This window comes from Mchenga conophoros, linkage group LG12 (assembly GCF_057382185.1).
Source record: "Mchenga conophoros isolate Kocher_MC1m ecotype Shallow Benthic linkage group LG12, M_conophoros_male_GT1.1, whole genome shotgun sequence".
Classification (NCBI taxonomy): domain Eukaryota; kingdom Metazoa; phylum Chordata; class Actinopteri; order Cichliformes; family Cichlidae; genus Mchenga; species Mchenga conophoros.
This window is the reverse complement of record NC_140537.1, coordinates 31,448,089-31,520,177: the sequence shown is the minus strand read 5'-3', so window position 1 is coordinate 31,520,177 and position 72,089 is coordinate 31,448,089. Positions and strand designations below refer to the sequence as shown.

The following is a 72,089-nucleotide window of genomic DNA, read 5'->3' as shown; positions in this document are numbered from 1 at the left end:
GGCTCTCACAGAGGTGGCAAACGTTGAGACTTTCTTTACTTAAGTAGAAGTACAGATACCTGTATTAAAAAACTACTTTACATATTATGTTGCACAAACAACAACAGCAGTTTTATAGGTTATTCTGACGTCAATCCCCTACACTGACACTAGAGAATATGCAATTAGTGTAAAGTTGGAATTCAGTGAATTAATCTAAGCATCATCAGCTTTAATGTAAATACCAAAGCACCTCCACCACAACATGCGTACACCTTGCGGCCCCCTTTAACTCCTGAGTATAAACACAATAGATAATACTGTTGAACCTAAACAATCAAGGTTGTTTTAAAAAAATTTAAGGACTAGAAAGTAAACATGTTTGTATAAAAATTTAGAGACTGAAAGTAAAAAGCGGTTAGAAAAATAAACACTCAAGGACATGTTGGAGTTGTTGTTGGTAGACAGACAAAGAAAAAAATGATTATTTCCAACTTGAAAGCAATAATAAATGATTATTTGTTTTTACTGTGAAGGCTTCCCTTCCACTACTATTTGTTTATTGATACTAGAAAGTATCCACTGCATTCAATTCTTATATTCTGATTCAAATATTGTGTTGGTGTGCAAACTATGGAGATTCAGCAATAATATAATGAGAGTAACAGAGAAGTCTGAGCCAAGTGATTTACATGAAGACAGCAAATCTGCACCCATACTGTTAGCAGATGTTATAGTGTTTGAACTTTGGGTTGTGCTGTTATGGGAACAGGCTACAATCTTCAGGAAATGCCATGTAGATGTATTTACTTTGGCTTTAAGATCAGAACAATGTGTTTTCTGTTATAAAGCAACCGTTCTTATGAAACGGATTCATTGCTACCAAATGAGTTTCAAGGATGTTTACTTAGAATTAAAATTGATGAAATTAGACTGCTGCCCCCGCAACATAGACCTGGATAAGCAGGATGGATGCAGATTTGATTAAATCTGATAGAGGGCTAACAACAAAATACTGTCATACAAGCTTATTTTTCATGCACTGCAGCCTGCCAGCACATGATTTTATTTAGGCATTAAATGTCAGTGCAATTAGCAGGAAATTGCATGTAGCAAATTTTAGCGTGCACTTAATTTAAATATTTCCCTGCTTATATTTTTTTTGTACCTTGAGAAAAGAACTCATAGGAACACAAGTGCAACAAGGTAAAACATCTCTGAGATCTCACCTTGCATTCAATCTTGCCCCGGAGCTGTCTTTGTAAATGTAGTGAGTACTTTTTTTTTTTTACACCTAAAGCAAATTTGCGCTGATGCGATGTGTTAGTCAATCTGGCCCTTCAATTAATTCAATACAAAATATTACATAGAGTGCACTATACAGGTCATCGGATGTTCAAGATGGGCTTTACGTCTACCAACAACTGCTCACACTGCCAAACCAATTCACCGGACAATTATATCCACGCTCTTTGGTTCTGTCCACCAGTTCAGAAGTTTTGGCGCGAGATATGTGAAGACTTCTCAAAGTGTCTGAAATGTAACATTCCAACTTCCCCCTTAGTGTGTTTGTTGGGCAGCTTAGATAATGTCACTTCAGAAAAGAATATCGCCCATATGGTTTTCACTGCCCTATGCATAGCCAAGAAAACAGTCCTCATGAACTGGAAAAATAAAAAATAATCTTAATTCTAACCAATATAGAAATTATCTATTAGATTACATTAGTCTTGATACAGCCTCTGCCACCACATCAGATCAATTGCTCTGGGCTCCTTTGATCAGCTCCATCACCTAGTGGGGGTGGGGGGTCATAGTTTGGTCCCGCCTTCACTGTTGTGATTGGTGTGGGGGTAGGGACAGGCTTAGGGCGTCGGGGGGTTCCCCGGAGGCATTTTCCTTGGGGGGCTCAACCCGGGGTAGCGGTCATGTCCGGTTAGGGGCTCTGTTGGCTCTCAGGTGACTGTTTCCTCGCGGCTGCGTGCAGCGGGACTAGGGGAGGGTCTGTGCTGACGGACGTGGGTTACTGACCTGGTAGCCTGGCTGCCCCTGGGTGGGTCCGGGATGGGCGTGAGGTTCTGGGGGCGCTCCGTCTCTGGGCTGGGGCCCGGGCCGGGCCTCAGGGGCTTGGGTCCTGGTTGGTGTGTTGCCGGGGTTGTGGGCGGGTGGGTGCATGGGGGCCCAGCCCTGGAGCAGGGTGCCGCCGGTGCATCGAGCCACCTGGGGGGCTCTTCAACTGGTGGGGAAGATTGTCACATCTTGCAGGAGCTTTCCTCTCCTCAGGGGCTCTCTCTACAGGAGGGGGAGATACAGGAGAGGTGGAGGAAGATCTCAGCCTGGGTGTTTATTGTCTTATGTAGTCTGGAAGAAGAGTGGATGGTGGGGTGGGTGCAGTTTTCTCTGTGGTGGGGTTGGTTGGACTGTCCTTGACTCTGTGGGGCCGGGAGGTGCTGCTGCGCTGGGCCCCGGTCTGGATGGGCCTGGGCCCCCTTTCCCTGGTGGGTCGCGGAGTATGGGGGTGCCTACTGGGGTCAGCGGGGGAGCTGGCCCCAGGGAGAAGTCACTTGCCCCTCCCTTCCTTCCCTCCCCATCTCCAGCTGCCTCCCTCTTCCCGCTCCATCACAACCACCCACACATGCAGGACCTTGGAGTAGGGGTATGTCACCAGGGTGCAGAGGAGGCCACCCCCCGTCCCCTTCTGGCTGCCCCTGCCTCAATTTTATCCCACAACTTAGACATTCACATTACTCACACTCTCATTACACATACATATAGGATCTTGGGGGTGGGCACGATACACGGAATCCAAAGTACCATCAGGGTGTACACCCCACCCCTGGCGTCGTTGCCCACCTCTCAATGTTAAATACACGTAGACATTGAGGGCCAGCAGGAGGGACCATGCGCTTACCTGCTGCTCTCTGGCAGGTAGCTCCATGCCCTCCTGGGTTTTAAATGCACCTTAGAACACACATGCATCAACACTACAATGAGCGGGTGGAGGGAGGTTTGGAGTCTTCTCTCACCCCCGTTCTCTGCGACCTGCTGGAGCAGGGGGGCTAGGAGGAGGAGTTGGCCGTCCGACTGCGGTCTGGAGTGTGGGGCCTCCCTGCTGCTGCGGAGTCGGGGCGGTCTGCCTCCCCCCACCGCAGGGAAAAGGGTAACACCACCTGGGTCTGGGTGCAGTTCCCCCCCCTCCAGGGGCAAGGGTACCTAGACCCGGGGCTTAGAGTACGCTTGGGGAGTGTGATCGTGTGTACAGCGTCTCTTTATGTCTGTCTCCACGTTGGTTGAGTGTGGAGTAAGTGCATATGAGAGCATGAGGGTGGGAATGGATGTTTGTATATGTGTGTGCCTGTATTTCTGTGTCTATATGTCAGGTTGGGTGTCAGGCGCCACCTCTCTGGGGACATCTTAGGCCCTCCAAGGTATGGAGGCCTATCTCCCCCTACCACCACTTCCCCTGCCAGTGGCGGACTCCCTCAGACGTCGGTGCGTTGGTGGTTCTTTGTGTCCGGGGATGGGCGTCCAGGTACACACCGGCTCACTCCTTGGCGGCCGCTTATCGGGACCTGGAGCCTGGGGCTCGCTCGGGCCACTTCGGAGGTGGGGTGCCCCCGGCCTCTCGGCCTGGGGCTCGGTCACTCAGGCACGGCTGGCTGCCGGCGGAGCTCACGGGCGCGTCACTGCAACTCCCCCTGGCTTCTGCTCCGCGGCTGCTGAGTGAGCCCTCATCTGGGACTCTCCTCAGCTCTTTCTGGGACAGTGGCGCGGCTGCCCCTCTGTTGGTCTTCCTTGGTCTCTTGTGTTCTGGGGGCCTCTGGATGTCTGGAGTTTTGATCTCCTCCATACCTGCTTCATGCCCTGGAGGACGGGGCTGTGGCCCCCCCACACCCTCTAGCAGATCATTACATGAAGGAACCTTTTAAAAAACAAAAAACAAGCGCGTCCATGCTCACAGGTGTACACACGGGTGATCACACCCACAAACTACACCCTTTTTGGCTCCTACCTCAAAGCACACTGTGTTCTGTTGATCTTATGTGCTGCACAATAATGTTTAATATTTAGTATTTACTGTCATATTCCCATATATCATTGTGATGTTGTTTATTCTATTACTCTTGTTCTCTTCTGCTTGTTTTCTTTTTTCTTTCTCAGCAGGTGATCCAGGTGATTGATATATGCATTTTTTTTCTTCTTTTTTTTCTTTTTCTGCTCATTCTGTTGGTTTTTGGTTTTTGCCCTTCTCCCCCGTCCCTCTTCTCAGCTGTTTCTCTTTCCCTCTTTCTTTCTCCCCTTCTTTCCCCCAGTCAAGTCTGTCCCATGTTCAGTAAGTGAAAATAAAATAAACAATAAAAGGTGAATCAAATGGACCATTATGGCAAGGCTGGGATGGTCAATTTGGTAAAGTAAATCCGTTGGGCATCTTTCTTTGCCTTTAGACAACAATTCTGATGGCAAAAGAGCCAAACGGGACAGGCAAAAAAAAAAAAAAAAAAAGTCAATCTGGCCCTTTGCCTCCAAATAATTCACTCTAACCTGTCCTTCTGACACACTCATTTCTAATCTTTGTCACTCCTAATAAAAATCTTAACATCTTCAACTCTTCCAGCCCCACCTCACCTTTTCTTTTTGTTAGCGCCACTGTCTCCAAACCAAACATGTCTTATTACTCTCTTGTGAACTTTCTCTGTCACTCTTGTCACTATCAGTCTGTCCTAAACTACCGTTGACATCATCCGCATCCACCCTGCCTGCACTCTCTTCTTCACCTATCTTGTACACAGTTACCTTCTCTGGTTGACTCTGGATATTTAAATTCCTCTAGAATCACTACTTTCAGTTTTTGCAGTCTCACTGTTACGCCTTCTTCCTATTTTAGCTTCTCCTGACTTTTTCTTTTTTCTTTAGAGCATACCTCCACCTCTTCAGGCTCCGGGCTCTTTTCAGCACCATTTTTCTCTGGCATCTCCTGACGCTGCTCAGTGCTTCATTATGTTACCTGTTTTTCAACTGATCAGTTTGATGTCAATATATCTCGAGTAGTCAATGAATGGCGAGACCCATAAATTACCTTTGCATGTGCTGTTCTGGGATGTTCTATAAACTATTTATTTTCAACTGGCACTGGTGGTCAGGACACAGCCCACTGCACCTGACAAGTCCCATCTACCTGCTTGGCAGTCAGGCACACCAAGCTAGACAGCTATCCCTGTGCAACATAGATGCTAGCTGGGTGACCACATTCTTAACAGGAGCACAGTGCTTCTATGTAGCTCATATGCCATTTTAAGAAAGAATATCTACTTCTGCACATTCAGTCTTTTGAGTATTTGAGATATTCATGCTGCTCTAGTTTTTTTCTCATAATTTCCCACTTTCAAAATCCCTCTAGATTTCAATGAAATGAAATTTAGCCATACAGTGCTATCAACTACACTATATACAGCACCTCACAGCAAGAAAGTTACTAGTGTGAAGCTTATCTGGTACCTTTCTGTGTGTTGTTTGTCATGTATGTTGAAAAGAAGAAAAAAAATGCAGTTGTTATATGAAAACAGTATATACACTTCTCAGTCAGCTGTAATGCAAATGTATTGGGTTTAATATTTATGTTTTCTGTCATGTACTGTAGATGCTGTATTGCTGTGCACTTGTTCATCAGATAGTGCACTGGTTGTCAAGCACCATCTGTACATCTGTTTATTCTAGTTTGGGGTTAAATTTTAAAAACTAATGTTGAGCAATAGAACACTTAATTAAGCATAAATACCACATTTTATGACTTTAGGTACTCATGGCTTACTCGTGGTTTTTAGGACTGTTTTGGGGGCCATACGGCTGTTCCTACTTATTTTTTTCCCTTTCCTTCAGTAAAAATAAATAGGCCTAATGGCAGTCCAATTCTACATGCCACTTTCCAGCAGATGGCGGCTCCATGTGAGGCTTAACTAATCATAAACATGTAAATAATGCAAGGCACTCTGGCTGGGAGGGCTTGAAACAGACAGCGAGAGACAGAGGGGAGACGGGATCTGCTGGCCCCTACAAGCTAAAACATTGTATGGGTCCTGAAACCAGTCCATTGCAGATTCTTCCATTTAAATGATTTACATATTGATAGAGGTCATTTTCATATGGGAGTAATCAAGACCTCATGTTTGCTCATGCTGTCATGAATATTTACTGGTGAATTTTGATTAAGAATTGGGCTTAAGGCTGTGATGACACAGTGCAAGAAGCATCCAGTGATATTAATGAGATTCTTTACAGATGAGAGGTGTGAGCGCCACTATAATGTACGTTTGTTCTTTTATCAGTGTTTGTCTGTCTACCTGACAACTGAAGTCATTTCCGAGGCTGCAGTGAAACAATGTGTTCCCCTTGACACAAGTCATTATCTTCAGGTGGCCCTTCAAGCTCATTGACTTTTAGCTTTCCGTTTTTTCACGTAATTTATTCCCCTTCAGCAGAGAACCTAGTGATACAAAGGCCTATAATAGAGATTTATCCAGTGATTGAAGAGATATTAGCTCTGTTATCAGGAAATAGTTTTGGGGTTGCATGCCAAGAATGAAACTATCGTATCTATCCATATCTTATTCAGTCATGTTGTACCGGATCGGTCTATTGGATTTTTAGTTGGTCAGGCAAAATGTCTAATGTCTAATTTATAAATGTTTGATGAGCTATAAAATAGGAGAAATTGGTCATGTGGTTTTTTTCGGGGCTCAAGAATATGACAACTCATTAACTTTAAAAAAAAAATCTACTGTTTTTCTACAAAACTACAGTGAATCACTGGGTTTTGGAAAGTCATGTTAGCTCCTGTTCTACGGCACCAAACTGAAAATTTCATGCATCTAAGCCAACTCCAAGGACAGATTTTGTGAGCTTTCAAAATTCAACAAGAGCATATACATTCAGTAACTGTTAACAAAATGGACCCAAAAGTTTCTCTGGTAGAAACATTAATAATGCATGAAATGTGTAAAACTGCACAGGACCTATCCAAATCCTGAGTCCGAAACAGCCTCCTTATTTCTCAGATGTCTGTAGTTGCTGAGTGCAGCACCATATCATAGCAAACACTCAGAGATGTGCAACACAGTGTCTGGAGCGTGGACAGAATATATCGGATGTTGATTTTTATTTTTTATTTATTTATTCTTTTTTTTTTTTTTTTTTAAAATCAACACAACTCTAGACAGTGTATGTGAGAGTATGTCTGGATTTTTGACAAACTGAAATCAGCTCAGATATTTGCCACAGCAGGGTTTCATCAGATAATGAGATTAGGAGAGCAGGCTCATCCCCATTCAACTAACCTTTCATTTTCCAGACATACTCTGGAACATATAATGTATTACATATATTTTTTTCAGATTTCAAAAACTCTGGAGTCAGTGTTATTCAGTTATCTTTAGGTTTCCTCACCTACAAACAAAATCTGTAGACAGGAAATGTGGAAACTGTGTCTAAAGGACCTCCGGCAATGCTTTACTTTAAGATGCACATTATTAGACTCGAGCAAAAGACCTGTGGCTCTCCTCTCTTCATTCATGAGAAACACATTTCATTTTTTATGTAGTGAAATTAAAATTTTTAGATCTCCTCGGACAAGAATTTGAAACTTAAAAATCAATGTCTTTAAGAGGTATTCAGCCTCTAAAGTAAAAGCCTTCTTTTATATTAAAACATTTTTAGTGTCAAGTCATACAAACATTTAAATACCAGACTTGTGGCAGGAACTTAAAACTCTCTATAAACAAATTTCCACAGCCTTCATTGAACTGAAGCAATGTTGTAAAGAAAAGCTCACTTTGCTGCTACTAAGCGGTTCCACGAGCAACTGAATTACTAAATTAAATTCGTTTTTGACACGCTGCTTCTGCATTTTGGCATAGTTTTTGTGAAATAAATATTGACAGTGTAAAATATCATGTGCTGTTGTAGATCTTGGTTTATATTTACCTAATATTAAGACTTGATAAGGACTACATAATGTTTTTATTCTTCCATATGTAAAACCTTGACAGAAGCTATACTTTCTTCGTCCCATGAGTGTAACCTGTAGATCAAAGAAGAAGGCAAAGATCGGTCTTAATGGCCTCTTGGTCTTGCCCCTGTGTTCCCATCCTCTAGTTTCCCTTGTTAGTATTGGGTTTCTCTGTTTGACGTTAGTCTTGTCTTGTCTCGCCTCTGTGTGTTTCTCTCGCTCCCTGTTTGCCTATTTAGTCAGTCTGCCTTTCAGTGTGTTTCACGTGCTTCATATTTTACTTTGATAGTCACTCGTCCTTCTCCGTCTCCGTCTCGTCTTCCTCTGCTCGTTGTTGCGACCTCCCTCCGTGCTGTCTGTTCTGTCAGCCTGTCTGTCTGTTTAATTTTTTGTGTTTTCCCAGTTTTAGTTTGTAATCTTTAATTAATAAGTTTAACCAATCAAATCAAGGATGAATTACTGTGTTTTAGAATTAACAGTACAACTGCCAGGAAAGTCCATTTTGACCCTGCCCTACAACACCTACAAGTAAATAATTTCTTGAAGAAGATAATTGATTTTTACCTGATTCTGCACATTTAAATTAATTAAATAAGGGTACTTAAGATTACTTTCAAGGGGTTCCTTTTATAAATGATTTTGTTCATTTCATTATGGATTGTAAAATAGCATGTTATAATGAACTAATAAACTAAGGTAAATCAAATAACATAACAGCTAACACACCTAAATAATTTAATTATCAAGAAAGATTTTTCTTTGAGAAAGTCAAAGATGAATTTTGGATAACATGTGGCATTAGCTGTGTTAAGATAAAGACGGAATAAAAACACACTTGGATCCCTCAGTCTGCACCTTCAGGTCCTCAGGTCTCCTGCCTGAAACTGTTCGACCAGGTTTTTCTACTCTTTTCACTATTCATTTGTTAGGATTCGTTCTAAGGACTCTCTGTACATTTCAGCAACTGTTCTCCCACTGAAAAGCCAGCAACTACCTGGTTCTCCACATGTTTGTTCACCAGTGATTACTGCCCATTAAAAACAATTTTTAAGAAGAGACTTTTTCATTTGATTACATTTTATATGATGGATTATGCATAAAAATAGAATTGGGCTGAAAAGTCTATTGCTTTATTACCTATTCAGCTTGTATATCATATTTTAAAAAGTAAGTAACTAATTACTTTTGAAAATAAGTAATCAGTAAAGTAACAGGATTACTTTTTTGAGAAGTAATCAGTAGTTAATTACTAATTACTTTTTTCAAGTTACTTGACGCACACTGTTAGTCACACATTCTGAGCCACTCAGCTTATCTTATAGCAGCCTTCATGTTAAAATGAATGTAAACAATAGTGATTTAAATTTTTATGGTCCTTGATGGTTCTAGGTAAAAAATTGTCATAATTTATTTTCTTTTAATCCCAAACACCCCAACATTCAGAATTTGATGAATAAGCCCATTTTAAGAAAGATTGTTAAATGACAAACCCCTCATCTCATATTTCACGGAGTTACAGGATTGTTCAAGGGGTCAGAATGACCCTCTTGGCTGCCCTAGTGTTAAGTATTATGGTATGAACTAATCATTTTTTGATGATTTTTTTTTTCTGACCAAAGTCACTGACAGTTGTCGGAGTAAAGATGTATAAAGTCATAATTATCCCACCCTTTACAAATTGAAATCTTCCTTTATGGGGCAACAAGACTTGTTCTTTTCTAAAGCCAATGAATAATAATATTTCAACTTTGCTTTGCTTCATTGGCTTTTTAGAAGCTGCCAAGAGATTTTTTATCTGTCAAAAAAGGTTACTTATACCTTCTAAAACATATTGAGATCATTTGAAGTTATTCTAAAGTAAAAAAATCACTTAATGTTGTAGGTAGCACAAATGCTTAAAAGCTAAAAACAAGGTCAAGGTTTCTCACAACTCATTTGCCCCCTGCCAACCGTGCAGCTGTTAACAATAGATAACTCCAAGGTTTTTTCTTTGAAATCCCCCTCCCACTGACTATTGAACACCTGATTCCATGAGCCATGGGAAGGAAACAGCATGGAAACACTGTGGATGTAGCAGCAGCGGGTCAGAAGTGCAGCGTAGCCCGTGGCCACGCGATAAACTAATCTGAATGCTGACCATGTTGGACCCTGCCCTGGTCACATTTGCATTTCACTGGTGAAAATTGCAGCAACCTCAACCATGACACATCAATACTTCTTTGTTGCCAAGTGAATAAGCCACTATCCTGCCCAATTCAGTCACAGGTGGTCTTTGCTATCTACAGAGACACCAATGGAAAGGTATTAGGGGCGTGTAATTAGCCTATTTGACAGTGCAAAGAGAAGCAATGTGAAACATAAAAGAAGACTTGCCATTGATTCTGGAATAACATGTAGCACAGTTTTTTTTAGTCTAATCCTGGAATTCACACTGTCTGATTAAGTAATTAGCAGAGGTCACAGATACAGTTTGATTAATAAAGAATGCAATCAAACTCACAATTACTACAATAATGCTGGGACTTTTGGTGTTAATGGGACCTAAATGGAGTAATTGCACAGAGGAGCACAACACAGTTACATACTGTGCTGTAGCTCCAAGATAATTATCTTAGTCTCATTATCCAACCTGTTTATGATTCTCCTCAGTTCTTCTGTGTTTTGGGCCCTAGATGCATCTATGATGCATGCAGAAAAATAGACAGGGTATTGGAGAACTGTCATGTAACACCAGAGAGCCATGTAGGTCTACTGTAAGTCAATGACATTGTCCAACTAAATGTAAACTCTCTGAGACGCATTAAAAGAAATTCCAAATCTTATTTTAAATCTGTCTTTGATTTCTGTGTAAAGGAAAATGAATCTGAGCTTCAGAAATATGAACATGGGGCAGATGACTTAAAGACATTCTGGCAAGGTATTTCATATATTACCATATTAAGAGGATTATCAACACTCAGAAGATAAACAAGACAAGGCTAGAGGGATGTAGTAAGCTTATCTTCTGGAACATGAAATGCAACTCATGTGCTTCAGCACCTATCTTTTAAAAGCATATTTTCACCTTGCTGAGAAAATTGTCAATTTAATTGAAATGCAAGGGCTAAATTCTAAAAGTGCACTTGCACAGATCAGGTTGTTGTCCTGCTTGTAAAATATAATCCCCTCAATGCTTTTAAAACCTCCCCCTTATTTTTTGCGTACATAAATGATAAAGACTAAGACTGTCCAGACTAAGACTGTCCACATTATATGCAGCACACACATTTTTGAGGCTTACAAGTTAACTTGATTGCTAAAACAGAAAGATGTGGTCAGTGGGAGTTAAGTGTCCATCCATTGTGAGCAACCTCTTGTATATATGACTCTCAGGGCACCAAATTGTCTTTCTGCAGCCATTTCCCTTATGCCAGCACACCAGATCATCAGGTCATCTCTAAATTCTAACCACATACTCGGTAAGCTTCACTCGGTATTTAAGTTTGAGTGGTGTTTCTGCAGAAAAAACACAGGATATTGTGGAATTGTCCAGCTCCTTTGACCCTGTTTGAACTTTACAGGTGTTTTTATTTCTGGAGAGAAATTTATTAAACTTTGGTTGATAAAGGCCAGTATCTGCACATCTTAAGAGATAAATGCTTACAGAAAAAAATATTCTGAGCAAAAGATTTTTTTTCATTTGCTCAGTAGCTAAAACTATGCATAATTAAATATGAAATGAACCAAAATATGAACATCAAAATACACCCTTTCAAGGATCAAAATTATAACATTTTAGTGGAGTGCCTTTTACAGTGCAAGTTTACATTAAAGACCTTTTTAATATCTGTACATCTTAATTTATCAAAAAGGGCACTATAGTGGCACACAGCTCTTCAGCCATGAACAATGCAGGAAACATGAGCTGAACTTCACTGAACTTCTGATGCAATACTTAGATGCATTTTCACATATTTTTTTAGAAGAATATTATATAACACACCACTAAGTGCCATCCTTGATAATTACAGCAGATGTTAACTATGACAACATTAGATTGTTTTAAAATTCTGATAATTAACACAAGTGTTCTGAATTGATGATAGACTCAGGTATGGAAATGTTTTGAAAAATGTTGTTGGTCCAGTTTTCAATAAATGAGAAAAAATAGCTAAAGTTTAAAATGCATTTGCAACATAACATGTGATTGTTGCTCAGACAAGATGAACAATGAACAAATGAATGGATGTCTTGAAGTGCTTGCATTGCATATGATGCACTATAAACAACTATACTGCTTTTTATATTAAACTAATATTAAAACAGAATAAGTTAACAGTGGAGCAAAATTGGAAAGATCACATTAAATTAAGAAATCTAAACTGTCTTGGGAAGTGATTGATGAAATAGGAAATCTTTACCAAAGGATAAGACAAGGATAAGATAAGCTACAACAGTTATTTCAGAGCTAAAGTACATTTGAAATAGTTTCAAGTTTTTCCACTTTATGTTAACTGGTAAAGTGTATATACTTTCATTGTTTGTTTGTTTTTCTCTGCTATTACAGGTAACTGCAATATAGAGAAAGTCATTTAGTGAGGGTTGCTTACTAAATGGCAATGGTAGGGGCTGCATAAAATAAATAGGCTAGAACAATAATGTAATAGATAACATGTTTTGTACATTTGTAGATTTGGGAGTTTTCATCTTACATTTGTCACTTTATTCCAAAACATTTGGGTTTCAACATTCTGATTTTAAATGACAGGTGGAAAAATAACACTATTGAGAAACATCTAAAAGACATGATTGATAAAACCCAGCTAGGTGCATTCACTGATTTCATCTAACCCCTTTCCTTGTAACGTAACACTTGTTTAATCTGTTTTGGCTTTTTGCGGCCCCTGATAACTTTTCAGTGTCACAGTTGAAGAAATTGTAGGAAACTGTGAACTGAAATGTGAACCTATAGAAAGAAACGGCTCAAAATATCTGTCTGTGTCTTTAAATACTAGAACAACTAGAGAAGTGAAATAAAAACAATTTTATTTAATTACTGTAAACACCATTTTTTTAATCTACTACACTGTATTGCAGCACATTGCTTGAGTCAAACCATTTCCTCTCTCTGTGGAATTGATTGATATCCAAAGTTAAACAGCAGGGTAAAGTGCACAGCCAATAATCACAGCATGCACAACCTTTCTCACCTTTCTGCCTCTTTTGGATGCTCTGTGACAGCCATTAAGAAGTCTGTAAGACAACTGCCAGTCTCTGTGACCCCCTGCCAGAGACAGTTCACAGAGCTGACTCTCTTACCTAGTGGGCATGGCTATTTTATCTCCATGGGCAACCTTGAGAAATGAATATCAAAACTGAATGACTGAAGACAAGTAGGAAGGTGGTGGAGAGGCTGAAAGTGAGAGCAAGCACAGTAAAATGGGGAGTGTGAGAACACAGGAAAGAAAATGACTTGGCAGTCACCCAAGTGGATCATTACCTTCTGCTCCACAAATATGATGTAGTGGAGAAGGTGAAACTGATAGTTTGGAAATGAGCAGCGCGCACTGGACTGATACTTAATCATTACCACCGCTGCACCATGGCAGATAGCGGCTTTGGGCTTCAAGGTGTTCTCCCCTGATGTTCACTGGAACAGATCGACAAGCTTGTTCTCCGCCTCCAAAGGGAGGAGTGTGGCATGAAGCGATTAAAAACACACTGCCCACTTTGTAACTGTCCGCTAAGCACTCAGACCCGGCAGGAAAATGTTTGCTCTGTTTCTCTGTGCTAGTTTGATTTATTGGCACTGTAGAGTAAACACCACATGTGGACATTCCACCAATAGTTTTACATTTGTGCCCAATATTATATAATTGTATTGACTTACTCACTGCATGCTAGTTGCATGTTTACACTTTCCACAGTTAATAGATAGTGGTCCTATATGCAGTTCTCTCTGGGCTGTCAACAAAAATCATTGCAGTGTCTACGTTGCTGTAAATATGAAAAATGCATCATAAAGAGACAGTAATGCAACTTTAAGACGCTGCAAATTCAACAGAGTTTATAAGCAGTGTTGGTCAAATGAATTAATACAGAAGTGTGTTCTGACTTGTTAAAATGTGTCAACACATAGTAACATGAAAAAAATAAGGTAACACTTGATCACCACAATATAAAACAAAGTAGTTTTAACTTCAGAAGTGTCAATCTGTCCAGTGAGGAGAGCATACAGAATTGTGAATCCATTTCTCCTGCTTGGTGGAAATAAAAGTGAGAACAGATACAGTGGAGAGACAACAAGAAGACAACCCAAAAAAAGAAACAGCTTGCAAGTGGTGGCTTCACAGCCTTGTTCCGGCTTAACTTTCCTGACAGATTTTTCTCTAGTTTTGCTTTTTGAAAGTGTTGTCACAATTGGTTGGATGAGACGTTGCCTTCGGCCCATTCAGGTTTCACAGGTAGTACAACTCCTAATAGGATGGTACAGCCATATGTGCTGTTGAAAGAATGTGGAGGATACAAGCCATTAAGTGAGGAGAACTGGGCATAGCCATAGCTATGCACTGTGGGAACCCCACAAAATCTATGTCAGTAAAATTTTCAAACTGGCAGAAACAGACTCCACGAGGGTGGCATGAGGCCCATCATCCTCATGCCACCTGCTGTCATCACAGCCCAGCACTGTGCAGTTTGATTGGCATTCACAGCAAAACACAACAAATGGCAGATCTGTCATTGGGTCTGTGATTCTAACAACACAGGTTGTTCAGCATCCTCCTGCATGACCAACTTGGTAATGGGTTAATGATACTCTGAGAGGCGTACTTGCAGGCTAGCACCAAATTCTACAGTTTGTCCTAGCTAATGGTACTCTGACTGTTGTTATTGATACTAGGATGGAAGTCCTACGCTGAGACGGTGGGCCCTCAGTTTTTTCTGGTTCAGGACAACATTCATATGCATGTGGCAAGACTATGTAAGCAAGATCCTGGGTGCTAAAGATGCTAATGTCATTGACAGGTCCTCGCATTTCTGGATATTAAGCCAACTGAAAGGACCACAGACATTCAAAAATTCAGTGGTGTCCTAATTGAGGTCGGTGAGGAGATTCCCCAGGAACCCATCTATCATTTAAGCCGAATGATGCCCACACATTATTGATTTTTGGTATGATTTGGAATCCAGCAATTGACAATTTCATTTTGTTCTCAGCTATTATGCCTATCAATAGAATATATATCACATTTTCAACATATATATTTAATTCATGATGAATCCGTAAGTGATTTAAGTGTTTCATTATTTTTATACCAGTGTTTTCATTATCCACTGTATATAAATTTCACTTCTTTTTCACTAATGAAAAAAATGTAGTATACAACTTTAATGATCTTTTATTCCGGGAATCTGTAACAACACGGCTGTAAACATATCTGTCAACAGCTGACTTTGAAAGCTTCTTTCCTCTTCTTTTTTTTTTTTACAAGACTGCTTTAGTTTTTCTGTGGCTGATCTGAAATAAGACCCCATGGAGATGGTTTTGAATTCAACATTCTTGGATTACCTTCCTGAGAAAATGTCAATGATAAAATGAGAATAGACACTAGTGCCCGTCCCAGTGTGAAGAAACAGATACCACTGGACTGCAACATAATGGGTTTCCCAAAGAGGGTCTTGGCTTAGTGTGAGTAATAGTCAAGTAGCCACATTAGACTCACTCATCCTGCTGGACACTTTGAAACTGTAGCTCAGGTCAATGAACGGATAACACCCATTAAAAACCAATTTAGACTTCTGAGAAATGGTCCATGTAATTCTTTGACAACACATAGGCTTACTGTGTCTGAAATTTAAATAGAATGCATGGCATTCAAATGCCACATTTCTTGTCTTGTTTTTCCATTTCAGAAACAAAAATGAGAAAAAGCTTCCATAGACAACATTTAATATTTTCATGTTGCTGTGCAACTCACTGAGAAAAGGCTATTTTTGCTAATAATGTTGCATGTGCATTTTAAAATACTGAGGGAGTGTGACATTATGACATTCAAAGCAAGAATCTGTACACTATTTTTACAGTTCAGAAAATATATACATAATGTTCCAGTCTGATGTATGTATCTTGTTTAAGCAGTAAGAGATTTGTCAAGTCAATACACTGCAAAAACTCAAAATCTTACCAAGTATATTTGTCTTATTTCTAGTCAAAATAAGACACAATCAGCTACAGGGCAACATTTCAGTAAGCTAAAGGAACTTGTTTCAAGACAGTGAATCTTGAAACTAGAGGAAAAAACTCGAGAATTTTCACTTGTTTCATTGGCAGATTTTTTTTCACTTAATACAAGATATTTTAGCTTGAAATAAGTGAAAAAATCTGCCAATGGAACGAGTGAAAATTCTCGAGTTTTTCCTCTGGTTTCAAGTTCCTTTAGCTAAGTTCCTTTAGCTTACTGAAATGTTGCCCTGTAGCTGATTGTGTCTTGATTGTGTAATGAGAAAATCTTGACTAGAAATAAGACAAATATACTTGGTAAGATTGAGTTTTTGCAGTGTACTGATTAAAACAACAGCATTCAGTTTACAGGTAAAATGGTTAAGTAATATATATCAATAAAGTAACAAAGTAATTCTTTTTACTATGTATTTCCATAACACTCTTACATTTTGTGGATTTCTGCTTAGATTTAGATTAGAATTGTATTCTATCATACTTAGACTACACAGTAACTGCAAAGCAAAAGGCTGGTAGGCTCCTGTGGTCCTTTAGTATGATTACAACACTCCATTGTATGAATTTTCTTATATCCAAAATTAAAAACAAAAGAAAAGTACTTTTCATTATGTAAAATGATTCATATAGCTGAATGAAAGAGATGCAATTTTTTCCTAGATTATAAGTCAGTTCACCATTAAAAGAACAAAGAGTGAGTCCTTGGCCTTAGACTGTCAAGAGGATGATGGCTTTCTTTCTGTCTGAATTCCTTTCATCTAACTTAATCAAGGCTACTTCTCTAATGATGACAAGAATGATGCCTTTAAGTGCACCAAAGCAATATTAATGGATGCATGGACACCCTCGCAAATGCTGATCAATACTTGCAAACACTTCAAAAAATGACTTTACCTGCTTGTGCCTTCAGTTTTCTGTTTCAATGGTTCTTGCCACAAGTTGGTGATCGTTTGCTTGAGTTTAAACGTGAACGGTACCGCTGTCTTAAAATTCACTGCTGACAGCTGAAACATTATTGCAGGGAATAGTGAACCTCAAGTGTTCAACTGTTGGTGACATGGCAGGATTTAAAAACAAATGCAAAATACAGGTGAGACAGGTTGTTATATTCTGCCAGCACTTTTCTCTTGTTAAAATGCAGGAGAAAAAGGGCACTTTGTTGTAGTTATACACTTACCCATTGCACTTTGCTCTACTCGGTGCCATTTCTTCACTAGCCATTTTCTCCTTTTACATTTGAAAACAGAATGGCAAAAGGCAATCTCAGTCTGTAGTAAATCATAGGCTATCCAGGCAGTGATATGTGCCATCCCATTTCAGGAAGGAAAAACTAACTAAATTTGGGTTTATTTCAAAGGGATCATTACCATTCCTCTTCTTTTAAGCTATCATCACTTTTGTTTGTCTTTCGTGCCAGTGAGACTGAAAAAAATGGGACACCATGAAACTCTCAGCGATTTGGAAGCTGAAGACAACTGATGACATGAATAACCTGCTATAGACAAGGCACGCAGGTTAAAATTCAGTGGTATTTCCTTTGCATCAAACAATTCTAACAATTCTAAATGTCCTTTTTGATTTTATAATGAAATCCATTATCAAAAAATAGAGTGTAAACATAAATGATACAACAGAACAGACTAAGCACTAAAAATAACAAATAGACAGCAAACCTTAAGATTGATGTGCTGCAAAAATGTACGTATAGTGACTGATGTCTTTTCTGCCCACTGCTAAAATGCCCCCAACTCTTCAGTCAAACATTTCATGTTGCAGGAAACTGCATTGACTGTGGATTTCATTTTTTGTCAGCACAGGTGATTTGATAGTCACATTAAATAAAGTCAGGCTGAATAAACAGCTACAGCTGGTCTGGAGGGAAAGAATAAACACGTCTACCTGAGACTGACATCTGCCACAGTCAAATCCAGACAATTTCCTTACATCACTGTCAGTTGGCTTAAAAGAGACAAGAGAGCAATTCCCAGGTACCGTAATAGTTTCTTTACCTGTTATTCGTGTAAACTTAAAATCCAATTTAAAACAAGGAGCCAAAGTGTCTTTGTGTCCCTTGGGGAGGATGAATCAACTATTGGCTTCAGCTGTTCAGACTCTCCCCTCAAAGCACTGGTGTTTTATATTCAAATGCAAGAATGCCATGCTTTATTGACTTTGAATACATGTTTACTCTACATCTGTTTAGTTTTGCGGAAGGTACTCTTTAGTCAAAACCTGTGTTTCCTGAAATTTAATTTGTAAGCAGTATCAGAGTGTTTCAGACTTCATTTAAGCAGCATGGAACTAAAATAAAAAATTCAGTCATCCCAAGTCTATGGTTGCATATCATTGTGCTGCACAATTACCCTTGGCCCAATTTTATTTTGTATTTCATAACTGAATAATATTTGAATTATAATTTGCTCAGCAAATGTGACTTTAAAAAGTCGACTAAGAAATCCACAGTGTGATTTTCTTCTCTTCCCTGAAATGATGTAAAATTGGCTCAATTAATCTACACAGTCATATATGCATGAAGACATCTGATGAGGTGCATGAAGGGCCTAAGAGATAAGATTGACAGATAAGATGGATGGATATGAGGCCCCCTAATGAAACAGATGTGCACTTTAATTGGTTCAGTGATATTTTTCAGGCTTCGGGAGAGTCTGCCAGTTTAAAAAAGTGATTTTCAAACCAATATTGCCTTTCCAGATTCCATCTTGTTCATCAGAGTGAAGTGCTGAAGCACATCAAAGTGTCAGCACATGGTGTGGTACTTCCATCTACACCTGCACTGCAGTTATAATTAAGACAGATTATTATAGCTAAAAAAAAAATGCATTACAGCATAATGCTATGAATTTGGGGTACGAGCATAAATGTTCAATTGCTTTACATATACCTTATTATAAAAGAATATACTTACCCACTACTTTGTTAGGTACACCTGTTCAACTGCTTGTTAATAGGAATAACTATTGAGTTATTCACATTGAAGCAGTTCAATGAGGATCAGGAGGAGAAGTGATTTAAGTAACTCTGAATTTGGCATGGTGGTCAATACTACACTGGCTGGTCTGAGTATTTCCAAAGTTGCTGATTTATTGGGGTTCCCCCCCACACACACACACACACACACACACAATCAGCTCTAGGGTTTACAGCAGGGGCCCGGGTGCCACTTGCGGCCCATGCCACCCTACTTACGGCCCATATATTGACGTGAAAAAATATAATGCAATTTGGCCCTTGAAGTTATTATTTTAATTTTTTTTTAGGGAGGATTTGTTTGTTGTTGAGTACAATCTTAAAATAAATTCTTTAAAAATCAAAAAAATATTTAATATGAAGGCAATATTAGCCTGAAGTACAAACATGTTGAGGGATTGGCTGTGTTAGTTCAGTGAAAGAGTCATTTGTAAAGAAAACAGTTTTCACTAGCAGTCAAGAGCTAATTTGTAAACTTATGTGTTGCCACGTGTCTGTCCAGAAAGAGAGTACCGATCTGTTTATTTGGTAGTCCAATGAAATGGTTCAGTTAGTTACAAGTGAAAAAAAATGTGCGTTAATATTTGCAGTTTTGTCTTGTTATACAATATTTGAAATTTTAAACAAACAATCAAAACACAATGTTTTCAGAAGTATTGTGAGTGTTTTCTTGTTTGTTTGTTTGTGGGGGGTTTTGTGCTACTTGGACACTAAAGTGGCCCTCGCATGAGATGACCGTGCCAGCAGAGGCCCACAGCTCATTTAAGTTTGAGACCCCTGGTTTACAGGGAATTGTCATAAAGAGAGAAAATATCTAGTGAACGGCAGTTCTCTGAGAATAGTCAGAGAAAAGACCTGAGTGTTTCAAGCTGGCAGGAGGGCAACAATAATTCAAATAGCCATTTGTTATAACCATGGTATGCAAAAGAGCATCTCTGAAGGCACAACGCATTGAACTTTGAAGTACATGGGCCATAGCAGCGGAAGACCCCACTGGATGGCAGTCCTGTCAGCTAAGAACAGGGAACTGAGGCCTTCTGCCTGGACTGTTGAGTCTCATTTTCTACTGCAAATACGGTCAGAATTTAGTATAAACAACATGAAAGCATCCATCCAGTCCACCTTGTATCACCAGTTCAGGCTGCTGTTGTTGTAATGGTGCAATCTGAATATTCTTAGCACACTTTGAGCACGTTGAGAACTGAGTATCTTTTAAATGCCACAGCTAACTAGACTATCATTTCTCACCATGTCCTAATAACTACACACCCATCTATTAGGCTACTTCCAACAAGATAAGTCACAAAGCTCAAATCATCTCAGGGTTTGTTGAATGTGAAAATGAGTTCAAATGGCCTGCACAGTTACTAGATTGCAATCTAATATATGCTATCTGAAGGCACCTTTGGGATGAGGTGGAACGGTACATTCATATTAGGGCTGAACGATTATGGAAAATAATCTAATTGCGATTTTTTGCCCCAATATTGGGATTGCGATGCGATTATTTTTTAAGGTCTTTGTCTTCTGTATTATTAAACAAAGACAAGCAATACATCATATAGTATGGCCAATACTATATTACATTAATTTTAAACTGTTCTTTCCTGGAAGACAGACCTCTGTTATGATGACATGAGGTGATGCATGAATTGATGACTGACATTTTTATTTAACTTCTTCAATCACAACAGTATATTTGAACATACACAATAGTTTATTTTTAGCTTACAAACATCTGAGCATAAAGTGCTGACAAGGAACCCTGGTGTAAACATTAAAATGAAAGTCAGTACAATGTGCAGATTGCAGAAATATACATAAAAAAAAATCAGTGGCTTTACCACACTCAGTTTTTCGACATCTGTGAACTACTAGACAGTCATTCAATTAAAAAAATAATATTAAATAAATAAAACTAATAAATAAAAAATACACACATCTTACTGATCTCTGCAGTCAGTAACATTACACATAAAGTGCAAACATAATAGCAATTGTATAAACACACACACAAACACGCCTTTAAAATTTAAAGGCGTGAAATTGGACGGTCTAGTTCTGATTAGCGTCACCGCTGTCTCGGTGGAGTTTAATAAACTCGGCCGTCTGCTTCTTGCTATCTAAAATATAACCAGACACTGGTGTAAATTCTCGACTGTCTCATACTTCTGTTTAATAAGTTTTCTGTTTGACGTTTAGTCAGCTGTGTGAAAACCAAGGAGGAACCCACCCGGGGGATTAATAAAGTTTTATTTTATCTAATCTAATAACTTTAATCTCAGCCAAACCGATTTACTCACGAACAAACAAAACACTGAAAAAAGCCCAACAATAACATTTTTAGGTTGTCTAAGTGACATATATTACGTTTAACCCGAGCAGCGAAACTCCGCGGTGATCTGAAAATGATGTGCCGGGAGTTGTGCCGTTCTCGGCCGCATCAGTAACCCTCGAGCTCCCGGCTAGCTGTCGAGCTGGTGGGTAGCAGACGCCTCTGAAAACGTCGAAGCACTTTTGCAAATATGGGATATCTTGATAAACCGAGCAGATATTTGATGTTTACACAACTACTTTCTCACCTGAAAATATGTTAAAAGTTTATTTTGTGACCCAGAAAGATTAGTATGAGTAATTTTAAAACTTAGTAGCGGCCGCCATTGCTGGAAACTGGAGTTTGGCTGGGCCGCGCTATGAATTCTGGGATATGGTAGTAATTTGGACAGCCTTCGGCACGTCGCTGTGACGTAATCGGTCTACAAATGCGGCCTCAGGAGCATGCAGCCCATGAATTTGGACATGTCCAGAGTATAATCGCAGCCTTTGCGGTTAGAAAATTGCACTTGATCATGTCGCGATATTATCGCAAATGCGATATATCGTTCAGCCCTAATTCATATTATGGATTTCCAGCCGACAAATCTGCAGCTGCTGTGTGATGTTATAATATAAGTAGGGACCAAAGTCTCTGAGAAATTTTTCAGCTCCTTGTTAAATCTATACCACAAAGAATACAAGGAGTTCTGAAAGTCTAATCCTCTACATGCAAGGTGTAACTAATGAACTGATCGGTAATTGCATATCATACTTAGAATTATAATATACATTCACCATAAATATTTTAACAGGATGTGGTTTTATACCGTCTATAGCTGATGTAAAAGAGATGTTGGAGCAAAACTCATTTCATTTCATTTAAGTTCTGGTTTTTATTTTGCAGTTTTCCTTTTTTATTCCAGTATTTTGAGCTGGTCAGAGATTGTAGCGCTGACATGGTTCACCACAGCACTGAAGATAAATCTAAAAGAGAAAATTACTTGTGCCTCTTATTTATGAGGGCACACTGTTATAAGTGAACATGTGGTTTTGCAAAATACAGAAGGAACTGACATATGTCCATTTCTGTGAAGGAGATTACCATATAGTTTGCTACAAACAGCTACAGATACATATCACTGCATACAGTCTTTTATATAATCTGTGGTATTTACTGCAGAGTGTTTTATTCCTTGAATATAAAGGTGGTGCTGCTTCCCAGGGAAAAAGAAGCTGCACAGTACCACAGGTTTAGCATTGAAAATGTCAGGAAAAATTACTTAAAATATCTCCTCAATCAGAAATTGCCCCAGTGTGGAGGTGGGTCCTAGGTTTTACTATTTAACCATGCTCTTGGGCATTGTAATTTATAAGAAGAAAATAGTAACTAAAGTTGTCAAATAAAGTATTGGTGTAAAAAGTAAAATATTTCCCTCTGAACTTTTATATTCCCATGTCTACCTGCTAAATATATTGCCCCTTTAAAGGAGCTTTTAAGGGAAGATGAATATAAATTTTATTAAAAAATAAATTTAAAACATTTATTATCCCGTTGCATAAATCATATCACCAGCCTCCAAAGTAAACTCTCTGCCTCAAGGTTATTTGGCTTGGAGTGGGGACAGAGATTTTAAAACATTTTAAGTCATTCAAAGCACATTTTTTATGGCACAACTGGTGTAAATATAGGAACTGGTATGGAAACACTGAGTATTCATTAAACTCATCTGCAGTCAAAGGAGAATTATTGTTAATGTAAGAATGCGAAAATTTGACATTTACAACAGCCTAATATGACATGGAGAAGTACCGGAGTGTGGCTCTGGCATGCTGTTTGCCTCTTGAAAGTAGAACTAAAAAGTGTGGGAGAAAGTCAGTGCTGTAAATAAATAATTAGCTTGTTCTGAACATGTACAATACAGCCTGTACAACAGAGTGGAATACAGGGACACCTTTATAAAACAGGAGAGGTCAAACTCAGTGCACTGCTCTGAAAGGTTGCTTAGGTTTTAAGGTTACACAATTTGGTGAATACGGGGAGGTGAAAAATTTATTAGTTGCAGTTTCCTAGTAAACTACTGGTTTGAAGTACACACTATGTAACACAAAACAGGATGGCTGAGGGATTTTGATTTAATGATATAAAAACAATCAATACTTGTGTTCTGGTCTTTGTCTTACTTTTTTTTTTTTTTTTTACACAACCTGTTCACATGGTTCCATGTGAAACTGCACGTCTCTCACCTGGTTGTTTATTTTCACCTTCTATGACAATACAGTCACCCTTGGTGTGTGTTCAATTTTGTATATCTCATCTGTAAACTGATCTCATGTCTTCTGTCTGTATAGTCTCTCTCTGTCTATTGTCTAAAGATCTGAAGAACATGTACCTTAAACAGATCAGAATAGAAAAAATCCAAATGCATTCATAAAAATGCCACATATTGTTTAAAGTTAGATTATAAGTGAGACCCATATCATTTAATATCTCCAGATGAAATTCAGAAACATGAATCACACAATTAAGGATGTTGCGTCATATTGGTTCATGTGTATAAAACAGCATAGTTTTACACTAAAGGGAGAGTGTGTGTGTGCGCGCGCGCTTATTTATTAATGACATTTATTCACTATCTACAGGGAGTGCAGAATTATTAGGCAAATGAGTATTTTGTCCACATCATCCTCTTCATGCATGTTGTCTAACTCCAAGCTGTATAGGCTCGAAAGCCTACTACCAATTAAGCATATTAGGTGATGTGCATCTCTGTAATGAGAAGGGGTGTGGTCTAATGACATCAACACCCTATATCAGGTGTGCATAATTATTAGGCAACGTCCTTTCCTTTGGCAAAATGGGTGAAAAGAAGGACTTGACAGGCTCAGAAAAGTCAAAAATAGTGAGATATCTTGCAGAGGGATGCAGCAGTCTCAAAATTGCAAAGCTTCTGAAGAGTGATCATCAAACAATCAAGCGTTTCATTCAAAATAGTCAACAGGGTCGCAAGAAGCGTGTGGAAAAACCAAGGCGCAAAATAACTGCCCATGAACTGAGAAAAGTCAAGCGTGCAGCTGCCAAGATGCCACTTGCCACCAGTTTGGCCATATTTCAGAGCTGCAACATCACTGGAGTGCCCAAAAGCACAAGGTGTGCAATACTCAGAGACATGGCCAAGGTAAGAAAGGCTGAAAGACGACCACCACTGAACAAGACACACAAGCTGAAACGTTAAGACTGGGCCAAGAAATATCTCAAGACTGGTTTTTCTAAGGTTTTATGGACTGATGAAATGAGAGTGAGTCTTGATGGGCCAGATGGATGGGCCCGTGGCTGGATTGGTAAAGGGCAGAGAGCTCCAGTCCGATTCAGACGCCAGCAAGGTGGAGGTGGAGTACTGGTTTGGGCTGGTATCATCAAAGATGGGCTTGTGGGGCCTTTTCGGGTTGAGGATGGAGTCAAGCTCAACTCCCAGTCCTACTGCCAGTTTCTGGAAGACACCTTCTTCAAGCAGTGGTACAGGAAGAAGTCTGCATCCTTCAAGAAAAACATGATTTCCATGCAGGACAATGCTCCATCACACGCGTCCAAGTACTCCACAGCGTGGCTGGCAAGAAAGGGTATAAAAGAAGAAAAACTAATGACATGGCCACCTTGTTCACCTGATCTGAACCCCATTGAGAACCTGTGGTCCATCATCAAATGTGAGATTTACAAGGAGGGAAAACAGTACACCTCTCTGAACAGTGTCTGGGAGGCTGTGGTTGCTGCTGCACGCAATGTTGATGGTGAACAGATCAAAACACTGACAGAATCCATGGATGGCAGGCTTTTGAGTGTCCTTGCAAAGAAAGGTGGCTATATTGGTCGCTGATTTGTTTTTGTTTTGTTTTTGAATGTCAGAAATGTATATTTGTGAATGTGGAGATGTTATATTGGTCTCACTGGTAAAAATAAATAATTGAAATGGGTATATATTTGTTTTTTGTTAAGTTGCCTAATAATTATGCACAGTAATAGTCACCTGCACACACAGATATCCCCCTAAAATAGCTAAAACTGAAAACAAACTAAAAACTACTTCCAAAAACATTCAGCTTTGATATTAATGAGTTTTTTGGGTTCATTGAGAACATGGTTGTTGTTCAATAATAAAATTATTCCTCAAAAATACAACTTGCCTAATAATTCTGCACTCCCTGTATAAATGTTCCAAAACTGGTTTAGCCAAATCTGGGTCATCAATAAGGCAAGAGAAGAGTACTGGGTCAGAAAGCCTAATGGAAGACGGCTCTGCCTGAGATGAAGGAACTTACGGTTAAGTAGCAGTCTGGTTTGTTTTTCTTGATTGGTAGGTCCAGTTGCAAGAGTGTTCCTGGGACTGATATTGTAAAGACCGGTGCTGTCCAGTCAGACTTTGTGCAGCTGCTTGGCCCGTTGAAACCATACGGGTGTTGCCTCCCTCAGCTCCCTTTCCATCATGCTTTGGGTAATACTGATGCAGATGAGCCTGTCCTGTCTCGCTTAAGTAACGAGGACCAGGATGTGACTGTTTGAGGAGATGATAAACTATTTCTTAACACACGAATAGCTTGTAGAAGTACTCTGTTTTCTTCTTCTTCCCCTTCCCTGGTGTTAGACACCTGAATGTGAGCCCACTTGTTCTTCTCAGCCAACCACAGTGGAAGAGACACCCTGCCTTCCACTTCAATTATACTCCTTCCGTTTCCACTATCCTCTCTCGTAGACATTCTTTCTTGCATACATATTTTTTTCAGACTTTCATACATAAATTCTCTTCTTAAATACGTATATTATTTGTAAGATTAAATGCATATTGAATCCATGAGCATGAGAGCGAAATATATGAGTACATTAAAACATGTATATGTATATGAGACCATAATATAATAATGTGTGTGTTAAAATGTGTCATTAAAATATAAAAATTTTAATTCCAACTATGTGAGATCTGTATGAGAAATGAGAATGCATGTGAGAGTGAAAGAATGAATTTTAGCTTGTACAGCCCTTAATAGTTCTTGTTAAATTTTTCCATGCCAACTGCATTCTGTAACCATTTGAGTGTAATGCATAGACTCATATATAGGCTAATTAGTGTTAAATGACAGACTAATAAAGTAAACTAGAATTTCACTCACCAAAACTGACTTTTTTAGAGCCAGCACCAAGTGGTGACAGAGGAACTGCAATTTTTGTTGCTTTTTCTTTACTTCAGACTAGAACTTATCACCTTACTATCTTCCTCTTGTATATCTATCTAAATAGATATACTGTAGATTGTTTCGCTTGAGACACTCACTAAAAAAATGTTTTGACACCAACGATAATATGACAAGACTAAGAGAAGAAAGAAAGAAAGAAAGAAAGAAAGAAAGAAAGAAAGAAAGAAAGAAAGAAAGAAAGAAAGAAAGAAAGGAAGGAAGGAAGGAAGGAAGGAAGGAAGGAAGGAAGGAAGGAAGGAAGGAAGGACCAGGAGCACCTGATTTGTCAGCCCGAGACAAGGAATTCACAGAGACTCATGAAAATATTCTTCAGCATTAGCTGAATACAACCTAGTAATTATCTGTAAGTGATGACACCCAGTGCAGACAGAAGTCAGTTTTAACTAGAAAAATTTGCATTTCCTGCGAAAATGCAGTGTGGATGCTTAAAAGCTGAAGCTGTATGCAAGAAATAGCTGAAAAAGCTGAAAAGTTGCAGAAATTGTAAAAACTTTGCAGAAGCAAAAGAACTTTGCGAAAATGTAATAACTTAGCAGAACTGCAATAACTTAGAGGAAACTGTAAAGCTGAAGCTGTCTGCTGAAAATAGTTGAAGAAGCTGAAGAAATCAAAGTCAGTGTTTAAAAAGTTGCTGAAATTTTAATAACTTTGCAGAACAATATCAAGTTAAGAAAAATGTAATAACTTAGCAGAAATGCAATAATTTAAAATAACATACCTTAACATAACATAACATAACAAACAAAAGTAGTGTAACCTAGCAGAAATAATTTAGTAGAAAATTAAAAACTTGGCAGAAATATTACAACTTATCAGAACTGCTAGAAATTTGCAGAAATGTAATAATTAGGCAAAACTGTCAACAGATAACAGCTGAAAATGCTGAAGTAACCTCAAAGTTACTTGTTTAACTGTGAAAAATTACCAAAAACATTAGAAAAGGAAGAAAACATGCCAGCAGATAAACTAATGTGGAACAAAACCAAGGTAAAATTGCGGAGTTTGCACAGCTGGTGAAATCTAAAAATGGCAAAAAAACAAAACAAAAGCAAAACCCACACAAACAACATTTAGGTAATAAATGCACAAGATGCTGCGGTCAGAGATAAAAACACCCAAAAATAATGTTATTGAAATGCCAAAAAGTGAAAGTTTAGAAAGTAGAAAACCAGTAGTAGAAAAGTAGAACATTCAAATATTTTTAGAAACATATGATACAAAATATTTACTCAGTTGTTTCCAATGATTACAATAATGGCATAAAGAAATAAAAATACCATTTGGGACAAACAGAAAAATATTAATAGAAAATGCAAATCAAATTAATCTAACATCTATACAAACAATTGAAGCATTTGTTGGAATTGTGAACATATCCTTGTTTGCCATGTTTATGTTTATGGCCCTAAGATGCGCAGACACATGATAGGCTATTAACTGCAAAAATATACACATATATAGCAAGTGAGAGACAAAAATATATCCTCTGATTTGCTGGAGTTTTGTCTAAATACCATTCGGCAAGGATAAACAACATGTTCCTATGCCACATTAAAATTTTCATAAGCTTCATTTTTTCAATTAGTTTACAGTTTCCTGATTTGATGATAAATATGGCATCAATCTACAAAATACTGTCAAAATGAAGTCCACATTGTGATATATTTGAGGTGTGGAGAGTCACACAGCTGAACAATCGATGTGCATATTTAAAGAAACAAGGATCAAATAAAGAACATTGTTGTGCAATAAATTACAGTGAAAAATAATCACTGCTTTGCGTTAGAGAGTGACTTATGATGAGGTATTAATTTTCTTAACTTTACCTCTAACATATTTTCACATAGTGCTGTGACCAGGCTGAAATCCATCATAAAGTAACTGTAAACAGCAGAACCATTAGCATGAATGTTATGGTTCTACTCTGATCAAAACTCAAGTCAGCTGTGTGACCAGATATAAAATGATAAAGAGGAACACATATAAATGGATGTGACCTTTATGAACTTTTCAAAATGACTTTATATGTCTGACCCATTATCTATATATATTACAGCAGCGGTCCCCAACCCCCGGGCCTCGGACCGGTACCGGTCCGTGAGTCGTTTGGTACCGGGCCGCGAGAGATGAGGCTCAGGTGTGAAATGTATCGTTTTCAGGGTTTTTATCGGTTTTCAGCGTTATTTTGTTATCGTTTTTATCGTTTACTCGGTTTTCCTGGGTCTTTTGACGTGTGTTATGAATAAATTTTCTTTTTTTCGGTACCGGTACTAGTTTTATTTTGTTATATTTATCCGCGACACCTTAAAGGCCGGTCCATGAAAATATTGTCGGGCATAAACCGGTCCATGGCGCAAAAAAGTTTGGGGACCGCTGTATTAGAGCAGATGTGGAAAACCACTGTTAGACCTACTCTATACTAATGTAGTTACTGACACCCCATACTAAGGCAGGATTCATACAAACACACATTATTTTTTCTCTTAAACACTTTCTTTTTTCACATTTTGAGATTGTGTAATTTCTAAAAAGAATACATGTAATGGTTCAATAGATATAGTTATTTAAATGTCCATAATAATCACATGATCATTTTTGTACATCCTACAATCCAGGATTTAGAGCTGTGTGTCTGTATGAATTCAGCTTGCTATACTTATAGACTTAGATATATTAATCCACTATTTACCCAAACAAGTTACATTGTTTGGGTAAATAGATTGGGTTTGTTCTACAAAATAATTATTCAACAATAAAAAAAACACAAAAAAAATCTGCACATTAATCCAGAGTTCAGTTTCATATGTCTGATATTGTTTGTTAAATCTGGTGACACAAACACAGTCAATAATTCATAGCTAGCGTGACATGTGGTCCTTTTTGCCTTTGACCAATGATATGCTGGTTACTTGGACCAGTTTAGTATTTGCTGTCACAGAGGAATGTTAACCATAAATCCAAAAGACAAAACTGAAAAAAATATGTTAATTGCAAACATGTTTTTGCTTAGTAAAAGGATTGAAATTACATGGAAACTGTCACCTTAAAGCCTCATTGTAAATATCATCACAAACAGATGTTTTCCACACAGTTAACAAAGCTCCACCACATCCGATCACTGCACATAAATCTAAAAGAAAACAAAAACAAATAAAAAAAATAAAATTAACACAAGGGAAGACTTTTGACTTAATAACTACGCTTAAAATAAGTGTTACCTTTGAATATTTGTGGGAAAAATCTGATGCTACCCCAAGAATACAAAGCCACACTGGAAACGATGACAGGCTTGCAGCCCTCTGTCTTCCTGGAGTCAGGTGCCTGATCAGTAGCAGTGAGTTGACAGAAGTCGGTGTCTGTAAGAGTGGCCAAACACTGATACTCTGTCCACTTGAGTAGAGTCTAAGAAGCTGGAATGCAGGCACACTGGACGAGCTTGTTCTAAAAAATACAGAAAAAGGAACATTTTATTTGTGTTAAGGCCTAAAAACTACAAATAAGTTATGCAATGAACAATGTTGAAATACCTTATAGGTGCTGCAGGCCACATAACCAGAATCCAGAGCAATCTCACACTCACATGATGGTGAGGAAAGACATGAGCTCTGCAATGAGGTTTGAATGTCTCAGTTGGGACACTGAAGAACTCAGAAGACAGCAATACCTGCACAGAGAGACAGAGTAGAAAAAGCATAGATTTGTAATCCATAATGTGAATTAAAACTCAAAAAGTGTCAACAAGTATAATCATTTGAGTGTGGAATTATTTATGCACTAAACAGGATTTTAATTAATTAATTGAATTAAAAACACTGACATTTTTTATCAAAGATAAAGAATCATACCTCTCTCTGCTCTGAGGATCACTGAGCATCTCTGACAGGAAATACAGTTTCCTCAGTAGGGGTCATCATTCATGGTCTCAGAGGTTGTAGTGTGGCAGCATGATGATGGTCTCCAGATCAGGCAGGAGGTCAGGTGATGGGTGTGTCATCTTCTCCATTGAAGACATACTGGTATGGCAGTTCATAAAACAGCAGTCTCTGTGTGGCATGTAGTTATCTGTGCAGTCCAGCACTGATGGATCAGGTTTGGCTCAGCAGTTCATGAAGATGGTGTTAAGATGTTGTTGTTTCAGCTGAGGATGGTGAAGTTTGAAGGTTTTCCCACAAAGGAAACAGGACTGTGTGTGCCCTGTCTGAAAAAAATACATCTACAAAACATAAAGTGCTTTTAACACCACCCACCCCCCCTCCCCACCCACCCATCTCAGCCCCCAAGTGTCTATATAATGCTGGTATGGGGTGTCAGTTACTAAATCTAATTAGTGCGTCAGAAAGCGGGGGCTACACCTAAAGCCCCCGCTTTCTGATGTCTTTGTTTATTAGCAGCTTTTTCCAGCTGCTCAGAGAATTCTGACTTGGCCTTTATCCACCCAAACCCAAACCCACCCAGATAAAGGCCAAGTCAGAAAATGGATGCAGAAACTTTCCATGTACTTCTAAATCAGTTTTTATACAAATTCTGTAAGCTGTAAAAATGTTTTTCTCTACATAATGTATAATTATAGACATCTCTGGTAGCCTAAAGATAGTTTAAAACTTTTAACATTTTTTACCTGTAAAACATGATAAGCAAAACCTCATTCATCCAAAAAACATTTGATTCTACAAAATTTACTATAATCAAGAAAATATAATTGTCTGTATTTATTCATGTGACCCATAATAAATACCTGCATTTATCTGTGATTTATTTATTTACTATTTCATATTTGAAAGCATCTTGGAGGGGAAGATCTCGTTTGTTGAGATACATACGTCAGAGTAAAAAAAGTATCAAAAAAGGAGATGACAATTAACATCCATGAAAAAATGTATAAGTAGATTTAGTCATTTAAAACATGAGAATAAAAAATAAATTATGTCCGTTTAATGCAGTATATTTCAGATCTGAGGTGCATGATAACAGAAAGCAGATCTCCCGGCTCTGCATGAAGTACAGCCATGATTTGGTGACATGATTAATAACATTGCAATAAGAAAGGGTCTTCTTACAGACAGAGTAGGGAAGACAATTTTTTCCAATGAAAAATATTTTTCATACTCTACAATCAGTAAACTCTGTAACAAACATGATCTGTAATTGTTTCAAAACTCACCAGACGACTTCATGATTGGCTCGAGGACAGGACACAAAACACAGGGTTGTGGTAACTGTAGTATGATCTCAGAACACCGGAATGGAGACATTGATCTGGCTGAGAAATAAAAATGAGGTCAAGCAGGGTGTTCTTGTCTGTAGTGGCAGAAGTGATCAGCTGTGAATACCCTCTCGACTGAAACTGCTCCAGAATCTGTTTTCTTCCACTCTGCAACTGGTTCTCATTAAAATCTCCACACACAATGATTGGGTGACAGTCCATTATTTCAAGGGAATCTAAAAGACTTACCAGGTTTTGCATGAATGGTGTCAAACTGTAGTCAGGGGGTCTGTACACAACAGCAATGAGTGCAGGGAATGGAGCCTGAACCTTCAACACTAAAAACTCAAGATCAGTGACATTATGCAGATACTGTTTTACCTGAACCTGAAAATGATTCCTCAAATACACAACAACTCCACCACCACTTCTGCTGGCCATGTGAGGAAAGTTTGTGTAGGACACATGTCTGTTGCGTTTGAACATGGTGTAGCCGTCCAAATGAAGACTGTCTGCAACAAAGGAGCCTTGGAGGTGAGACTCTGTGAGACACAAAACATCTGCTAAACACATTTCATGATGACTCTTGATGTCACTGATGTGAGATGGCAAACCCTCCGTATTGTGATGGATCAGTGTAAGAGTGTCAAGTCTGCTGGCTGTTTCTCTGACCTGAAGAAGAGGCATCATTTCCTCAACACTGGCTTGTCTCATGGTTTGGAGCGCTGCAGTTACCTCGGGATTGGAGTAAATCTTTTTCTCATCCAAGTCCTGCAAATAGAGTCCACTGAGAGACGTCACCCTGCTGAGAGCAACATAAGCCATACCTGGTTCAAAAATGTTCTTCATTGAAACTACAGCTGTCTGTGTTGTAAGACCCTGAGTTTTGTGAATTGTGCAGGCAAATGCTAGCTTTACAGGAAACTGTCTGCGTACCGCTCCTTTAAACTTCAGACTCTCCTCTGCTCTCTCAATGTAAACCAGATCATCAGATGCTGCATTAGCACTGCGGTTGTGTCTCATAGGCTGCCGGTTGTCCATTCTGAGCCCCAGTTTGATTATGTGTCCATCATTTTCAGATCTCACCACCTTTACCAGTATACCAAAAGCACCGTTGACTAAACCGTTTAGTGTGTCCAAGTTTCTGGTCAGCATGACTCGAGCTCCTTCAGCAACATTCAGAGTGTCAGGTAAATCATTTCTCCCACCTGTAAATGGTTTGTCTCTTCGTTCCATTCTGCCTGTACGTTTATCCTTCTGGAAATCGTCTGCAGTGATGATTATGATGTTTGAATGAAGCTTCTTCAGGGTATCTGTGTTATGGGATTCCACATTCTTGTTGGTGGCATAAATGTGTAAGACCTCAGTTGGACATTCTTCTGGTGCAGTCACAGCCTGTGACAACAAATCTCTGTCGCACTGAGAAAGCTCATCCGTCTTTTCTTTCACTCTAATCCTGTTCAGCATCTCTGCAAAGGCCACATCATCTTTCTGACGCATGATCTCGGTTAGAGTGATCATCTGAAAATGTTCCTGCCATAGGTCAATCTGTTCTGGATCGTAAACGCAGAGAGGTTTAGACTGTCGCACTGGTGGCAGCTGGTAAAAATCTCCAACAGCTAAAACTGACATTCCACCAAAAGGTCTCTGAGTGCCTTTGATTTGTTTCAGTCTTGCATCCACATAGGCAAAAAGGGGTTTTGAAACCATTGAAATCTCATCAATAACAATAATTTCTGCATTCATCAGCTCAGATCTGACTTCATCCAGTTGGTTACCAAGTCCTTGAATGGGTGGTTTCAGACTCCTGGGTAGTTTCAGTAGAGAATGTAATGTAGAGCCATTGATAGAAAAAGCTGCTGTCCCGGTAAATGAAGTAAGTAAAACAGTTGGATTTGATATGTCAGCTTCTTCTGCATTAGCAGGCAGTCTGCTCAGGATCTTTGATGCTTCAGAGTGAATACATTTAATCAGATGTGACTTTCCAGTTCCTGCACCACCGTTGATATAGAAGAAAAATTGATCTGGGTTCAAACCACAAACTCGCTGAATACACCAGTCTCTTATAGTATAGAACACGCAGGCCTGCTTCTGGTTCAGATTCTGATACATTACACGTACCACGGCTGGATCTACTGCAGGTTGTTCTCTGATGGCTCTGATCTCTGTTACAGCATCAGACTGACGACTGTAGTCGGGGACATTCTCCTGTTCGTTCTCATCATCAGAATGTCTCTCAGGAAGATTCTCATCACATTGCAGCCTCACAACTTCAGATTCAGGAGCAAGATTACACCATTCATCGATCACAACATCCCTATTTTGTTCAAACTCTTCCAGTGCACTCTCAATATCCTCAGAGTTCTTCTCATACTTGTCTTTATTTCTTTTCACAATCCGTTTCACAGACTCACTGTGGTCTGAACATGGAAGTCGCACAAAACCCGAGTTGTAGAAGGACTGATAGGTTTGGAAACATTGTGGTTTCAGTTCCTGCTCTGATCTGTGTGGAAGGTAAAGTCTCAACAGTCGACCATAATATTGCTCAGGATCTTTTTCCTGTGAACAGTGGTAATATCTGATTATAGCTGGTTTATCATTCTTTCGCCTTTGTACAAATCCAAGCTGGTTTAGAAGAGGAAGCACATCTTTTCCTTCATTTGGACCACTCACCAACCGGCACAGGGCAGCAAAATCAGCCAGCGACATTTCCTCATATTCTGGGGTCTCAGGTCTGCATTTGTATTTATCACTCAAACTTGTCATCCAAATATTACAACTGTCATGTGTTGTGCTTTCCAGGAAGCTCATGGGCCGACTCATTTTTACTGGGTTATCATCTGTTGGTACAAATACAACACTGCGGGAACATTTTTTCATTTTTAGGCCACAGACTCGAGTCACACACTCCTGTGCGCTGATCTCTCTCTTTTTTGAGTAAGCCTGCATCACAGCTCTCATTTCATCACATTCATTGACGGTGTTCTTATCAGAGTTATCGATAACTGTCTTCAGGTATTCAGAGAGGCCAGATTCTTTCTTTGTTATATATTTACAGAGGTATTCTACACATGAATAGGCATTCAAAATGAATGAGACATCTAAATTAGAGTTCCAGGCTTCAAGCAGGTCTGGGTTGTAATTGTTGATCCAACAGTCCTTTGGGTCACGTTTCAGAATCAGAGCTGTTTTCTTGTTTATGTTCTGGAGGCATTGTTCATACTCATTCATTGTCAAGTTGCATCGTGACAGAATCTGCTCTATGGTGAGGGAAGCAGCTTCAGGTTCCTTCAGCAGGTTCAACAAAGGTCTGAGTTTGGCTTTTGCAGCTTCAGTGTCTGAATCCTCATCCTGTCTCACAATCATTGTTCTTGTGGCTGGTGGTTTGGGAAACCCAAATCTACAACCAGAGTTCACACTCTTAAAGCATGTCTTTGTGTGGTTCTTGCTGTGCTTTTGTAGTTCAGAGACTTTTTTGTGCAGTTCAGGTTGTTTTTCTGGATCAGGGAGTTGAGCTGAGATGTATCTGTCCACAAAGTCACAGACAGTTTGGTCATCATCCACATCTGCTTCTACCTTTTCTCGAATCCACAGCAACATGTGTATATGCGGACTACCTCTGTGCTGGAACTCAACTCTGTAAAAGTAATCAATGATCTCACCAAGGGGCTGTGCAGGAGAAAAAAGCAAATCTCTGAACAAAGCCTCAACACGTTTATCAAACATTCGCATGGTGGTTACTGGATTTGATCTTAGAATTTCACACTTTTCTGACCAGTCCAGGGCTTCAAAATCAACCTCTTCACCTTGCTGTCTCTTTATTGCTTGAATCACTTCAGGCCATCTCATCTCAGCAGCAGAGAAAGTGACAAAGAACTGAGGTGTTCCTATTTGACGAATCATACTGAATAAATCTTTGGTAGTTTTCTGCCAGTAAGCTGGAGTTCCTCTGAGTGGCTGCATAAATCTGATTGCATCTTTATTTCTTACCAGCTTCTCTACTTCTGTCTTACTTTGTAACATTCCCGATGTGATTTTGCGTCCATCTTTGGTCATAGTTTTACCTTTCCTTAGCTGTATTGTCATGCTGGAATTAGCCAAATGTATTTCAGTGACAAACTGTGAGAAAAACAGGTAATTTGTGTCTTTAGCAAATCTTGCATCAATGTTGAAAAGCCTTGACTTGAAGTAAGCACTTGGTGTGAGTTTAAGAAGTCTCTTTTCATCCAGTGTATTCTGACCGGTAGGAAACTGCACAGGAAATGCCATGGCTTCCAAATGAGGAGTTCTGAAGAAGCTAACAGGATTGTTTCTTTCTGCAGGAGCCACACAATATGTGTTATCAGTGAAACAGAGAATCTCTTCTGAAATGTCAACAGGCTGCAGACAACTTTCTAGAGCAAAACCTCCATTGTTCAAATCACTTTCTGGTTCATCTGGATTTTGTTCCTCTGGTTGTTCATCACAGGATTGCATATTAATAGCTTGTTCACTTTCAGACTCACTTTCGCACAAAAGGGCATCTTTTTCATAGTTGTCAATTTCCATTAAATCTGCTTCATCATAATCATCACTTCCCATGCTGGCTTCATCACTGCTGTCATCATCAGGTAACGTTGGATCACAAAGCAATGCATCATCTCTGATAATAATATCTGTGTACTGTGGATGAATTTGTTTGAGTTTACGCAGGGCTTGAATGAGTTTAGACCAGGTGACAGTCTGGAACAGCTGATGGCCTTTGTAGCACAGTCGTCTTTTCAGCTTTATCCTCATGATCTGTGATTGGCTTCTGATCCTCGGTAAACTGTCAACTGTTTGTTGGACTTCAGATGGTACACACACCACATTACCACGTATGAGTCTCTGTCTGCCCTTTGGAAGTGGAATAATCTTAGCAAATGGTATGCATTTGGCAATCAGATGTCTCTCCAGAATGTTGAGATCGCACAGTTCAGCTGGAATATCCTGCAGTTCTAAACCGTTGACAGCAGCAAGTCTTGGCATGCGTCCACTTTTGAGGGAACTGTGACACGTGTGACAGATATACTCCTTTTTTCTCTCAACAGGAAAGCTGCAGTGATCATGACATGCTTCATCACACACATGAACAAATTTACCAGTTAGACACTGCTGAGCTACAATTTGGTGTTTTGAGTAATTTTCTCTTTTGCAGATTTTCACCTGATTAGGAAAAGAAGCTTTTAGACAAACAGTACAAACATAAGATGGTGCTGACTTAATGTTGGATCTGAAACGAGATATGGCCTCATTCATTAAAGTGTTCTCTGGATGACACTGTAAACTGTCAGCTGGTCGATGCATCTGACGATATTTTCTTTTTATTTTCATTGCACATCTGATATTATGCATCTGTCTAAAAGAAATACTGTTCCAATATTTTACTCTCATTCGTTCTCTCATATTGTCCTTGTGTTGCTGCTGAAATTGTCTCTCTTCTCCATAACGTTTAGTGATGTAACATTTTTTTTTCTGTCTAAATTCTACACTTTCTTTATATAGGTTAGAAACATATGACCTCATGTAAGCTTTATGTTTCTCTCTGAATCCAGCACAAGTTCTGTAATTTCTTCTTATACGTTCCTTCTGCTGTTCTTTGAATATAGGAGATTGTCTATAAGATTCTTTATATGTTTTTCTCATACGTTCCTTCTGCTTTTCTCGAAAAATGGGAGATTCTCTATATGTTCTTGTTATACGTTCCTTCTGCTTTTCTCTGAATGAAGAATCTTCTTTATACATCCTTATGACACGTTCTCTTTTTCTCTCTCTAATTTTAGCACTATCTCTATAGATTTTTCTAAAATGTTCTCTCTGTTTCTCTCTATATGTAGCATTGAGTTTACACAGATTATTTTTGTACACACTCTTCTTCTGTCTGTGATCAGGATCATGAGACTTTCTGCTAGAATCTTTTTTCTTTGCCTTAAAGCTTTCATCAAAAGCGTACATCTGTCTTTCTTTCTTTTTCTGATTTTCCCTTCTCTGTGGTAGTTTTTCTTGGACCAACAGTCGTCTCCTAATCTTTCTCCTTTGCTGTTTATTATGCTTCAACAGTTTATGTGAGAGTTCATCTGTTGTCATAGTTAAACAGGAGGCAGTGTTTAAATCATTCAGAGGAACAGAATCTTTTGTTACCTGAGTGTCTCTTACAGAAGCTGCAGAGGTTTCTATTTCTAAATAATCAGAATTGTTCAGCTCAGCAGCTGGCTCATTTGAATAATCCACTCTGGATGACATCACTTCAGTAGCTAAAGTGTCGGCCACAGTTTTCTGTGTTTTCTCAGTGGATTTGGGGGTTTCAAATTTAGGTTCATTTAAAGCTGGTGCTGGAACAGTTGTAGCTGTTTGTCTGTTTTCATCAGCATTTCTTTGGTCAGCAACGTTTTCACTGTGGAACTCAACAGGCTGTAGTTCATAAGTGCAGGTTGGTGCGATGCTACACATTCTGTACAAACGTTTGATCCTGTCAATCATGTCGTTAAGACGTGTGAATTTTAACATAACTGCAGTTCCACCACTTACACTTAGCGACAATGGCATTCCTGTAGACTTACGTGGGTGAGGATCAAAATATGCGTATTCACCTGAAGTCAGCCTGGAAACTGCAATGGCGGTTCCTCCCATGACTAGCAAAGCATAGCAAATGTCTGAAGCCAAACACTGTAGTCCCTGTTCAAGGCTCGGAAGATGATCTGTACCGTCAAATGTGCCATAAAGAGCAAACTGAGACATGTCGACTTGATACTCGTGTCTGCGGCTGATGATCACAGTGGGAAGTTCATCACAGGCTAGAAACACGCTGTTCACAAACCTCTTTCTGGCATCTGAATACACGGCATGGCCTTTATCCAACACACGGTTAAGATCTGCTCTGGTAATGAATTCATCCTCGTGTAAGAATGACAGGAAAACCAAACTGTTCGCCATGCATTGCTGATTCCGGTACTTTCCATACTTAGCATTGGCCTGGCTTCGGGATGCACAGATGCTACTCACTCGTGAACGACTTTCACTGTTTGTAACCTGTACATGAGACGGTCCTGGAGCTTCTCCATCATGCTGCGTTTGCACAGTTAGCTGGGGTTCAGTCTGGATTACCTGCTGTACTTTAGCATTTGGCACCGATGATGAGCAAACACCTCTCTTTACCACATCTGCATAAGACACTGCGGCTGTCTGAACGCTGAGCTGCACTTCTGGACTGGGAATACTTGTAACAGACACCTTTACCTGCTCACCGGTCTGAGAAAGATTTACCTGTTCCTTCTGCTTTTGCCATCTAAGCTTCTGGGACTGTGACCTTTGACCTTTCCTTGGCATTTTGTGCAAGTACAAACTGGACCTTATATGTATTTATACACAAATGTATACAAAAATCAACCTGTAAACACTGAAAAACTCCTCAAGTTTCTATTAAATGGATAAATGTAAAACTATACAAATGATAAAGTGTTCTTATAACTGTTTAATTGATGTAAAAGGCTGACTTAAATACAAACTCAATATAAAAGTTATTGAAAGATCTTTAAAAAGTTTTATTGTAGCTTTTTCAAAAACTGTATATTATACTTTTTTTTTTTTAACCAGACTGGTTAATGAATAGGTCTATACTTCTGTGAAGTAATATGCAGAATAAATCTCAACAATCAATCAACAGGCTATAATAAAACTCTTAGTTTTAAAGTAGACTTTGTGTAAATCTTTCAGATATCTAAAATCTAAAGCAAATATAAGGAGCTGTGGTGGTGATCAGATGACAGGCGATGAGGATTCTTCAGCTGTATGTTCTGCAGCAGTCAGGAAACAGGAAGTCTGGGTTCTCAGGGCAGCCTCTAGATGACAATTGTAACTGAATACTTACACTGAGTGACAAAAAAAAGGGTTTGTCCTTAAATAATAATAGTTTAAACTTGTAGTCAAATGTTATAGCCAGTGAAACAGACTTGAAAAATGTATTTGAATCTAATTTAATATTTATCTAAATAGAGCAGTCTGAATGTATATATTACAAAATAACCAGATTGTCTTATTACAAATAAACCTTTAAGAGGTGTATATTTTATATAATTTCTCAAAGTAATTGCACCTGTAAGCCAAACAGCCAATCAATGTTTATTCCAAAGTGTAATGCAAAATTAAAATGACAAATTTAGGGCTGTGTAAATAGTTTCTACAGTGACTTCTACTGTACTGTATATTCAACTTCTTACTTGTAATTTCCAGTAAAATGAGTGGATATGAGAGAGTTTAACGACAGGAAAGAAGGAGCAGTGAGAGCAGAGATCTCTCAGATTTCTGAAAACAGATCGTCGAAGTTGCGGTAACTTCAATTTCCAAAAACTTGGTTTGTTGTCAACCTTGGTTTGTTGTCAAACTTGGTTTCTTGTCAAACTAGGGCTTATGCTTGTCAAAATTAGATAGAGTACATGGCGGAGAAATGATAGAAGATAGAATGGCTTGTCAAAAAAGATGGAGCAGGGAGAGGGAGAGTGATAGGACAGACTGAATTTGCTTGTTAATGGCTTGTTAATGATAGAGGGAGAGGGTTTTCTGCAGCAGGTCACCTGTAAGACAGAAAGAAAGTGGAATTAGACACACTTCCAATAAACCTGGCTTTACCCTATTTTTCAGACTATAAGGCACATTTAAAAGCCTTTAATTTTCTCAAAAATAGACAGTGCACCTTATGTATGGTTGTGCTTACTGATTTCAAACCAATTCTATGTGGTACACGGCACTCTGTCAAATGTTTTAGTATGACTTTGGTAAGCTACAAAGCAGCACCACTTGATGTATCGTCGGAGCATGGCTACCATAGTCAGCACCCTCGTAGAGTAATTCGTACTGTGCTTCAACATAATATGGTGTGTGTGTATAAGGGCCTGGCACCTGTTGAGAGCCATGCTTATGTAGCAGATTTCAAACTGATCAATCCACATTCATCAGTCCATAAATCCTGAAAAGTAAGTGTATTGTTCTGTATTTTATGTCTTACAACTGAACAATTTTGAGAGTTATTGTAAATGAGTTGAATAAAGTTTGACTTATCTGTTTTGTTTGGCTTAATGTGCCTTAGAATTTAGTGCGCCTTACAGTCCGAAAAATACAGAACATATATATCATTACACACTGAAGAGTTGTACAGTACATTATTAGATTCAACTGAATAAAAATGTTTATCATATGGTGGTGGAACATTTCTAAGGACATTTTCGCATTCTATTAACACAATAAAAACAAACAGAGTCTGTAAACCAAGATATGGTGCTATAGTAACTTACTATAAACATTATATGGTCAAGCTAAACCCACACAATGAAGTCAGAGCAGACAGTTTCAGACCACCTGCTTTAAACACTTCACATGCACTCAACTCACATGATCCTAAATGCCCAAAGGTCTCAAATTCCCGTTTCTGTGTGTACTTACCTGGTACAACAGTATATCATAATGTCTGGGGAGCAGTTAACATAAAAGTAAAAAATAATTTACTCAGTATGACTTTTGGCAAAATGAAAAATTTGGAGACAGATGACTCCTAAACAGCAGTTTCTACATTTTTCAGTCAAATTTGGGGCATGTTTAATACACACTCCACTAAATCTACAATAAACTTAGCATGGCCGATATTAGGGCCTAATTAAAAATGTACTATGATGATAAGAGAGATCTGTAAGTCTGGAAATGTTTACATAGACTTTTCTATGATCTGATTATTCCCAAGAGCTGTGCTGACTCACTGCACTAAACTGAATCTCCTATAATGAGAAACATTTCCCAGAACTGCACCTCAGACAAACCTTTACTTACCAGACTGAGACGATCAGATCAGCAGTCTAGAGAAAGGAAACAATTCATCAGATCACTGTTTGATGATTCAGACTGTTGAGCCTCTTCACACACAATCCAATTTACTGTGACATAAATTAACTAGTAAATTTATTTAAGGCTTTATGAGCTTACTGTAGTCTAAAGAGGAGATAAATGAACTGCAGCGTCTCACATGGCTATAGCAAGTGTAATAAAAGCATTCTTTACTACAGAAATACAAAGAATAGCCACCAATATTTGTTGGCACAAGTGCAGGATATACCAAATATTTCCTACACAGAAGCTTTGTGGCTCCAACATTTTCTACAACAGGTCAGTACTAGTAAAGTGTGAAAACCAAAACTTTTAAAAATGTTAGATACAAAATAATTATATAAATCAGAAGCAACAGAAAACCTCATCATGTCTGATATGAATATGTAAATCTTAAAATAAATATTGACATGTTACAATAGCAGAGGTGCACCATGTTTTGTAATTAAAATTAAATGTCTTAAATTTTTACACTAAAAAGTCCTCTCATTGTACCCGTTGCTAGGAATATTTATGTATTTTGCAGTGTACCTTTTTGGCAACTTTTCTATTTAATTTTAAAACACATTATATTCACCAAATAAGTGATAAACTAATTAGACACACTGGCTGTAATGTACCTAACAATGTCCACTCACACCTCTGGTTCTCTTAGTTTTTCATTATGACTTTGTGTTTTTGCCAATCAGTAAATGGAAACATATCACAAAAAGTCAGACTACTGTATGTAAGTTGCCAAATGTGCTACGCAATGCCAGGTTCATACTGCTTCAGTTACAATCACTGTTTACTTACCAGCAAAGGCAAAACCAAAGATCTCTTTCACTCTGTGTAACAAAAGACAAAGCACAAAAACACAGAATAAGACAACTCAAATCAGCATCACAGTCAATACTGCATCACTCTGTGTAGTCCAAAAGATTCAGTACACTTCTTTGTTTACCACAGCAACAAACAACTCACCTCTTTTTTCTACACCTTATTAAAGATTACGTCTTCATTAAGGTAAAATGTGGTTTCATCCATTTGTAATAAGCCACACACGTTTCTCAGTTATGTGATAGCTCTATTAGTTTGGTGCTATTAGATAACACAGTAGATTTAATAAGCAATGATTTACTACACCTAGCTCTGCACACTTTATCAAATTCTGACATCACAATTTCAAAGCATGAACAATCATAAATGAAAGCTTGGATGATATTTTTGTAGGCTTCAACATTTGAGTTCGTCTGCATTCAAATTCTGCTTCCTAAAAATATTATCACCTGCACACAGTATCATTTAATATGCTGTTGTTTTAAATATCTACATATCATATTTATAATATTAATGGTGCACTGCTGCATTTTATTTATTTGAAGGTGGACGTTTTTTATATTTCGTTAGTTTTTCACAAAGTGAGAAGTTAAACAGAACTGCAGGTGAAGGTTTTATTTAAAAAAAAAAAAACAACCTGCACAAACAAGTGTTTGTTAAACAGTTCTTAAAATTTAACTAAAAAACTAAAATTACCTAATTAAAAAAAACTTCTTGTTAAGAGATGTTATTATTCTTATATTATGTGTTTCATCCTCACTCTCTCTCTCCCTTCTGTTAATTAACCCACAGCACAAAAACACACCGGTACAGGCACGTGACTCTTCTTCTCCCGGCTTTCAGTCAGAAGCTGTGTCCCAAAATGTCGGCTGCATCCTCCGGAGGCCGCATTTGAAGGCCGATTATGTCACAGCCAGTCGACCAAGGCTGTCTCAAATGCGGCCGACAAATGAGTCCTTCATTTCATAAACTTTTAACATATTTTTAGGCGAGAAAGTAGCGGTGTAAATTGCAAATATCTGCTTGGTTTATCAAGACATCGCATATTTGCAAAAGTGTGCCGACGTTTTCAGAGACGTCTGTCACCCACCGGCTCGATGGCAAGCCGGGAGGGGGGTTCAGACCCCCGCTCTTTCGCTACTCAGGTTAAACATGATATACAAGTCACTCTGATAACTTAAAAATGTAATTGTTTGCCTTTTTCTGTGTTTTATTTGTTCTGGAGTAAATCTGTTTGGCTGAGATCAAAGTTATTAGATTATTAGATTAAATAAAGCTTTATTAATCCATCCGGTGGGTTCCTCCGGGATTTTCACATAGCTCAATAAACGTTAAACGGTCGAGAATTTACGCCAGTGTCCTGTTATATTTTAAATAGCAAGGAGCAGACGGCCAAATTTATTAAACTCCAGCAAGACAGCGGTGACGCAAATCTGAAGGCTAGACCGTCCAGTTTCACAGCCTTCTCGGTCCACGTAGACCGCGAAGGCCGGGTCCTCCGAAAGATGCAGCCGACGTTTTGGGACACAGCTAATGGCGGTAAAATGGCTCCTTTGAAGTTGCCGACCCTGCTGCTTCAGCAGCTAATCAGTGGTTCTAAAATGACGGCTCATTACCTTACAACCGAAAGAATGAGGCCGTTTTAACTGACTGATTTGTGAAGAGAACTAACTTCAGCTTCCCTAACAGACTCAGAAACACTAACACACCGAATGAACCAAATACAACACAATAACTGTAATAAACAATCAAATGAACCATATTAATTTCACACTGGGCCTATAGCAGCTAGGCTAGGCGTTAGCACTTAGGGCTAGCATACCAAACACTCCTTTTAAATAGTAAAATTACAACGTTTCACTAAAAAAGCAGCCATTGTGTTACTTTAACATGACTTATACTTCGACTGGCTTCATAAGTCACTAACAACAACTGGGTAAATCCCTCATACAGCTTATAGACATTTCATTTCAGAAAAGAGAGACAGAGAAGCAGCGCTTACCGGTGGGGATCGAGCTGAGAGTGGACGGAGATTCAGGAGTCAGGCAGAGACGTTAAAAAAAGAGGCATTCACGGGTAGTGGGAAATTCCGCAATTACACAAAATTGGCATGGAAAACGTGAAAAATATATGTAAATTTAAATATTATTATACTAGATTTTTTTGCAACAAAAAGCAACTAGCAGAAATTTAATTCTATAAGTTTAATAAATGTTTAAAACAGGATTCTTTGAATTTGAAATAATGGTTAAAAGACATAAATAAACACAAGGTCATTATGTTAAAATGTACTTTATTATGATAGATTTATTTAACTGACTGCAGTAATAAGAACAGTCTTCTGCTGAACACCAACACCAAGGAGCTGGTGTTGGTGATCGCCTAAGCATCCTCACAGTAGGAGCTGCAGAGGTTCATCTCACTCCACTGCAGGACTCAAGAGGTTCAGGAGGTCCCTTAACCCCACTGCTATGAGACTTTTTAACAGCGACTCCTGATATGTTCATTGCACATTTGTTTCTTTTATTCTACTACATATTGGTTGTAATCATGAATTCTGAATTGCTTTAAAGCTGAAGCTGTCTGCTAAAACTAGCTGAAAAAGCTGAAAAGTTGCAGAAATTGTAAAAACTTTGCAGAAGCAAAGGAACTTTGCTAAAATGGAATAACTTAGCAGAACTGCAATATCTTAGAGGAAACATAATACTTGGCAGAAATACAATAGCATAGCAGAACTTAACAGAAATATTGTAACTTACCAGAAACATGATAACTTCTCAAAAATACAAGAATTTAGGAGAAATAGTATAAGATAACAGAAAGAATATATTTAGCCAAAAATACTTAAACATTACAGAAACATTATGATTTAGAAAAATAGTACAACATAGCAGGAATACTGTGATTTACCAGAAATACAATTATGGAGGACTAATACTTTAAAATGGGAGATATATTGATACACACACACATACACAGAGCCTAAAGGGAAGAGTATTTGTGCCATGGAGTCTTAACAAGAATGTGAGGTCCATATTAGAAAAGCTGGTAAAATCATAAAAGTTTGCAGAATTGTAATAAATGATGAATATGAATTACTGGTCTGTGACAGTGTATTAATTTGTAGGGAAAAAAACATGTTGACCAAGGTGGAATCGAACCCACGATCTTTGGCTTGCAGACCCATGTCATTACCAACTGCGCCACTGGGAAAGAGAGGAGCCGTTTTGAAAAACAGGGTAATGAGGAGTCAGAATTAGATCGCGGCGAGAGGCGAAAAACGCCGTTTTTTGGAGTTACAAAACGTTGTGTAACTCAAAACCTAGGTGGACTAGAAGCATAATTCTTGTACTACTGATCAGGCACCTCACTCCAGGAAGAAGGGCTGCAAGCCTGTCATCGTTTCCAGTGTGGCTTTGTATTCTTGGGGTAGCATCAGATTTTTCCCACAAATATTTAAAGGTAACCCTTATTTTGAGCTTATTTATTAAATCAAAAGTCTTCCATTGTGTAAATTATATTTGATATGTTTTTGTCTTCTTTTAGATTTAGATGCAGTGACCGGATGTGCTGCAGCTTTGTTAACTGTTTGGAAAACATCTGTTTGTGATGGTATTTAAAATTACACTTTAAGGTGACAGTTTCCATGTAATTTCAGTCCTTTTTCTAAACAAAAACATTTTTTAATTAACATATTTTTTTATTTGTTTTACCAGCACATCATTAGTCAAAGTTAAAAAGAGCCACATGTTACACCAACAATGAATTTTTGACTGTGTTTGTGTCACCAGATTTAACAAACAATATCAGACCTATGAAATAAGTAATTGCACCATTTTTGGATAAATGTGCAATTATATTGTTTTGTATTTTCAATTGTTGAATAATTATGTTATAGAACAAACTCAATCTGTTTAGCCAAACAACATAATTTGTTTGGTTAAATAGTGGATTTGTATAATTTTACTCTATAAGTACAGCAAGCTGAATTCATACAAACACACAGCTCTAAATCTTGAATTGTAGGATGCACAATAATGATCATTTAATTATTATGGACATTTAAATCAGAATCTATTGAACCATTACACATATTCTTAATAATTAATTATTTTTAAGAGAGAAGTGCATCAGCGTGTGAACATGAAAGTAATACCAGTCCACGCTCTCTCTGATGCTGCTGTTACCTTTAACTGTTAACTATGCACTTCTCTCTTAAAAATAATTTGATTTCTATTGTGTGGTCTTAAAAAAGTACGGGTGATTTAAAGATGCCAAGTTAAATGTTCAGTATGTTGGTCACACCAAACACATGCACTCTCCAGTTTCTTCTTCTCATCTAATGCAATCTTAATGGTAAATCAACAGGGTACCTGGTTGCATAATTAGGTACCCTGTTGAGGGTACCAGGGAGCGTCAGGGTGGACAACGAGGCCATGAGGCCTATAGTTAAAGTTTTTCAATTTGCAGTTTTCTCCAGCTGCGTTAAACTCCATGTCTGTCCCTGTGCTCACGTCTGCAGTCTGTCTCGTTCCTTTGAGGATTCTCTCTGCACAGTTTCACCCCTCATATAACAAACCTCTTAAACATGAAGATGTAATCTTGGCCTCTGGAACTGATGCCACTCCTGGTCGGCTGCCTGTTCACCTGTTGCTGTCTCAATCTTATTTGCCATGTCGTCTGTGCTTTCATCCTCACTGCAGACATGCACACACTCTGTGGGGTCCAGCCTGTACTCACAGTGTAGAGTAGCAGTGGCAGGTAAAGAAGAGGATCTTGGTAAATGTTTACCAAGATCCAATTCAGTCAACCAGTCTAAATATATTGAATTTGAATCTTAGAATGAGATAATCACATTAAAAGGCTTTCTCTCTCTCTCTCTCTCTCTCTCTCTCTCTCTCTCTCTGACACACACACACACACACACACACACACACACACACACACACACACACACACACACAGACAAACAGGGAGAGAGAAGTAAGTTTCTAGGTCAGCCTGGGAGCTGCTGAATTTGAATCCACCAATCAGAGAGGCTGTGTACTTTTTCCCGCCAAAACTGGTGCCTGCAGCACACAGAGAGACACAGGATTATTGCAGCCTATTTCTCATAGTGACGACTCCCCTCAAACAAATGACCATAATTTCCTAACCGTAGGGGCTAGAGCGGTCATTCTTACACCGTTTTGTTCAGAAGAGATGGGGGAATCTTCCAGTGTTAACAATTTATCATTAAAATATGAATTATTAAAGATATTTGACTTGTAATGCACCATAACTGAGTAGAGCGAAGCAAAAACTGCCTTGACTTGCCCTCAAACAACGCTTTCTAACTCTAAATCTATTTGGAGTATCGATATCATTCTTTCACCGTAAGAGACAGCAGGCTTTGGTGAACAATCATGGAAATTTTCAGGTCTCTGTGGAAATCCAACAAAAAGTTATGACGAGAGAAAAAAGTGGTTCATTTCCAGAGTTTGAAATCTGAAGAAATCTGAGCGAGGGACAAATTTCCTACCCTCAAACAAACATAATTCATGGCCAAATGGTAATAGGTGAGAAAACAATTCTTGAATTGTGAGCGTCAGGAGTGTCTGAAGATATACCAGGACAAGCCTCATGTCTTAACTTTGCTTCGTTAAGGAGATATGACGATTCGAATATGCCTCTCATTACAGAAATCCAGCGATGATTTTGAACAAACTCTCCATTGACTTTGTATGGAGAGTTTTCTGACCTTGTGTTGGTCTGAGGAGATTTGCCAAAATTCTATAAATCCCACAACAATGATAGTGACATTTTCTGAAAGCCAGCAAAAATACCTACGTTTTGATGTATAATTTGTGGAAGTTGAGTGAAAATTGAGCAAGTAGCAAGAAGTTGTTCGGACATGAAGTGAAAATTGCAAAACCTTCAGTGACACACTGGAAGCCAAGAGCATAGCAACCATAACAACGCATGTATTTTGTGAAAAATCACAATTGTGCAACTGAAAACTTTAAGAGGCATAAAAGTAAAATGGTAAAAGATTTGAAAAAGCTGAATCATACATCAATAGCCCAATAATTTGTGAACATTTTAAAGTTTGAATGGTTGTTCTAGGTGAAAGTATGAGGAAGTAGTTAAGTTTCAAAAACAAGCAAAATTTAGCAGAATTTTGGAAGTTTCCCATTCATTTCAATGGGACAAATTAAAGGAAAAAAGTGGAATATTTTAAAAAGTATAATAGCAAAAAATAGCAAAAATCATAGCGATCATTAGCAGAAATAGCAGAATAGTTTAAAATTTGAACGGTGAAAATCGGCTGAAAATTGTGGAAGTAGTTAAGTGCCAAAAAGTGTACGGAAGCAACTGGAATAATAAAGTATAAAGAATAAAGAGAAACAGGAACTCAATAGTGTGGATGCTTAAAGCATCCACACAATTACTAAAAGAGGTGAGATTTTCTAATGGAAAATTATAGGCAATTTGGCTTAAGCTGTTTAGAAAAACTATTAAAAAACAATATTTTAGCTAATAATTATTATTATTATCACTGATTATGAATGAAGTCTTTGTGTTATTTGTTATTTTATGTACCTGTTTGAGTTAAATAAGGATAGATGCTTCTCTTCTGGTTATAATACACAATTTTAAGGTAGTTTAAGATGTACATTGTGTTTTATAATCAAATTCTTCTTTGTGTTTACATCATTTTTATTTGTTCAAAAGTCAGACTGGTTCTATGAGCAGTCACATTCAACATTCAACAAGATCTTACCACAAAACCGCATCCATCATGTTATTATAATGTCATAACAGATGATGCGGTATGCTTCTCTTTCTCCGTCATTCTGACACAAGTCAAACTTGGTTTGCCCATATCATAGCCACGCTTGTCACTTTCCTCTTGAATAAGAACAAGATGTTACAACAGCTCTGCTTTCCTCTGTCTTGTTAATGTAAAATAATGGATGCAAGTAAATGTCAGCTTTCATATATATTTTAGCTACGGTTACTAAAAGCAAGCCTAACAGTGCAGAAAAAACAAATGAAATGTTTCTTTCAGTCTTTCCTTTATGAAAAATGTTCTACTCTTTTTGAGTGAGTGTGAAACTCAAACACCATTTGAGGTGTTTTTCTGATAGTTGGGGGATTTAACTCCACCAAAGTACAGCCACCCCTCTAAAAATCTTCTTTAGGTCAATATATTATTAATTTCCCTTATGTCTGTTTAGGGTCTATTTATTTACATGCTGTGATTAAACCAAGTTATTAGTGATTAGCTCATTAGCATGTTTGGACCATCTTATCTATATTTTTACAGCAGTCTAGTTTCTAATAGCTCTGTTGAATTTCCATTGTTCCACTGCTGTGTGAACAACATTAGGAGTCTTGGGACGAAGCGACAATGGACAGCTTGCGATGGTTTCTCTTTGCATGCAGCTTGAATAATTGATGGCTTGATTGCCTGGGTATTCACGGACACAAAAAGGCTTTTCCTATTCTCTGTCTAACACACTGCTTGAATCTTAAACAGTCCTCCCCAGTGGCACAATCCACATGGAAGTTATGTGGCTTACAGACAGCACTGTACAGCCAGTGTCCTTCATCGTCTGATTACCTCAAATTGCTGTTATAAGAAGAAACAATGTGATAAATTCATTGTATTCAGTTCATGCTACTTTAGGCTGTAATATATCACAATAACCACTCTAAAAAGATCCTCAACCTTGAATACTTGGATCTCTAATATATATATATTTTTTTAAATCTCAAAGTTTTGCAGCAGTATCTCTTTTCCAAGCTAAGGATACTCTATACACTGGACTACCCCTTGGGAGGAAATATTTTGCTCTACTTGAGATGGCATGTCATAAAATGTGCACCTTATCTATGGTGACCTTGCAGAATCTCACGCTCCAAGGAAGCATTAACTGGCTGTGTTTGCCTGTGCTCCCCTATAGTTATTTATTCATGTTCGTACTCTGCTGGTGTATAAATCCCATAATTAAAGGGGATTTGTGTACAAAGAGCAGCAATGTGCTGGAGGCTCTTAATGGAGAGAATTAGTGGTGAAGAGCACCATGCAGCACGAGGCTCTTTACAGCACAAAGAGACAGCAAATGCTTTATGTGACCAACAGCTTCAGCGAGATAACAATCTCACTGCTGGTGTCACAGCGTAATAGACTGAATTGTCTCTATGCAATACGAACATGCTAGAGGACCCATTGACCAACCATTAAATAATTAAACTGTCAATCCTTTATCCTCAAAGGCCAATTACCAATCCTGATATTACATAGTTCATTGACATGTAATGGCTTCCTGTTAAGGTCTCCCCATCGTTCAGTGTGACGTCTTTCAGACCTCCTTGACCTAATGTATTTAATTAGGGTTTGAAAATAAAGAAAAGTATTTGATGTATATTACATCAATTGGGTGATTTTCACATTACAAGCTCCCTTGACATGTTCTTTTTGTGCCAAAACCTGACTCTATCAGTGAGTTGAAATACATGCCTACTACTTTTTCTTTTCCATTACAGTCTGTATTAATTTTCTTCTTGCTTTGGGTTCCCCTTTATGTATTCCTTCTTCCACCTTCTAAAAACACAAAAACAAGATATACTGCAAGTGTCTCTCTCTGTCCAAAACCACTGACAGAAACACCAAGACTTCACTTGATAATAATCGATAACAAACACAGAACTGCAAGCATCTCCCAAATTCTTTCATTATAAGCAGGCTTCGTTGTAATGGAACTTTAAGAATCCATACTTAAGTGGTAAACCAAGTGGATTACAGCAGAACTACTGAAATTACTGATAGCATTACTTCCTCTTTCACCTTGTCCCTTTAATGTCACCACATTGGATCATCTGCCTCTACCTCCATCCTTACAGCCTCCTCTGTGACACAAACTCTGCATGTTCTCCTCCACTACATTACAGTGATATGAATTACAGAAGTTGGGGAAAGATCTGCCAAAACAGCAATGTTGCTTTACTGTCGGTGGTCATAATTGCAAAGGTTTCAGCAAGTACTTAGACCCATTCACTTTTTGTGTACTTTGTGTTATGGATTTAGCTATGTATATGTGTATACATGCTACATGTATTGTCATTTTGTACTGTCATCTTCAACGCATTTATCTCAAAGCATCCAGTATAGAAGAAAAGCCTCACAGAACTGATAGAAGGGTTGTAACTCTCAGTCTTGATAGAAAACTAGTTTTTAGTCTATAATTCTATTAAATATTTAAAATAGGTATGCCAGGTCAAACTGACACTGTGCTAAAAAATGCTGACCAGTCCTCAAGGAGTTGATAATCATGGTTTTCATTGGTTGTTTTTCCATCATTTTCTTCTCAACAAATTACACTGTTTATATCAGAAACTATTTTCACCCTGAATATTTAATTCATCAAGATTCGAAGCATAATTTAAGTATTTTCTTACTTTTTCTCTGCAATATTCTAGAAATGTGTTGAATTTACATCTCAAGTCTTTAGGAAGCCTATTCAAAAAAGGTCATGTTTCCAAGGGAAAAATGAAAGAAATATCAAGCCATTTTTTGTGGTTTAAATCTGATTTGCATCTAAGCATCAAGTCTCAGCTCCACAACTATTCACATTTAGCTTGTCTGACAGAATTCTGGGAAACGCAGAAAAACACAAAGTAAGATAGATGAAACAGGCTGAAGAATATGCATAACAAAGATGTGAATTACAATATTTGCACACAAAACAGCTCCTGCATTGCTTTCAACATCAGGGTTGTTGCGAGAGTGTCTGAGGCGCCAAGTGTTATTCAGATAAGAGGAAGTCTCAGGCATGTTTTACCAGAAAAAAAATGATGAAGGTTATAAAGGTGTTTGAACCGTATACAAAAGTCCCACTGTACAGAAACCCAGTCAACATCTCCAGTGATTGGTAGACAGAGATATGACCACACATATCACAGGTGGTCCCCATGTGGGAGGGGGAAGAGGGAGAAAAGTTTGTCTTTGCTCATCAAGCCTTGTTTTGGCCTGGGGGCAACGGTGCCACTGTGACTCTCGAGTCAGCCAGTCAAGGCTAGGGAAGCAGGAACACAAACAGATAACTGGTGCACAGAGGGAGTGTGCAAGAAAGAAAGAAGGAAAATGGGAGATGGAATGAGCGAGGAGGCTTCATCCCAGGATGAGTCACGTCTACTCATACTGTCTGCTGCAAGTAGCAAACACTGGGGGGAATAACAGATCTGTTGATATGGGAGTTTCCCCAAGCTTGCTGCATAGCTGAGGGCAGACGTGGAAAATACACAGACAGGAAGCCACACACAATTAAATGCAAAGCAGCGATTCCAACCACGATTTTCAGATATACACCTGCAAATTCAGAGACGTTTAATGTATAGTGTCCTCATATTTAGAACATATGTAAATATGACATTCCACAATTTTTTTTAAAATTGGATTTAGTATATGTATTTAAGTCACAAAAGTTTGAAGAGGGAAATGCAACTCTTTCCTTCTTGTAGTCACCTGTTCCAGAGATGATTGGAAAATGACAAATATATAATAAAATAATACTTATTATAAGAGCAAGTGGGGTATTCACTGTCGACAACAGGACAACACACTGCTTATGTGAAATCATCATCAGTGAATGTGGGTAAAACAAAAACTACAGCTTTATAATTTTTGGTGAATTTAATTTTGTTACAGTGAATGGAAGCCAAACTGATCCATATCAGTTTATAGCATTATTCAAACTGAATACAGGCTGCTGTGGGACGAAGACAGGTAACATCTATTTGACTTGCTGTCACCTGCATCCGGAGCTGTGCTGTAAACAAACACTAAAGCCCAGTTCGATCAGAATAGGAATAGAAATTTTTAACAAACTAAAATAATAATGCACATCAGCTCCTTGTATGCTGCCCTCACGACACGTGACCATGTGAAGCTAGACAGCTAGCGAACAAAATAGAGGAGATCTTCCACACAAGGCTTGCCTTTAATGAAGATCCTTTAAAGCCTTATCTCTCTCAAGGCTTCTCCTTGCTATTTCTTATTTGTAACTGAAACATACAGAAAATGAAAATAAATTGCTAGCTAATACACATCTTAATGACAAACTTACTGATTAGCCTAGCTTAACACGTGCGTTACATTAGCATCGCAGTTCACTCCAGGTAAAGACATATAAAAGTCATCTCTGAACATATTAATACTCACAAAGACGAACGTTTCCCAAGGTACAAGCGTGTACATGAACTCGTTCACTCTTTTAATACTGCCGAAACACTTTTCACGGCATTAACGGAGAAAATACTTCAAAGATAGGTTAATGATCAGAGCGCTCCCTCGCTCCCATTTCCGCACATACAATACAAAGATCGCTTGTGATAACGATGTCTCACTCCGAGCAAATTACGAACCCATACATTTTAACTGTTTTTAGCAAATTCAAATTCAAATTTTATTTGTCACGTACACAGTCATACACAGTACGATATGTAGTGAAATGCTTGGACAACTGCTCGTGACCTAAAGAAAACAAAAAAGGAAAAGGCTATGAATAAGATAGGAAATAAATATGAAAAATTAAAAAGGGTAAATTTAACTAGGAAGGAATAGAATATAAATTAAGGTGAATGAATGAATCACTTATAATATTTCTTAACTTTGAACTTATTTATCACTTTGCTTATGTAACTTAATCAGACTATGCACTAACTACTGACTTTTGACCAAAAGGCATAACACCTTGGCTTGCCATTCACGATATACCAGCAAACTAGTGCGTCAGAACGTTAAAGTTAGCTAGCAATCTCTAGTGATTTAAGCTACATTAGGTAATGTTTTTGATGCTATTTAGAGAACAAATAAAAATAAGCAGAAACTTTATATGATCATTAAATGTCCCTGCATTATCAGAAAAGTTTGCACTTTTCCTTCTATGCTGGTGAGGACTTTATAGAAGTAGGGCTTTTCTGCTCCTGCTTAGCATAAATACTTTTTGGCAGATTAGCATCAACAAGATGCAGAGATGTGGCGATCACTTGAAAGTCTCTCTGTGCTAGTTTTCAACTTTGCTTTGTGTTGTTGGCTTTGTGTTGGGCCCTAAATACTAAGACTCCGACACTGATCACAGAAAAGTGGTGGTGGTGACTGTTAAAGAGAACCCAATGACCGTTAATAAGAGATTAATTTAAAAAAATCAAATCGATAAGTGATATTGGTAATGGAATTGGAACTGCTAAATTCATATCAATTCCCATCCCTAAATGCTGGAGTGATATGAACACTCCAGCAAGAGATCAAAGTTCCAAGAATGCACTGCAGACATTTGACTCAAAGCCAGATAAGTCTATCTGGAAGCCAGGCATCCTCTTGGCTCACAATTGCTGTCTCTTCCTATAAATTCCACAAACAATAAGATCCTCTAAACCATTAAACTGTTTTTCCACATGCCAGGCAGTGTTTATGGCCCCTTTAGTGCGCCCCATTACATACACATTAGGTGACGGCATCCTGTGTCAGACTTTGCCTTTAAGAGCCTTTTAAAGTGGTTCCTGTAGTAAAGTCCAAATTAAAGTAGGATTGGTGGCTTCTCCTCAGTAATCTACATTCATATCATTTTTTTTTTTTTTGCTTCTTATGCTAATGTCATACAGTATATTTAACATTTGTGTATTACAGTACTACAATATATGCTTAAGTGCATGATTATGGACATTGTCTTTCATGTTTATTGTCTGTGTGAAGCCAAAAGCAACAGCATCGATCAGGACTTGTGCACCACACATAACACTAATGTTGCATTTAAAAAGCAGCTCTTGTATAGTTAGAGTAATGAGGCTCTGCATAGAGGATGATTGTTGAGTGACAGATATGATTTACAGCAGTAAGATGGACAGTCATCACCAGAATCCCTGTTGTGAGTCTGAAAGCAAACGGTCTAATACTCAGTTGGTGGTTAAGTCTTAAACCAGGGTTTAACATAAACCTGGATGTTTTCTGCATTATCAGTGGAGTCAAATCCACTAGCTAGTTGTACTGATATGTCAGACCTTTCAACTTGAAATCAATATTGTTGATCAATATGAAGTCTTTCCCCAATAAATCTGAGACCACAGCGACCAAATAAACACAAACATGCTGTCATCAAATTATGTTTGCCATTTTTTAAAAGTCCTAGGTCCCCACGCAGCCCTTGACCTACTAAAACATTATAGCTGAATTGCCAGTGAACAGGATATATATCAATAATAACTTTATGACAATGTAAATAAACACTAACAATAAGTAACCCAATAACATAAAATGATGGTGGGGGTTCTCAGCATCTATTAGACTACATGTTTCTGTGTCCAACCATTCTGTGACTCCAACATTTTCTCTTTTCTTTCTTCTTGTTTTTCAAACAAGTCCCAAATAAAACAAGCTCTGAAACATTATCAATAGCAGTGGTTGTTAATTTACATGTCCAGTAGAAAGCAGGCATTTTATTTAATTTGTTTGTTCCTGGCCATTTGACAGAGTAATGAGATTTTTACTGAAAACAGTTTAATCTTGCAACAATATCGACGAGGGCATAAAAAGCAAAACAATTACCTCAAAGTTTCCAAAATGCTCAGTAATTTGTGTTTTTGGCATTTCCTGGTCAAATTTAACCCGTATGTATTCAAATAGATTTCAGTGAGTGTGGGAGAGAGTGCTCAAATCCTACATACAGAAAAGTTTACAACCCCTGTTCTGAATCCACAGACTAAAAAATACAAATGTAATTGCTCTAAGAACTCAAGTATGTTTTATTGCAAAACATGTTTGAATGAAGAGTAACAAACAAAATGTTATCATCTAAAATCTAAATGTTATAATCATACATCTTTCTCTTTACTGTGACAATAATCCATCACATTAGTTTTTTGATTTGTTTGTTTTTAATGTCCAAGAGCTGTTTTGTTTTTTTTTTTTAAACTCAAGAAACATGAATGAGCAGAAACCTGAAGAGTACAGGGGAAAGTGAACAACAAATCCACAAGAAACATCTACAGTGTGAAGTTGAAAACATTACAGAAAAATAATGTTTTAAAGTACATACGCTTTTCAAAAGCCATTTTTTCCTTTCCCTGAATTTTATCTCCTCCCCCTGCTTGTGTCTCCTTTAACTTTTCCATCTTTGCTTCTCTGCCAGCACATTTTGGATTTTCAACTTTGTATTGAAAATGTATTTTTGTTATATGTAACACTAAATAATGGTTAGGGTTAGTCTTAGGTGTCCATGTTCAACACAACATGGCATCAAATGACACTCAAAAGGGGAAACATCCACTGTGTTGGCAGTATATGCTTTAATAAAAGGATACTTTCCATGTAATCCATATGCAATTTCATGATATGAAGCTCTAACGCTATATTTTTACCACACCTCTGCCTTTGTCTGTTCATCCTTTTCTCCGGGACAGATGAGGTGAACGAGATTACTCTTCTTTCAGCCCAAGATGGTTCTCTATCCACCAAGGGCATAGTTGTGTGTGAATAATGTCTGAAGTGAGGAGTAAATATCTTTCCATGACAAGTTGTTTGGATTGGTGCTCATGTGCAATCTGATGCTTTATGTATCACAGCGTAGACTGCCTGGCTGCTAGCCTTGCTGGAGAAGGGTCGCCCTGTCAGTCTCTCTGAAACACTAAGAAGGAAAAGGGGCTTTTCAGAGCAGGCAAAAAAAATGCAATGCAGCCCAAAATGTCACTTTGACTGTGAGTTGTTCTGATGAAGTGCCTCACCGAGGTAATACATCTGATATGGTGCAGATTTAAAGGGGGGAAAAAAAACATGTCCATTTAGGCAAGTGGATCAATTTTGGGTTTACATTACTGGGAGATTAAAGGCAAGAGATTGGTATCATGTTAATCCAACACAATTACATGCTCCAAATAACCCATCAACTGAGGTCAAATTTTACACAAAAGCCTCGTGTCATTAACTTCAATTAATGTCACACGATGACCTTGCAAGGTACTTCAACATTTTTTAGGTTCATCATGATGATAAAAATCAGCCTACTGGCGTAGCATTCAGTTCTAATGGTCATGAGCCATGAATTATTTGCCCCGAGATGGTGCAGGATCCATTTGCAGTCTTCTATATTTATTTAGCAAAAACCAGTGAAACCATTCAGCAGAGGTGAACAGTGAAATCACATAACTCATCTCACCAGAATAGAGATAAGCATTCATCCATTAAAACTATTTGTCAAAGAGGTTTCCAGTTAAGGGCATCTGAGAGGACAGCACTGACAAGCTCCTTATACGCTTCCTCTCATAAACATTCAAACATAGGGCTCCAGTTTGTAGGAGTTCTTTTTAATGGGAGTCATCCGGTGTGAAGCCCATTTTGCCTTTATAAAACAGAGTTTTAAGGTGTTAGTGGCAGCCACCAGCTTTGGCACTTAATTCTGGGAGCAGTCTATTGCTGGTTTAACAGCAGTGGGTAGCATCGGAAAACACCCACATACACAAAAACTTTTTCAAGTGCACACTATGGTTACCTAACAGACATTTGTGGGTCCATAAAAGCAGGGATTTAACTTGGATTTAGAAATTGTGATTCCTGGAGAGTTGGTGGGTGGGGGCTGGGTGTACAACAATCATCCACTGTGCTCCTGTTTCATAAAGTAAGCCATTTATATAACTTAAAGACAAATACAAAAACAGATGTGGACAAATTTGTTGCTACCCTTCCACAGTAAACACATACACATATATATATATATATATATATATATATATATATATATATATATATATATATATATATATATATATATATACACATATATATATATATATATATATACACATATATATATATATATATACACACATATATATATATATATATACACACATATATATATATATATACACATATATATATATATATACACATATATATATATATATATACACATATATATATATATATAAATAAAAACAAAAACAAGGCTAACTTAAAACTATTAAGTTTAATTGCATCCCTTTTTGTTTATTCAATTTTTAACACAAAGCTGACTATTGATTCAGTTGAATATTTTATTGAATAGAAAAATAAATAAATGTTACTTTACTATAAGAGTATGTATTTGTCAGCAGGTAATGTGGCCCACTTTTTCCTCAGCAAACTACCCAAGATGATTTGAAGGGGGCATTTTTTCAGATCTTCCCATAGATGTTCAATTTTCAAGGATTAACATTTAGGTTCATGGACGACCATTTAACAATAGTCCAGTGTTTTTTTGAGGGCACTATGTTTTGCTCCAGGATGCCTTTGTAGTCTTCAGACTTCACTGTGCCCTGCAGATTCAAGATTTCCCGTGCAAGATGCAGCAAAGCAGCTTCAAAACAAAATCAAGCCCCCTTCATTTTTCACATATTTATAGCTAAATGGGAGCGCTACTTGGAGATTGCAGATGCTCTTATATCTTTTAACAGCCAGATTTTCTGATCCATATTCAGTGAGGTGATCACATTAACATCAAACTGCAGTTATATAACAGAGAACTGATTTAACTAAATCATTTTTCAGGAGCAATAAAGCATTGTTTCAATGGGCTGTAGGAGTACAATCAAATCCCTGCACATCTGACATGAGAAACAAAACATTGAATTGAGGAATTAATTTTAATTTCCCAAAACAATTTACTGAAAGGGCAAATAAATCACAAGATCAAACAACTTCTTCACTTTTCATACATCAACTTTTCACTTTTATGTCTGAATTCAAAGCTTTGCAAGAACTCCCACTCATGTCTGATTCTTGAATGTCACTGTCCGCCCTCATAAACAGATGCTCACCTCCTGCATTCTGAACAGTAAATCTAACACATTAATCTGTGAGATCTTAAATATTGCCTCCACTTAATCACTAATCAAGTCCTGGTTTATGGCCATTTCACCAACATTTAGTTCTGGTAATCTGATTGGTTCAAGGTTTTTTGCATCATTGGGGGGGAGCAGTTTCTGTCATGATGTGCTGTGCAGCAGGCAGGATGAAGGACCCACATGTAGGACTTGGAAACGGAAGGTGGCAGCGTTTAATGCTGGGAGACTTTCCATAAAAGTAAACTTCACAAAAACAAACCAAAACCTCTAACTAGAAAACTAGAAACTAAGAAAAATGGACTAGGACTGGGAACTTGATTTTCCCCAGGAACACAGAGGGAAAACACACAGCATGGTGAGGGTACAAATACACACTGGACCAGGGGCTGTAAACACACTGGAGTAATCAGGGAATGGGAGACAGGAGGGAAACACAGCTGGGAGAAATCAGGGCTAACGAGACAAGAGGAAGCAAAACCAGACACACTGCACACAGGATATCAAAATAAAACAGGAAGTACACGACAGACAGAGACACAGACTTGACACTGAGCAAAAGGGACGCAGGAACAAAACCTAAGAACTGGAAATCATAGAACAAAGAACGGGAGTGTTGGAAATACTGAGAAAGAGACTTAATATCACTAATAGTGATAACAATGATGAAATCAAAGATCAAAAATGGAAAAAAACTCAAAACAATATACGATATCCAATATATTTTACCCTCTGGATTATTATAAAAAATTTTCCCCTTACTAATATCAGCTTTAAAGCTCTACATTAGTTTACATCCTTTATTTCACTTTGATGTCAACTTTCAGAATAGACAGAATAAATCAATTTGTTGTAGCTCACTGAAATGAACTAAATTGTTGATACCAGGCTAATTTATTTTGGAACAACAAAGTATGTAATGTCAAAATAATGATTGATAGCATATTGAAGTCTCATAGAAGGCTGCTTTACTGCTCTCAGAAACAAAATCACAGAAGTGAAACCTTTTAAAGATTTCAGCTTAGTGATGGATAACAGAGGACTCTTAAAAATTGCTAACCTTCCCGTCAGTGTTGCATACTGCCAAGAAAAATTGTACCTCTGTTCAAAGTCCAGCTAAAGAGCAGTGGAGGGTTACAGATGGTAATCACCTTAGTACTGTAGCCTGTCTCTGAGTCTCCATCTAATATGCAACACTGATGACTGATAATATATTATTGATGCTCCATCCTGGCTGATCTTGAAAGGCCAGGTTCGACCAGGCCTATCCATCTCATGGATATTTTAGTACTATTTCTCCCAGAATATGAGTACGGCACTTACAGAGCTCCGAATGATGAACAAATGAAGTGCATCTACTGCTATACTACCAGTGGGATTCACCCAGTGGTTCACTGTACAGATTGAAGCATTTATGCTATACTTAGCCCAAATAGTTATTTTTATATATATATATATATATATATATATATATATATATATATATATATTAGAGATGGCACGATACCACTTTTTTATGTCCGATACCGATACCGATATCATAAATTTGGATATCTGCCGATACCGATATGAATCCGATATAATGTTTTTTAATCAACAAAACTGTTTTTTAAATATCTTGCTGCATTTTGTATAAGTTCATACTCAAGTTTAAAACAACAACTACACTAAAGCTATTCTGTTATACCTGTATGCAAAAAAAAATATTTCATAGTTCAGCAATACTGATCAATCTAATAAACTTAAACCTGCACCATCCTCCCTATTCTGGTATTTTAAAGAGTACTTAGCATAAATATTAAGCAACCTAACTAATAGGGTTCCAACTCCCAGCAACAACAAAAATAAATAAATAAAAAATAGGGAACCACCCCTCACGCTCCACCTCATGATGCTTAATCGACGTAATCAACCTTAATTTGATGCAGTGTGAAAAAAAATGCACAGAAATCAATTATTTTTCAAGAAATATTAAATAGATTCAACATCTTTCTTCAACAAAATTGCAGACTGCACAGATGGTACCTTCCCAAAGGAAAAAGTACTATAGCTTACTAGGGTATATATATTAGACGTAATAGTTACTATATACAGTAATTGACTTCTATTCATTTTGCATCAAATTAAAACTTTGGGTGTCAGATAATTATTTATTAAAAGCTAGACATTTTAAATGAGAATAAGAAAGAAAAGTATGTCTTTGTGCCCCCTTTTCCCTGTTCATGCCCTATCGGCCCCCCTGGCTAAACTTTGCTAGATCCGCCCCTGCACAGTTACCAGCGTCAGCTACGTAGAAAAAGATCCTCGAGTAGAAAGTAATATTAAATACATTCTAACAACAGCTGATCAAGCTTAAACGTGCTGCTGTTGTTCAGCCGCTGGTTTCCTCTTTCTGGTGCAAAGTGGGCCAAAAGCAAACTAGAGACACGGACTCGCGACAGAAAAGCCGATCAGCTGATCATTTAAGCAGTTTCATGATTGAAGTAGCAGCAGGAGAGGCAGTCGCTTGTTAAGCTTAACGCAGGAATGCTTTACAAACATTCAGAGATGGACTTACACACTTGCTTTACTTCTCTCGGGGATAACTTTGTCGGAGATGAAATGCCGGGTTGCTAGCGAAGCTCCACATGCTATCCAGACCACCTACAGGTCCCGCATGCCACAGCCGCTCTATCACGTGATGCATACTGCTCCGACGTGCTAACTTCTGAGGTGAGTTACGGCGTGTTGCAAGTTTTGTGAGGTGCTTTCGTGATATTTAATGGATCGGATTACATTTTTTATTTTTCTCCGATATCCGATCCAGTAATTTAGGTCAGTATCGGACCGATACCGATACGTAATATCGGATCGGTCCATCTCTAATATATATATATATATAAACACCCAGCACGCCCCTGCGGGCGGTTTATCCTTCAAGCTCGGGTCCTCTACCAGAGGCCTGGGAGCTTGAGGGTCCTGCGCAGTATCTTAGCTGTTCCCAGGACTGCGCTCTTCTGGACAGAGATCTCCGATGTTGTTCCCGGGATCTGCTGGAGCCACTCGCCTAGCTTGGGAGTCACCGCACCTAGTGCTCCGATTACCACGGGGACCACCGTTACCTTCACCCTCCACATCCTCTCGAGCTCTTCTCTGAGCCCTTGGTATTTCTCCTGCTTCTCGTGTTCCTTCTTCCTGATATTGCTGTCATTCGGAACCGCTACATCGATCACTACGGCCATCTTCTTCTGTTTGTCTACCACCATTTTGTCCGTCTGTATCTGGAAGTCCCACAGGATCTTAGCTCGGTCATTCTCCACCACCCTTGGGGGCATCTCCCATTATATATATATATATAGCGTAGTGGTTAAACTACACGCCTTTGGAACAGAGGATCGCAAGTTCGATTCCTGCCTGGGGCGTCTGTATCCAGTAAGGGTCCTAAGGCTAGACCCCCTATGCTAAGCAAGCCTACCGCAGACATGAGCGAGACAGATAAATATGAAGGCATGCCGGCTCGGACGTCGCCCGGATCAACAAGGTCCGCGTCAGGTGTTGAGGAACCAGGGCACCCTGACGAAAAGTGGGCTACTGGAACAAGAAGGCATCGGTGGGCAAGGGACGAAAACAGGGCGTTGTTGGAATGCTACTACGCAAGTAACCCTGGCGGAAGGGGCTACATGAATAGGATGAGGGACCTATGGATTCTTCGATACCCAACATCCACAATGACGGCGAAACAACTAGTAGCTCAGTGTTCCAACATTCGAAAGAAGGGACTGCTCTCACAGCTAGAGATTGACGAGGTACAACACAAATGCTACGGCAAGGAGGAGTCAGGACGCCAGGTCAGGGGGGAGATATCATCACCCCCACCCGAGATTGGGTACATAGCCCCAAGTGCGATAGGAGAAGGATCGTTGAGTGCGAGAGGAACTGACCTGAAAAATAGGATCATGGCCAAGCTTGAAACCTGGATCCCCCGTAGCCGGTTACCAAGATTACGTGAAGTACCCTCAGAAGGTCTGCTAGATGATGTTAATGCAGCACTACGGACAATACCTACAACCACGGTTACCGACACTAACAAGCTGATCTACAATACGGCAGCAGTGATCAGTGAGATGCTTGGCTACAAGTTGAACAGCCACAAGGGGCAGTACCCTCCATGGAGAAGGAGGCTAGAGGGCAAGATCAAAGTAGCACGGAGGGAGGTTAGCCAACTAACGGAGTTGCAGAAAGGTGCGACAAATAAGGTGCCTAAGAAATACAGCAAGCTGTCCATACCTGAGGCCTTGGAAACTGCCAAGCAAAGACTCACAGCCTTGGCCAGCCGCTTGAGGAGGTACACCAGAGAGATAGAAGGCAGGAGAATAAACCAGCTGTTCTCCACAGAACCAGCAAAGGTGTACTCTCAGTGGCAAGGGAACAATAAGAGAACAGCACCACCAAGGCTGGAGACAGAACAATACTGGAAGAGCATATGGGAGAAGGATGCAACCCATAACGGCAATGCTCAGTGGCTAGAGGATCTGAGGGCAGACCACAGCGACCTCCCTGAACAGGGTCCAGTAACCATCACAGTGGCAGATATCCAAGAAAGGGTCTCCAGTATGAAGAGTTGGACAGCACCAGGGCCCGACATGGTTCACACCTACTGGCTGAAGAAGCTGACTGCACTCCACGAGCGTCTGGCAGCACAAATGAACCAGCTGCTAGTTAACGAAAGACACCCGGAATGGCTAACTGAAGGCCGGACGGTCCTGATCCCCAAGGACCCCAAGAAGGGACCGGTCCCCTCCAACTACCGACCAATAACCTGCCTCAGTACTACATGGAAGCTCCTGTCAGGTATCATATCGGCTAAGATGAACAGGCACATGGGTCAATACATGAGCGGGACACAGAAAGGAATTGGCAAGAATACCAGAGGTGCAAAACACCAGCTACTGGTAGACAGAACAATCAGCCGAGACTGCAAGACCAGACTGACCAACCTGTGCACTGCCTGGATTGATTACAAGAAGGCCTATGACTCAATGCCCCACAGCTGGATACTGGAATGCCTAGAATTGTACAAGATCAATGGGACCCTAAGAGCCTTCATCAGGAACTCAATGGGGATGTGGCGTACAACACTAGAGGCCAACTCCAAGCCCATAGCACAAGTTACCATCAAGTGCGGGATCTACCAAGGAGATGCTCTGTCCCCACTGCTGTTCTGCATAGGCCTGAACCCCCTCAGTGAGATCATTAACAAGACTGGCTACGGATACCGACTACGGAACGGAGCAGTTGTCAGCCACCTCCTGTACATGGATGACATCAAGCTGTATGCCAAGAGTGAACGAGACATCGATTCACTGATCCACACTACCAGGCTATACAGCAATGACATTGGAATGTCGTTCGGACTGGAGAAGTGTAGTCGGATGGTAACAAAGAGAGGGAAGGTAGTCAGAACTGAGGGGATTGATCTACCAGAAGGCAACATTGCAGACATAGAGGACAGTTACAAGTACCTGGGGATCCCGCAGGCAAATGGGAACCATGAAGAGGCCGCTAGAAAGGCTGCAACCACCAAGTACCTGCAGAGGGTCAGGCAAGTCCTGAGGAGTCAGCTGAATGGTAAGAACAAGATCCGGGCCATCAACACATACGCCCTGCCCGTGATCAGATACCCTGCTGGGGTAATAAGCTGGCCAAAGGAGGAGATAGAAACCACTGACATAAAGACAAGAAAGCTCCTTACCATGCATGGAGGGTTTCACCCCAAGTCCAGCACCCTGAGGCTGTACGATAAGCGGAAGGAAGGGGGCCGGGGACTGGTGAGTGTCAGCACCACAGTCCAGGATGAGACAACGAACATCCAAGAATACATTGGGAAGATGGCCCCAACTGACCGAGTGCTCAGTGAATACCTCAGGCAGCAGAAACCCAAGAAAGAGGAGGGAGACGAGGAACCATCATGGAAGGACAGGCCCCTGCACGGTATGTACCACCGGCAGATAGAGGAGGTGGCTGATATCCAGAAATCCTACCAGTGGCTGGACAAAGCTGGACTGAAAGACAGCACAGAGGCACTAATCATGGCAGCACAAGAACAAGCTCTGAGCACAAGATCCATAGAGGCTGGGGTCTATCACACCAGGCAAGACCCCAGGTGCAGGCTGTGTAAAGATGCCCCAGAGACAATCCAGCACATAACAGCAGGGTGCAAGATGCTAGCAGGCAAGGCATACATGGAACGCCATAACCAAGTGGCCGGCATAGTGTACAGGAACATCTGTGCCGAGTATAACCTGGAAGTCCCGAGGTCAAAATGGGAGATGCCCCCAAGGGTGGTGGAGAATGACCGAGCTAAGATCCTGTGGGACTTCCAGATACAGACGGACAAAATGGTGGTGGCTAACCAACCGGACATAGTGGTGGTAGACAAACAGAAGAAGACGGCCGTAGTGATCGATGTAGCGGTTCCGAATGACAGCAATATCAGGAAGAAGGAACACGAGAAGCTGGAGAAATACCAAGGGCTCAGAGAAGAGCTCGAGAGGATGTGGAGGGTGAAGGTAACGGTGGTCCCCGTGGTAATCGGAGCACTAGGTGCGGTGACTCCCAAGCTAGGCGAGTGGCTCCAGCAGATCCCGGGAACAACATCGGAAATCTCTGTCCAGAAGAGCGCAGTCCTGGGAACAGCTAAGATACTGCGCAGGACCCTCAAGCTCCCAGGCCTCTGGTAGAGGACCCGAGCTTGAAGGATAAACCGCCCGCAGGGGCGTGCTGGGTGTTTTTTTTTTAATATATAACACATAATATATTGTAGTATAACTACCATGCACGATCTGATATCGTCGTGTTGTTCCCAGATCATCATACTAAATGTTGTTCCAGGATCAACATTGCAAGTGACCAATCAGAATGTCGTGACGTCATACTTTTGCGACTTCGGGGAAAATCGCCGTAAAACAAAAAACTGTACTTAAGCTGCGAGAAACCGCCTCTGTCCGCCAATCAACGGACTCTGACCGTAACCCTGACCCTTTAATAAACGCTGAGCAGAATTGATATTGTCCTTGCAACATTGGAATTTCATAAATGCACGAATGGCTTGGCGCGCCAAAGAATAACGTCACAAGAATGTGATTGGTCACTTGCAATGTTGAACCTGGAACAACATTTTCATGATGATGTGGGAATAACACCAACACGATGATATCAGATCATCCCAACTACCATATGATTATACAGTATATACATTAAAACACATCCAAATCACCATCTGCACAAAATGCTGTCTGTGTGTGTATAAATATGTCTTTATGTAATGCAAAAGGTTGCATTTGACATGCAAAACGCCTGTCTTGCTTCTGGCAAAAGAGAATTGTGAACACCTGTTTTAACACAGGCTCGTGTGTTTCAGTGTGCGACACTACAGTATTTTATGGCTGCAAATCACTTGTAATCCCACTGCAGCACATTACAGTTCTGGTGAATCTGAAATAAATTTCAGACTCTAGACATGCTGGTGGGAATACTCTCACTGTTACTCTCTGCATATAAATTTTCAGCAATGGTGGAGGTTACAGCACTGAGAACTACCTAGGTGCAGTGTATTCAAGATAATCGGGTCATTGCATATAGTCCCCAATCCTTAAGCTTTCATTATACCAACAGTTTTTATAAGCACCATTCTTTCCATTCTTTCTGTAGCTTTGATCCATTTTTTTGTCGTGTTGAATTGCTGACAAGCTTTTTGTTTCACCACCAGACGTGTGTCCTTGTGTGCCGTTGATTCACTGCATAGAAAGTAGATGATTTTACAGCATGTGCAATGAAAATAGGCTGAAAAGAAGTCTGATGTCTGGAGACAGTATTCAAGTTTATGTCTGCCAAAAGCAGAATCTAAGACTACATCTAAAGCTGTGTGAAGGTCATGGCAAGTAGTGTAATTAATTGACCAGAAACGGAGATGGATGAAGAAGTGTTATCTTTATATTAACCTACATGGTTATAAACATAGAATACACAGCACTAAGAATACATTCAGACATCAGGTATAAATATATCTTTTTAACAGTTTAACTACCAAAGGATCAGTAAGGTTCATGGACTTATTTGAAAAATATATCTGTTGACATGCAGAAATAGTGTTTCATGCAGCTGCATATCAAAATTGGTCTATAAATCTGCTTATTTGTACGTCGAGGGCAGATCCCACACAGTCAGAAACCATGAAGGGTAAGCCACAACCACTAACACCTCTGTCCCTCTGGTGTTGTCTTTTGTTTGTTCTATAACCCTCCATTTGTCATTTAGCTACAGCCAGAGCCACTCTGAGCTAATGTATGAGACTTAAACTCTCATTTGTTGCACAAGTTTGTTTTTGTTCTTTAGGCAAAATCCAATAAAAGAGGATTCACTCATGAAAGAGAGGGAGTTTATTTCACCCAGTTGAGTGCTAAAACGCCTCTTCACTTATACAATTGAGATTTTTCACTTTCGTGTAAGGTATGCCACTAAGCCTAACTTGTAATGAGTTTTGGGAAAGAGGAAGGAGAAATATTTGATTTGCTCCTATTAAACAGAGTTTATTGATAATTTAACAGTTTATGCCACTAATCTAGGACATCCTGGATCCTCACTCAAAAGCTTCCATCAACACTAGTCAATCCTTTTCTCCCATTTACCGCAACTGTCTCCTTAACATCCTTCCTTTATCAACTCTCTTGTCTATATACCGGCCCACTCATTTCCTCTTCTTATCTTTAGCATCCTAATTGTTTGCTATATTTATTATAAATCATACAGGCAAAGTAATCCATCAAGTAAGCATCCCGTCCTGTTCCCAACAGTGCCCCTTGATCAAGCTGTTTATCTCTCCCATGTTAAACAAGGTCAGTGTAAGTCATGAGACAAAATATTGTCTTTATCTGTGCCCAAATGAGTAATTAAATAGCTTGTATTGTGTGTGTGCGTGTGTGTGTGACATATTGTGTCTCCCGGAATAGGACCTACCACAAAAGTTATGTACTTATGTCTGTCTGTCTGCCTGTGGATATATTTCATAAACACAGTATCAGAATCAGGCATTACACAAAACATAGTCACACAACTTTACAAGTGTGTAGTGCAGATAAAAAAAGGCCAACATCAAAGATGGGTGGAGCTTGAGCAATGAGTACCGAGGATTGATGTACTAATAATTACAAGATTCTGACAGTTGAATACTCAGGTGTCAATAACAACATTCATTGCTGCTGGTATGAGCTCATTGCAAGATTGTCTTTAATTGACCCTGTACCTAATCATGCCATATATATTTTTGGCAACATCATTTGGCGGGTTTTTAATAATGGCCCTCAACTGTTTCACTGTGTATAATAGATTTGAAAAGGTTTCTAGAGACACCCCTTTAGCTCAGACAATCACAATGCTCTTCAAGATAATTTATGAGAGCTTGTGAACAATTCCTTAAACTGCGGTCAACCTTTGAGAACCACAGATATGCTTCAGAGCTGCTCTTTGACTGCAGACACACTCATAAAGCAGTGTCACTACATCTTTCTTTCTGATTAATCTCTGTGTATAAAAGACCTATTATGTCTGTGCCGTATCCTGACCTAAGCTCTCCATTGACCTTGTAGTTGATTATGTGTCGCATGCTCCAAAAGCCCGCAAAGGTAGGGTGAGTAATTGCATTATGTTAGTGTTATTAATCCTGCGTAACATTACGGCTTTATTAATCAGATATTTACATTGTGTACCCCAAATATAGCACTGCATCCACACAAATTTCAGGTTTAAATGATGCTGCTGCTGTATTACAAATCTATTATTGCTAATGGATAATGTTTTCATTGTCTTCCAGTTTTCCTATAATCCCAACTTCTGTTATTTCCATGCTTGCCCACTGCATAATTAACAACTAAAGATTTATTTTCAGAGATTAACTTTCTATAAATAGAAGAAGATAACACTTGCTAATCTTTCAGTTAAATAACAAGCGAAAGCAGCTGATTATCCTGGCTTAGCAAAACTACCGTTAAAAGTTGACTATTGGCTTTAATATTAAATATATGGAAAAAGTGGTATGACAAAAGCAATTAAAGACAACAGAAAGCTGGTTCTAGTCTTGAAAGGGAAGAGGCTGTTATCAGTGACAACACCCTACATGCATCCCACTTTGCTAGGTCTGCATGACATAAGTCTCCAACTGACAGTCGTTGTTGTTTTCAGGGTTCCTGCTTGGAGACTAAGTATTGATTTCCTTCCTGTGCTCCTTGCAGAAGTAATATACAGTTATAATCTAATTGGTGTGCAGGAACTTTGGGGAACTATATCTACTGAGACATGTGTTATGTATTATTGCCACCTTCACACTAAGCTTCACAGTGACCTGGTGTCAGTTATCTACACTGCTGACATAGCACCTTTGATTAAACACATTCTGAGAAAAGGTAAAAAAAATATATATATAAAAAAACTGTCAAAAAGGTTTTTAGGTCACTAATAGAAACACAAAGTTATGAAAAATAAAGTTAGAAAGACTATTGGAGAGTGAGGTCCAAAAGTGATAAGCCATTATTGACAATTTTTCAATAAAAATATAAAAGTTTCACATGAACAAGAGGTGCCAATAGAGATTCTATATACATGTTATTGCAAAAACAAAATGTGCTTGGCACCACAGTGCATTTAACTCACAATTTTGAGTGCAAAAGCTGCCAGACAGGACAGAAATTCATGAATAATAAAATAAATACATACATTTTATATGTATTGTAAATATTACCATGCAAGTTTAAAAATGCATTTTGGAAAATGACTTTGAGTGCACTATATGTATCTTTTTTTATTTGTTGAAGAAAATCCTTCTCTGTAAAAGCCAGAGGGTATGGCATAGTCTCTGAACAATGGTATGCTAATGCTATTTGGTCAGGTTGGAGCTGAAGTGGTGCAGATGTCCATCTTCAGAGCAGCAAAACGCCCCCAGACTTCAATAACCGCTCTACCATGTTTCACTATGGGTATGAACAACTATGGTAATATTCTCTCTCCTGTTCTTTTTCTTTATATTATATACAAATTTCAGTTACTGCAATAAACTTCATATTTCAATAAAAAGGACTTATTTCCTGTATACTCACATGCATATTGTCGTAGTCCATACCAAGCAGCTTTAGAAGAGGTTTACAGACCACTGTTCATCCTGTGAGACACCTACCAGACAGCCTTTATTTGGCAGGAGTTCAAGTCTTACATTCTTTATTTAGTAAATTCTGTTTATATGTGGTGGATTTGCTCTCCTATTTCTAAGTGTAGAAAGCTTTATGTATTGATCTTATGATGGTGTGGTCACTTCTGGTCTCCCTGTTTATACTTTGGATACTGCTGATCCAGTGTGTTAGAGTGTTATATTTTGTCCTTTAAAAAACATCATTGATTGTGTGATGCTAATCCTGCTTAGCAGAGAATGCTATCAAAACTTGCTAAAAGTTCATTGCTGACTTGTTGCAGATTCAAATTCTTTATAAATCCTGACTTCTTGTTTTTTTATTTTTTGAAATTCTCCTACTTTGTGTGTTAAGTTTAACAGATAGAGGATCCAAATACAGTTTTGAGCTTATTTCAAAAACACCCAGAAGTCCATATGTCAAGGCAGGGAGTGCACAGGCAGGACAAACAGACACTCAGGTGTATTGGTAAACATAGTTTTTTCTACATGTTTTGGTATTCACATGTAAACAGCATTTAGAAAACTGCAAATGTAGCAGAAAGGGAAGGGCATGGCCCTGTACTATGAAATGATTTCAACATTGCAAGAGTATCTTTCCTTTATCTGGCTCCACTTACTTTAACATTAGTGATCAGGATCAGTGATCACATGAAGCTGGTTATCAGCTCGCTAAGTTGACCCAAGGTTTTCTCTGTGTGCTATCATGAAAGGGGTAGCATTGGTAGGATGTGACCAATCACATTTAAGGAAAAGTGTACTGGCCGCAAAACAACTGATTTTACAAAGGAAGATAAAACTACAGTGTGAAGATGTTAAACAGGTAATGCAAACTGAAAGCAACACAGCTTCTGCAGACAAAGCAGCAGAGTGAATGTGTGTGACAATAAAATCAGTGCATAATGAGTTACGCTACGTTGACACTTCAGGTCTTAATGCTCAATTCCGATTTTTTGATCAAATCCAATTTTTTTGTCTGCTTGTTCACACTACAAATAAAATGTGACAGCAAATGCGCTCTAGTGTGAACCCTCAAAGTGGCCCGCATGCGCAAAAGAAGATGTCACACACAACCTGGATGTGTGGCTATTCTGAGGTTGAAAAGTTTTTCAGTAGCATTTAATAACTTCGCATTTGTCTTTGTGCTAAATCCTGTGTCATAGAGATGGAGTACGACAACCAAAGTTCACCAAAGCCAGACCTCCTTTGTTTTAGTTGGATTAGAAGAACCTAAAACCTCAATTAGAGGGTATTACGACAGTGGTTATCAACTTTCCCTATTAACCTGGACCTCCTGCTTCTCAGTCTCTGTGTGGTGTTATTTCACAGGTCATATGACTCTTTAACCTGCTTTTGTGGATGG

General features: G+C 38.8%; 1 protein-coding gene and 1 long non-coding RNA gene across 5 annotated transcripts; both read right to left on the bottom strand.

The window, feature by feature from the left end:
- Positions 1-27,327: 27,327 nt before the first annotated feature.
- Positions 27,328-37,615, bottom strand: LOC146562969 (uncharacterized). 4 transcript variants are annotated; one of them, XR_014894702.1, is made up of 7 exons: positions 32,623-37,615; positions 32,332-32,462; positions 32,200-32,239; positions 31,909-31,927; positions 30,593-30,885; positions 30,275-30,411; positions 27,328-30,188 (listed from the first exon to the last, which is right to left on the bottom strand). XR_014894702.1 is itself a non-coding variant. In XM_085295263.1 (2 exons), exons 1-2 carry the CDS (start codon positions 37,612-37,614, stop codon positions 32,352-32,354), a joined length of 5,103 nt encoding a protein of 1,700 aa, XP_085151389.1. In that variant the 5' UTR covers position 37,615; the 3' UTR covers positions 31,202-32,351. The 4 variants fall into 4 exon arrangements, 1 of the variants encoding a protein (XP_085151389.1); XR_014894701.1 differs by having other exon boundaries at positions 32,200-32,462; XR_014894700.1 differs by having other exon boundaries at positions 31,909-32,462.
- A 2,311-nt stretch (positions 37,616-39,926) lies between these two features.
- LOC146562968 (uncharacterized) lies at positions 39,927-44,721 on the bottom strand. The gene is made up of 4 exons (XR_014894699.1): positions 44,660-44,721; positions 42,634-42,665; positions 41,785-41,810; positions 39,927-40,538 (listed from the first exon to the last, which is right to left on the bottom strand). It is a non-coding gene; the product is annotated as an uncharacterized LOC146562968 (long non-coding RNA).
- Between the last annotated feature and the right edge of the window lie 27,368 nt (positions 44,722-72,089).

Coding starts and splice junctions, on each gene's coding strand:
- LOC146562969 (XM_085295263.1), bottom strand. CDS start 37,614: ATGAGAAAAACATATAAAGAATCTTATAGACAATCTCCTATATTCAAA. Junction 32,463..32,622: donor AAATGATGCCTCTTCTTCAG/GTCAGAGAAACA, acceptor CCTTTGTTGCAG/ACAGTCTTCATTTGGACGGC.